Source organism: Triticum aestivum, chromosome 6D, assembly GCF_018294505.1.
Source record: "Triticum aestivum cultivar Chinese Spring chromosome 6D, IWGSC CS RefSeq v2.1, whole genome shotgun sequence".
NCBI lineage: Eukaryota > Viridiplantae > Streptophyta > Magnoliopsida > Poales > Poaceae > Triticum > Triticum aestivum.
In genome coordinates this window covers 244078930-244151018 of record NC_057811.1, presented here as the reverse complement: position 1 = coordinate 244151018, position 72089 = coordinate 244078930, and the positions used below count along the sequence as shown (strand labels likewise).

The following is a 72089-nucleotide window of genomic DNA, read 5'->3' as shown; positions in this document are numbered from 1 at the left end:
GTTATTTGGTGTTTGCGTTGACATGATTGGATTATGTTTATCGCAATACGGTTATTCATTTAAGGAGAATAATGGTTGCTCTTTTTATTTGAATAATACCTTCAATGGTCTTGCACCTAAAATGAATGGTTTGTTGAATCTCGATCGTAGTGATACACATGTTCATACCAAAAGATATAAGATAGTAATGATAGTACCACATACTTGTGGCACTGCTATTTGAGTCATATTGGGATAAAATGCATGAAGAAGCTCCATGTTGATGGATCTTTGGACTCACTCGTTTTTGAAAAGATTGAGACATGCGAACCATGTCTATTGGTATATATGCATGAAGAAACTCCATACAGATGGATCATTTGGACTCACTTGATTTTGAATAACTTGAGACATGCAAATCATACCACATGGGCAAGATGACTGAAAGGCCTCGTTTTCAGTGAGATGGAACAAGAGAGCAACTTGTTGGAAGTAATACATTTTGATGTGTGCAGCCCAATGAGTGCTGAGGCACGCAGTGGATATCGTTATGTTCTTACTTCACAGATGATTTAAGTAGATGCTAAGTATATTTACTTGATGAAACACAAGTCTGAATTATTGAAAGGTTCAAGTAATTTCAGAGTGAAGTTGAAGATCGTCGTGACAAGAGGATAAAATATCTGAGTTACGAGTTTGGCACACAATTAAGACATTGTGGAAATTGTTTCACGACTAATACCGCCTGGAACACCATAGTGTGATGGTGTGTCCGAACATCATAACTGCACCCTATTGGATATAGTGCATACCATGATGTCTCTTATCGAATTACCACTGTCATCTATGGGTTAGGCATTAGAGACAACCGCATTCACTTTAAATAGGGCACCACGCAATTCCGTTGAGACGGCACCGTATGAACTATGGTTTAGAGAAACCTAAGCTGTCGTTTCTTAAGAGTTTGGGGCTGCGATGCTTATGTGAAAAAGTTTCAGGCTGATAAGCTCGAACCCAAAGCGGATAAATGCATCTTCATAGGACACCCAAAAACAGTTGGGTATACCTCCTGTCTCAGATCTGAAAGCAAAAGGGATTGTTCCTAGAATCGGGTCCTTTCTCGAGGAAAAGTTTCTCTCGAAAGAATTGAGTGGGAGGATGGTGGAGACTTGATGAGGTTATTGAACCGTCACTTCAACTAGTGTGCAGCAGGGCACAGGAAGTTGTTCCTGTGGAGCCTACACCAATTGAAGTGGAAGTTGATGATAGTGATCATGAAACTTCGGATCAAGTCACTACCAAACCTCGTAAGTTGACAAGGATGCGTACTACGTCATAATGGTACGGTAATCATGTCTTGGAAGTCATGTTGCTAGACAACAATGAACCTACGAACTATGGAGAAGCGATGGTGGGCCCGGATTTCGACGAATGGCTCGAGGCCATAAAATCCGAGAGGATCCATGTATGAAAACAAAGTATAGACTTTGGAAGAACTACTTGATGGTCGTAAGGCTGTTGGGTACAGGTGGATTTTAAAAGGAAGACGGACAATGATGGTAAGTGTCACCATTAAGAAAGCTCGACTTGTCGTTAAGATGTTTTCCGACAAGTTCAAGGAGTTGACTACGATGAGACTTTCTCACTCGTAGTGATGCTAAGAGTCTGTTGGAATTATATTAGCAGTTATTGCATTATTTATGAAATCTTGCAGATAGGATGTTAAAACACTGTTTCATCGATGATTTTCATGAGGAAGGGTTGTATGTGATACAACCAGAAGGTTTTGTCAATCCTGAAAGATGCTAACAAGTATGCAAAGCTCCAGCGATCCTTCTAAGGACTGGAGTAAGCATCTCGGAGTTGGAATATGCGCTTTGATAAGATGATAAAAGATTTTGGGTTTATACAAAGTTTATGAGAAACTTGTATTTCCAAAGAAGTGAGTGGGAGCACTATAGAATTTCTGATGAGTATATGTTGTTGACATATTGTTGATCGGAAATGATGTAGAATTTCTGGAAAGCATATAGGGTTGTTTGAAAAGTGTTTTTCAATGGAAAACCTGTATTAAGCTACTTGAACATTGAGCATCAAGATCTATAAGGATAGATCAAAGCGCTTAATAGTACTTTCAAATGAATACATACCATGAAAAGATTTTGAACGAGTTCAAAATAGATCGGCAAAGAAGGAGTTCTTGGCTGTGTTATAAGGTGTGAGTATTGAGTAAGACTCAATACCTGACCATGGCAGAAGAGAGAGAAAGGACGAAGGTCGTCCCGTATGCTTTAGACGTAGGCTCTACAGTATGCTATGATGTGTACCGCACCTGAAGTGTGCCTTGCCATGAGTCGGTCAAGGGGTACAAGAGTGATCCAGGAATGGATCATAGGACAGCGGTCAAGGTTATCCTTAGTAACTAGTGGACTAAGGAAATTTTCTCGATTATGGAGGTGGTAAAAGAGTTCGTCGTAAAGGGTTACGCCGATGCAAACTTTGACACTAATCTGGATGACTCTGAGTAGTAGACCGGATTCGTATAGTAGAGCAGTTATTTGGAATAGTTCCAAATAGCGCGTGGTAGCTGCATCTAGGAGATGACATAGAGATTTGTAAAGCACACACGGATCTGAAAGGTTCAGACCCGTTGACTAATAACCTCTCTCACAAGCGTGATATGATAAAACACCATGGGTGTTGGATTCATTGCAATCACATAGTGATGTGAACTAGATTATTGACTCTAGTGCAAGTGGGAGACTATTGGAAATATGCCCTAGAGGCAATAATAAAATGGTTATTATTATATTTCCTTATTCATGATAATTGTCTATTGTTCATGCTATAATTGTATTAACTGGAAACCGTAATACATGTGTGAATACATAGACCACAACATGTCCCTAGTGAGCCTCTAGTTGACTAGCTCGTTGATCAATAGATGGTTATGGTTTCCTGACCATGGACATTGGATGTCATTGATAACGGGATCACATCATTAGGAGAATGATGTGATGGACAAGACCCAATCCTAAGCATAGCACAAGATCGTGTAGTTCGTTTGCTAAGAGCTTTTCTAATGTCAAGTATCATTTCCTTAGACCATGAGATTGTGCAACTCCCAGATACCGTAGGAATGCTTTGGGTGTACCAAATGTCACAACGTAACTAGGTGGCTATAAAGGTACACTACAGGTATCTCCGAAAGTGTCTGTTGGGTTGGCACGAATCGAGACTGGGATTTGTCACTCCGTATGACGGAGAGGTATCTCTGGGCCCACTCGGTAATGCATCATCATAATGAGCTCAATGTGACTAAGTAGTTAGTCGCGGGATCATGCATTACGGAACGAGTAAAGTGACTTGCCGGTAACGAGATTGAACGAGGTATTGGGATACCGACGATCGAATCTCGGGCAAGTAACATACCGATTGACAAAGGGAATTGTATACGGGATTGATTGAATCCCCGACATTGTGGTTCATCCGATGAGATCATCGTGGAACATGTGGGAGCCAACATGGGTATCCAGATCCCGCTATTGGTTATTGGCCGGAGAACGTCTCGGTCACTGCATGGTTCCCGAACCCGTAGGGTCTACACACTTTAAGGTTCGATGACGCTAGGGTTATAGGGAATAGATATACGTGGTTACCGAATGTTGTTCGGAGTCCTGGATGAGATCCCGGACGTCACGAGGAGTTCCGGAATGGTCCGGAGGTAAAGAATAATATATAGGAAGTGAGGTTTTGGCCACCGAAGAGTTTCGGGCGTCACCGGTAATGTATCGGGACCACCGGAGGGTTCCGGGGGTCCACCGGGAGGGGCCACTAGCCCCGGAGGCTTGCATGGGCCAAGAGTGGGAAGGGACCAGCCCCTGAGTGGGCTGGTGCGCCTCCCACCAGGGTCCAAGGCGCAGCTTGGAGGGGAAAGAGGGAAACCCTAGGCGCAGATGGGCCTAAGGCCCACCCTAGGGCGCGCCCCTTCTCTCCCCCTCTTGGCCGCCCCCCTCCATCCCATCTAGGGCTGCCGCCCCCCTAGGGGTGGAAACCCTAGAGGGGGCGCACCCTCCTCCCCTCCTCCTATAAATAGTGGGGGTTTTGGGGCTGGAGAAGACACGAGTCTCCCTCTCTCTTGGCGCAGCCCTACCCCTCTCCCTCCTCGTCTCTCGCAGTTCTTGGCGAAGCCCTGCTGAAGTGCCACGCTCCTCCACCACCACCACGCCGTCGTGCTGCTGCTGGACGGAGTCTTCCCCAACCTCTCCCTCTCCCTTGCTGGATCAAGGCGCGGGACACGTCACCGGGCTGCACGTGTGTTGAACGCGGAGGCACCGTTTTTCGGTGCTTAGATCGGATTCGGCCGCAATCTGAATCGCTTCGTGTACGACTCCACCGACCGCACTCTTGCAACGCTTCCCAATCGCAATCTTCAAGGGTATGAAGATGCACTCCCCTCTCTCTCGTTGCTAGTTACTCCATAGATTGATCTTGGTGATGCGTAGAAAATTTTGAATTTCTGCTACGTTCCCCAACAAAGGCAACATTACAAGAGCTAAGGAGGAAGTGAACTCTCAAACAAGATTCTGGTTGCACTCAGCTAACCTATTCTGAAACCAAACTGCCAAAGAGTTGTGGCTGAAGTGGGGAAAGGGGTATTTATACTAGGAAAAACCCTCATAGTTTAGGTGTGAAACTACTCCAAAAGAGGGGCTCAAAGTCATGCTAACTAGCTCGACAAGGGAGCAAACTCATGGAGTCTCGTACAACAATTAATGGTCTAGACAACTTGCATTGGAACTCTCATACCCTTTGATTCGGGACTCCAAATGTTGCACCATTTGATTTTCCTGAAAGTAGGCTTCATATGTTGTCTAATTTGTACTCCCACATGTCCTGGATACTCATATATTTGCATGCATGGTGCATCAAGTTCTGGGACTAATTCTGGGACTACGCATGCAACAATAGATTGCTAGGATGGCTTACTATTCTTCTCTGAGATGTAACTAGTTGGCCTTGTCACCAAAACATGCTTTACATCATAGGTGAAACTTGTTCTCTTCAAACTTGGTGTATGGGCTTTAGAACTTGTTTCTTCATGAGCTAAACTTGTTTCTTCATGTGCTGAAAGTTGTTGGTAGCCCTCAGCATTGTACCTGAGTAAAATTAGCTAGATCAGCTAGGAGCGCATTCACCTCTTGTTCTATTTGTTTGGTATGGTTCCTTGTCATGGGACCCAAATAGGTCTTCTTTGTAGAAGCTTCATTTGATAGCTGAGATTTATGATGAGGAGAAGATGATGAATGAGGTGAACCTATGATGTCCTCATCATCCTCCCCCTCTTCAAAAGGAGTCATCCTCGACTCTTAACTCTCTTGATCAAAGCATGGATATTGACCAACAATATTGAATGTGAACAATAGCTTGGCTCCCTGTTCCTTCTCATATTTACCTTTGGTTTACGTAGATCATCATCCACATGCATGCATAATAGTAATGACAGTAGTAGCTTTAACGCCCTTAAAACAAATATTATGGAAACACTAGCATATGTGTTCACCTGATCGTCACCATGGCACAATAGTATTTGCATCCCATGAATGCTCGTCATGATATATTTCTCATGTTGGTGTTGTTGCATCTCAATATGGAAAGTGCTTCTCGTGTTGTCGTGATGTTTATAAATGAAGCTTACTGTTCTGCTGCAACCAAATAATCTTAATTGCCTAGGATGGTCCTTGTCATCTTCCCTTCCTTTAAGAAAAACCATCCTTGGTTTTTGATAACCTGCAGCAGCACTAAGGGCAACAAACAACATATATGCATGGTATATGAGGATGGCACACCTTTTGTTGTTATCAAGATTTTGCACATTCCAAATTTCAGAAAAGTAATATTCATATGAACAAACCATCTTACTCAATAAGTCAACATAAGTTATGGGTTTGTAAAAATTGTTGCTTGTTTTGCAAATATAAGCTGGGGGCATAGTAGAACCATTAACATCATTCCTACTCCGTGAAAAACATGTTGTGGTCATTTCAAAGCCAAAATCAGAACTATTTATGTGCAACACAACATATTTTGCCAGCAAGAATGTCTCATATGATAGTTTAGATTTTCGTATAGTAAAGTCGTGCAAATCTGGAGAACAAAGTATTAGTATTGACCGCTCATCAACTCGGTTTGTGAGAAGTTTTGTGCATCCAAAACATGAACATATGGGGACAAACAAATGAATGACACATTAACCATAATCATATAGTTTCTTATCATGTGACACAAACTTTTTCACATAAGAATGGTTGTTCGAATGATTATGTTTTAGTTCTGCAGGTCTATTGCAAGTAATGCATATTTTGTCCACAACAAACTTCCCACCAACACCATCATCTGCAATCAAATTAAAGTTAAAAGAGTCGGTGTAGGTTTTATAGAGAGAGTACAAATGTGTGTTTTCAGAAATTTTCATGATAGGATAACTCAATCAATATATTGTGCAAGCGTGGCATAATATAAGGAATGAACATGAGTTATTTCATCAAGCATTTTATCATGCGCTACTAATTTCTCATTACCAAAATGATAGGCAATCATGTGATCCAATGGTTCAGGCATAGTAGAACAAGCAACCATAGAAGCATTGTTGCAGTACAGTTATACTTATAATCATTCTCTTGTTCTTTTGTAATTTTACTTCAATACCATCTTCCTCCTCTTGATCAAGCAATCGTTCCTCATGAGCACATGATGAATCATCAACTCTAGTTTGCTTCTCTTCTTATTCCTCAATGTTGTGGGAAAGTCTATCAGCATCGGATTCCTCTTCCTAAAAGAAAACATGTACATTGCAAGGAATAGAAAGAGTTATGTTAGTTTCAGAATACTCACATTTTGTATTAGCTAATTCTCACAGTTCCTTTGGTGTATCCCTTGAACTCCCTTTTGTGGTGGGACTCTCAATGTCACTTTTAGCGGAATCACACAGATCACTTTTTATAATATCACTCTCACATATTTTGGCTATGTGGCTCTCATTCTCACTTGGTATTTGATGTGCATTGGTCACTACAGATTTTTGACCAACAGCGATGCTCTTTGCTTGATGCAAGCACCTTTTTCTCATAGAAAATCTACTTACTAGCAGCGAACAACCCATTCTCCTTGTTGTTCTCCGCATAGCTTAGCCTCTTCACAGGAATGATTCCTAAAGGGGACTGAATACCCAAGGTGAATGGATGTGCATGTTGTTTCTGAATTCTCCTTTATTCATCTATGATAAAAGTCACAAGGTCTTGCATACTTCCATCATATTTCAAGCGAATGATAGCAGCCACATCATGATCCGAACCACTTTTAAAATATTCCCTTGCTACATATGTATCCACAACATTGGCACAATATATTGAAACCTTCAACTCATCATAATATGCTTGGACATAATTGAAACCATGTTTAATGCTCTTCATGTGACAAAACAAATATTCTTCATACTGTGTTGGTACAAACTCCTTCCTCATGATCTCCTTCAAGTCGATCCATGTTCATACAAACCTCCTTTTGCGGTGGTACTTCCACCACTTGCAAGCATACTCTTCAAACTCCATGGTTGCTCAAAGCACTTATTTTGTTTGTGGAAATTTCTACAACTCCAACTCCATGAATTGTACCCATTCAAGGTACTCCTTCGGATCAGCACTTCCGTAGAAAGGAAGTTCCACATACTCATGACCTAGCATGGTTAGTTTTGCAAAATCCCTACACTGCTAGAAGCATATATGTGTGTACCAACTCAAGCTCACCTTCACTTACCAAGTGAAGCTCATGTAACTTCCAAGTGATAGCAGAATCATGCTCAACCGTGGTGCCATTGGTTGGTATAAAAAGAGTGATAATCAAAAGAATAGAAGTCAAGGGTTGCAGATGTGGGGCTATTTTATGGCGCTTCGTAGGGTATATATGTAACAAAAGATGCACTAATCTGTAATCTAGATGTTGTTGAACCAAGTAATCATCCACACAAGATTCTAATGCCATAGTTGCTCAATGAGATATAAATGAGGTATATGCAACTCACACCAAGGAATAAAATTTGTTGGAAGCAAGGATTGAATAGTTTACACACTTGACATGTTTCAGCTCACAACACTAACATGGATTTCTCAAGATAAGTGAAGAATAGTCCCAAATTTCTCTCTTTTGCTTCTTGCGCACAATTTCTTTTCTTTGGGCATATCTTTCTTTCTCTCTTGTCTTTTCCTCTTTTTTACTTTTTTTACCAAATTTTAACAAGGGACTTGGATCTGAACACACACTTTGGTGGAATCATGAAAATTACAATGGATAAGCTCAAACAACAAGAACATGCAGCTGAAACTTTGGCAGCAAAGGCACATGGACTGATCTGATTTTTCTGGGTGGAAAACATGGTGGGAATCATATCTAACAAGGATGATTGGGAAGAGCACAGAGTGATCTTTCCAAAATGCATAAAAACACTCAAAACAGAATCCAGATGACAAAGATACGCATGATTTGGTGGAGGATGCAGATCTGGAATTTGTGCACGAAAATGAACAAAAACACGCCAGAATGAATGGGGGAAAGCTCAGCAACTAAAAAGAAAAGATATAATGGATAAGAATTTGATAAAACTCACTAAACAATAGATTAAAGGCTGCAGATGGCTAGGTAAAGGTATTTTTTTGTGGGACTATTTTCTAGACTTTAGGATGAACAAGAACACGAACTAAACTAGGGATACAAGAATCCTAACATGACCACTGAAGCTCTAATTCCAAGATGACACGGGGTTGTCTAATATTCACAGAGGATTTGCTTGACGACCGAATCAATGTCACCTGAAGGGTACGAAGGAAACTCATGTCTACTATGCAACTTTATTCTTGTAGACACGTGTTGGGCCTCCAAGCGTAGAGTTTTGTAGCACAGTAGCAATTTTCCCTCAAGTGGATGACCTAAGGTTTATCAGTCCGTGAGAGGTGTAGGATGAAGATGGTCCCTCTCAAACGACCCTGCAACCAAATACAAGAAATCTCTTGTGTCCCCAACACACCCAATACAATGGAAAATTGTATAGGTGCACTAGTTCGGCGAAGAGATGGTGAAAAAAAGTGTAATATGGATGGTAGAAATATATTTTTATAATCGGAATAAATAAAAACAGCAGGTTAGCAAATAGTAAACGGGCACAAAAACGGTATTGCAATGCTTGAAAATGAGGCCTAGGGTCCGTAATTTCGCTAGTGCAATCTCTCAACAATGCTAATATAATTGGATCATATAACCATCCCTCAAAGTGCGATGAAGAATCACTCCAAAGTTCCTATCTAGCGGAGAACATAAGAATAAATTGTTTGTAGGGTACGAAACCACCTCAAAGTTATTCTTTCCGTTCGATCTATTCAAGAGTTCGTACTAAAATAACACAAAGCTATTCTTTCCGTTCAATCTATCCTGGAGTTCGTACTAAAATAACACCAAAGCAAATTCATATTCATAATACTCAATCCAACACAAAAGAACTTCAAAGAGTGCCCCAAGATTTCTACCGGGGAAACAAAGACAAGAACGTGCATCACCCATATGCATAGATTACCCTAGTGTCACCTCGGGAATCCGCGAGTTGAGTGCCAAAACATATATCAAGTGAATCAATACGATACCCCATTGTCACCACGAGTATTCAATTGCAAGACATATATCAAGTGCTCTCAAATCCATAAAAGTGTTCAATCCGATAACAACGAAATCTCAAAGGGAAAAACTCAATTCATCACAACAAGATAGAGAGGGGAAAACACCATATGATCCGACTATATTAACAAAGTTCGCGATACATGAAGAACGTGACATCTCAAGAACACGAGAGAGAGAGAGAGAGAGATTAAACACATAGCTACTGGTACAAACCCTCAGCCCCGAGGGTGGACTACTCATTCCTCATGATGGTGGCCGCCGGGATGATGAAGATGGCCACCGGAGATGATTCCCCCCTCCGGTAGGGTGCTGGAACGGGGTCTATTGGTTTTCGGTGGCTACAGAGCCTTGCGGCGGCGAAACTTCTGTTCTAGGTTAACCCCTGATTGTTTCTCTCTTTATAGGACTTTTTGGCGTTGGTTTCACGCTAAGATGGGCCTCAAGGTGAGCACAACCCACCGGGGCAAGCCAGGCGCGCCCTGGTGGGTTGTGCCCTCCTCGTGGCTCTTCTGGCCCTCCCACGAAGCTTCGGGGGTCTCTTTTGTTCCAAAAAAAATCGTCAAAAAGTTTCAGCTCATTTGGAGAACTTTCATTTTTGCACACAAACAACACCACGGTAGTTCTGCTGAAAACAGCGTTACTCCGGGTTAGTTCCATGCAAATCATACCAAAACCGTATAAAGTTGTTGTAAACATGGCATGAATACTTCATAAATTATAGATACGTTGGAGACGTATCAGCATCCCCAAGCTTAATTCCTACTCGTCCCCGAGTAGGTAAATGATAAAAGAAATAATTTATGAAGTGTGAATGCTAGCAAAGTGCATAAGTTTGATCAATGATAATTTCAATCACTTTTCCTAGCATCATAATAGCAACTCTTTCTCATAAAACTTATCATGATGAAGTATCAGTTGAAAATGGAATATTTGTTGTGGAAAGCTACCTATCATATTCATCACATATTCTTTTTCTTTTGTAGCATGGACATTTGGACTTTTATATGATTCAAAGCAATAGCTAGTTTTGACATAAAGATTTCAATACTCAAGCATATCAACAAGCAACCATGTCTTTCAAAATATGAACACTAAAGCAAGTTATCCCTAGCCCATTATGCTCAATCATTGATCCATTCATGAAACACACTCGCATATTAGCTACACCCAATGCTCATGTACGATCATAGTGCCCCTTAGTCAGTGCTTTATAAGAGAAGATGGAGACTCGAATAAAAATAAAAATAGCATAAAGTAAATAGAAATCCCCTTCGCAGAGGGAAGTAGGGATTTGTAGAGGTGCCAGAGCTCAAAGCGAAAATTGAGAGATAAAAACATTTTGAGAGGCATACTTTTCCCACCAACGAAAACGACTTAAAGCTCCCAACACTTTCCATGCTAGATATATCATAGGCGATTCCCAAATAGAAAATAAAGTTTATTCCTTTTTCCACCATACTTTCACTTTCAATGGCTAATCGTATCCACGGGTGCCCTCCATACCAACACTTTCCAAGGAATTTATTATTTGACAACATAAAGTAAATTCATTTTTCATTTCGGGACTAGGCATCCCTAATACCTTTGCCTTACTCTCGTGCAATGACAAGTGAATAAACACTCATCGTGAGAATAACACATCTAGCATGGAAAATATTGGCCACCCCTCACCGCCTCGCGAGCGGTACGAGCACACAAAAGATAAATTTATTTTGAAAATTAGAGATGGCACATACAAATTTGCTTAGAACGGCAAAAGAATACCGCATATAGGTAGGTATAGTTGACTCATGTGGCAAAACTGGTTTAAAGGATTTTGGATGCACAAGTAGTGATCATACTTAGTGCAAAATGAAGGCTAGCAAAAGATTGAGAAGCGACCAACCAAGAAATGAATAATCTCATAAGCGAGCATTGAGCATAATTAACACCGAATAATGCACCACACGTAGGATGTAATTTCATTGCATAACTATTGACTTTCGTTCTTGCATAGGGAATCACAAACCTTAACACCAATATTTTCCAATGATTTTCATGAGAGTTTTTATTATATTCTTCTTGGATATCTATCACTTTGGAACTAATTTTCATGTGTTGCTTTTGATAAGCTCAAACAAATATAAGTGAAGATCATGAGCATAATATTTTTTCTCTCAAATTAAATTAAGTGAAGCAAGATAGAATTTCTTCAAAAATACTAAAGCACACCGTGCTCAAAAATATATAAGTGAAGCACTAGAGAAATTCCATAGAAAAGAGCTTCGTTGACAGGATGTGCGTGCCGCTTACCTAGCCTCCCTGGCAACTATTTGAGGACTCTATTTTATTTAAAAACTTTCAGATCTAAGTACTTTATTAAAACAGCAAGCAAAACAAAATAAAATGGCATTCCAAGGATAGCACAACTCATGTGAAGAAGCAAAAACTTAGGCTCAACCGATACTAACCAATAATTGTTGATGAAGAAAGATGGGATGCCTACCGGGGCATCCCCAAGCTTAGATGCTTGAGACTTCTTGAAATATTATCTTGGGGTGCCTTGGGCATCCCCAAGCTTGAGCTTTTCTGTCTCCTTATTTCTTCTCATATCACGGTTTTCCTAAATCTCAAAAGCTTCATCCACACAAAACTCAACAAGAATTCGTGAGATAAGTTAGTATAAACCAATGCAAAAACCTTATCATTCTCTACTGTAGCAAATCACTAAAATTATTATTCAACATTGCATACTAAATGCCTCTGGATATTTAATACTCCTATCCTCAAATAGAATCATTAAACAAGCAAACATATGCAAACAATGCAAACATAACAGCAATCTGCCAAAACAGTATAGTCTGTAAAGAATTCAAGAGTATCAATACTTCCCTAACTCCAAACATTATGAAATTCTACCACACTGTAGAAAATTTATCAGAGATTATTATGCAAAAAGTTTCAACGTTTTATCACATTCTGACTTTTCTAGGGAATTTTTGCAACAGCGGTAAACTTTCTGTTTTCAAATAGCAACATGTAGACTTGTAAAATAAGCATAGTAAAGGTTATCAATGCCACTTTTATTGAAATAAAAGATGAAAAACATTATTATAAATAACAGCAAGCAAATCCTAACAAAATAAATTGATGCTCCAAGCAAAACACATATCATGTGACGAATGAAAACATAGCTCCAAGTGAGGTTACCGATAATGTTGGAGACGAAAGTGGGGATGCCTTCCGGGGCATCCCCAAGCTTAGTTGCTTGGATCTTCCTTCAATATTACCTTGGGGTGCCTTGGGAATCCCCAAGCTTAGGGTCTTGTCACTCCTTATTCTCCTCATATCGATATCTCACTCAAAACTTGAAAACTTCAATCACACAAAACTTAACGGAACTTTGTGAGATAGGTTAGTATGATAAAGAGCAAACCATTTCACTTTTGGTACTGTCAAAGACAAGATTCATAATTGTTCTCACACAATGCCTACTGTATCAAGATGGGAATGGGCCGGGTCGGCCCGCTGGGTCACTGACCCGACCCAAAAAGTTGAGGCCAATGGGCCAAGTGGGTTGGCCTTGAATGATATATGGGTTAACAGAGTCGGCACCTTGTTGCCCCATGGGTTAGATGGGTGGACCCAGTCTGATCGAGGGAGTATATACTCTACAGAGTAAACTGTTAAATTATGTCTATAGTATTTGATACGATCTCCTGTATATTTGGTAAACAATCAGCTAGAGCAAATCTCCAGCCGTTTTGGCATACGACGTTTGTTTAGGTTACATTTTTTTCCTTGCCATGCACACATGTACGTAATCCCTGTATATCTCAAATGAGCAGATCGGCCCAAGGTGTGGCATTTTCCCTTGGACTTTTTTCCTTGACGTTAACAGAGTGGATGGATCAGACATATAGCGAGCAAACAAAATTAGATATGTGGAAAGATTAGATCTTGTCATTGTACTGCTTGTGCAAGTAGAGCTGTAAAAGTGAATTTGCTAGATTTTGGGTCGGCCTCATGTACCCATCGGGTCAGCAAGGCCACAATTTTTTGATGAAATGGGCCGACCCATGGCCTCACATATTGACCTTGGGGCTGCGAGGCCAGGTCCGGGTCGGCCCATTCCCATCTTGACTACTGTAGCATATCATTTCCATAATTTATACTGAGCAATATAAGCCATAGAAACTAGAAAACAAGCAAACTATGCATTGAAAATAGAATCTGTCAAAAACAGAATAGCCTGTAGTAATCTGTACTCCAACCATATTTATGCTACTCCAAAAATTCTGAAAAAATAGGAAAACCTGGATAATTTGTCTATTAATCTTCTGCAAAAAGAATCAGCATTTATCACGCTTCTGTTAAAAATGAGAATTGTTTTCCTAAGCGCAAAAGTTTCTGTTTTTCAACAAGATCAAATCAACTATCACCGTAAGACATCCCAAAGGTCTTACTTGGCACTTTATTGAAACGAAAGCAATAAAACATGATTACTACAGTAGCCTAATCATGTGATCACATAAAAAACAGTAGCTAAAAGTGTTGGGTTGTCTCCCAACAAGCGCTTTTCTTTAGTGCCTTTTAAGCTAGGCATGATCATTTCAATGATGCTTGCATGAAAGATAAGAAATGAAACACAAAGAGAGCATCATGAAGCTAGCACATTTAAGTCTAATCCACTTCCTATGCATACGGATTTTGTGAGCAAACAACTTATGGGAAAAAGAATCAACTATCATAGGAAGGCAAAACAAGCATAACTTCAAGATTTTCAACACATAGAGAGGAAACTTGATATTATTGCAATACATACAAGCATATGTTCCTCTCTCATAATAATTTTCAGTAGCGTCATGAATGAATTCAACAATATAACCATCACATAAAATCATTCTTCTCATGATGCATAAGCATAGAAATTTTGTTACTCTCCACATAAGCAAATTTATTCTCATCAATAGTAGTGGGAGCAAACTCAACAAAATAACTATCATGGGAGTGAAAATTAAAATCATGATGAGATGTTTCATGGTTATCATTATTCTTTATAGCATACATGTCATCACCATAATCATCATAGATAGCAACTTTGTTATCATAGTCAATTGAAACCTCTTTCAAAATAGTGGATCCATCATTAAATAAAGTCATGACCTCTCCAAATTGACTTTCATCAATATAATCATCATAAATAGGAGGCATACTTTCATCATAATAAATTTTCTCATCAAAACTTGGGGGACTAAAAATATCATATTCATCAAACATAGCATCCCCAAGCTTATGGGTTTGCATATCATTAGCATCATGGGTATTCAAAGAATTCATACTAACAACATTTCAATCATTCTCATCATTTAAATATTTTGTGCCAAACATTTTATTGACTTCTTCTTCTAACAATTGAGCACAATTTTCCCAACCATTATTTTCAAGAAATATATTATAAAGATGATTAATAATATGATGCAACCTCAATTCCATTTTTTTGTAGTTTTCTTTTATAAACCAAACTAGTGATAAAACAAGAAACTAAAAGATTCAATTGCAATATCTAAAGATATACCTTCATGCACCCACCTCCCCGGCAACGGTGCCAGAAAAGAGCTTGATGTCTACTACGCAACTTTATTCTTGTAGACACGTGTTGGGCCTCCAAGCGCAGAGTTTTGTAGGACAGTAGCAATTTTCCCTCAAGTGGATGACCTACGGTTTATCAATCTGTGAGAGGTGTAGGATGAAAATGGTCTCTCTCAAACGACCCTGCAACCAAATACAAGAAATCTCTTGTGTCCCCAACACACCCAATACAATGGAAAATTGTATAGGTGCACTAGTTCGGCGAAGAGATGGTGATAAAAGTGTAATATGGATGGTAGAAATATATTTTTATAATCTGGATAAATAAAACCAGCAAGGTAGCAAATAGTAAACGGGCACAAACACGGTATTGTAATGCTTGAAAATGAGGCCTAGGGTCCGTACTTTCGCTAGTGCAATCTCTCAAAAATGCTAATATAATTGGATCATATAACCATCCCTCAAAGTGCGATGAAGAATCACTCCAAAGTTCCTATCTAGCGGAGAACATAAGAATAAATTATTTGTAGGGTACGAAACCACCTCAAACCTATTCTTTTCGTTCGATCCATTCAAGAGTTCGTACTAAAATAACACAAAGTTATTCTTTCTGTTCGATCTATCCTAGAGTTCGTACTAAAATAACACCAAAGCAAATTCATATTCATAATACTCAATCCAACACAAAGAACTTCAAAGAGTGCCCCAAGATTTCTACCGGAGAAACAAAGACAAGAACGTGCATCAACCCCTATGCATAGATTACCCTAGTGTCACCTCGGGAATCCGCGAGTTGAGTGCCAAAACATATATCAAGTGAATCAATACGATACCCCATTGTCACCACGAGTATTCAACTGCAAGACATATATCAAGTGCTCTCAAATCCATAAAAGTGTTTAGTCCGATAACAACGAAATCTCAAAGGGAAAACCTCAATTCATCACAACAAGATAGAGAGGGGAAAACACCATATGATCAAACTATATTAACAAAGCCCACGATACATCAAGAACGTGACATCTCAAGAACACGAGAGAGAGAGAGAGAGAGAGAGAGAGATTAAACACATAGCTACTGGTACAAACCCTCAGCCCCGAGGGTGGAATACTCCCTCCTCATCATGGTGGCCGTCGGGATGATGAAGATGGCCACCGGAGATGATTCCCCCTCTGGCAGGGTGCCGGAACGGGGTCTAGATTGGTTTTCGGTGGCTACAGAGCATTGCAGCGGCGGAACTTCTGATTTAGGTTAACCCCTGATGGTTTCTCTATTTATAGGATTTTTTGGCATTGGTTTCACGCTAAGATGGGCCTCAAGGTGAAAACAACCCACCGGGGCAAGCCAGGCCCACCAGGCGTGCCCTGGTGGGTTGTGCCCTCCTCGTGGCTCTTCTGGCCCTCCCATGAAGCTTCGGGGGTCTCTTTTGTTCCAAAAAAATCGTCAAAAAGTTTTAGCTCATTTGGAGAACTTTCATTTCTGCACAAAAAACAACACCACGGTAGTTCTGCTGAAAACAGCATTAGTCCGGGTTAGTTCCATGCAAATCATACCAAAGCCATATAAATTGTCGTAAACATGGCATGAATACTTCATAAATTATAGATGCGTTGGAGATGTAGAAACCCTCGATCCCAGCCAACAATGTTGTTGGGTAAAGGATAACAAGTGCAACCTGATGAGACTGAAGCCAAGTATTACAAATGCAACAACTAGCAACAAGTACTCGACCAACCACACTCTTAGTTTCCAATCAACACAACCACGCACGAAGTTGGAAGCACGAACTGGTCGCCGCCTCAACGGCTACTGTTGTAAAATCACAAAGTGAGTTTATGCTCTCACAAGGCAAGAAAACAAGAGCTAGGGCGGATGTGAACTCTCAAACAGGATTCTGGTTGCACTCAACTAACCTATTCTGAAATCAAATTGCCAAAGGGTTCTAGCAGAAGTGGCGGAAGGGGTATTGATGAGAAAATCACTACTATAGTTACACCCACAACCCCTGCTGCTACCTATACTGGACTAGTTACTAGAATTCGCACATGCCAATTAAATAACCAGGTACTTCCATTTCTTGATAACGATTTAATTTTCATGAGAATATGATGTTGTGTAACATCCCAAAATTCTAAATTTTGGAATGTTATATTAAATAAATAATTATAATTGTTTTTTTGATTGTTGTGTGATTGATTGTCTGAAATTGAGTGAAAATTTAAAACCTTTTGAAAGTTGAATGAGAGGGGATAAAAGGACTTTCCCAAAACTTTCATCTTGCATTTTAATTTCCATGAATTCAAAGTCATCTCATCACAAGACCCTAGAGTGAAGATAATATGACTTCTTCCATTTAAAGAAATAAAAAGGGATTTGAAAATGATTTGAATTCCATTGGAAATATGCCAAATTTAGAAACTTAAAGCAACTCAATGATATGACTTCTTCAAATTCGAAGAAAGAGATTTGGAAGTTTCAAAGGAATAATTTGGAAGTCACTTTGAAGTTATTTGAAACTCATTTTCCATTTGAAGTTGTTTGAGATTCCAAATTCAAACCCAACTAGGAGTTATTTGGGTTTCTATTCAAATTATTTTTCTCTTAAAAATAAATAAATGGAAATAAGGGTAAAATGATTCCCTTCAATAGAAAAATAGGAGAAAATAAATTTGAAATCACTTTGCTATTTTAAAAATGACTTTTATTGATTTTAAATGCAACAATAGCATTGTTTAACTTTTATGAGATTTTTTTGTGGAATTTAGTTGAACCTGAAAAATAGTTCATCTTATTCTTTGGATTTTTCTGAACATTTTGGTATATAATATGCCTATGTAAATTTCATTTATTTTCCTCTGTTGTAGTTTTTCATTTTGTTAAAAAAAACACGCACTGCCTGGACCGAAACTGGGTTCGGCCTAGGAGCGAACCGCACAGCCCAGCCGGCCTTTTGGCTGCAGCCTGCTCCCGCGCCCGAGAGCCTCCGCGCCGGTCGACCGCCCCGCGCCCCGTCTCGCTCACTACCCGCCGCCGCCACTGACTGGTGGACCCCGCTCCCCATCGCCTCCAACCTCCCGCTGAGCCACACAGGACAGAGCCGCGAGCACGCTCGTCCGCAACCGCCGGCGAGGCCTCTCGGGATAGTGCTTATCCCGCAGCCTCACGCTCCCTCTCTACGCCTATAAAAGGCCCCTGACCTCCTCTTTCTTCCTCGCTGTCTCGCACAACTCCAGGCCGCTCACAGCCATCGCCCCGTTCATTTGCATCTCCCCGGTCGAGCCAACTCCGCCGGAGAAATACGTCTCTGGTGACCACACCCTTGCCTCCAAACGTCTTCATTTGGATACATGTAACCATGCGCATCTTGTTGACATCTACTCGTTGTCTAGGTCTCGCCGGAGCCGCTGTCCCGACAACCTACGTCTTCGCCGGAGCACGGAGCCACCATCCCCGCGCAACACGACCCCGACGTCCCCGACGCGAGCCACCTCTACCACCGGACAGCCCTCGACGTGTCGGTCTCGTTCGTCTTCTACCCCGCTGCCGACGACCACCGCAGCTGCCGCCCCGTCCGCCGCCTGACGCCAGCGCCGCCGTCCTTTTTCGTCGTTGTCGTCACAGTAAGCGAACCTCTTGTTCGTTCGTCTAGTCTTTTTATTTGGTATTAGATCAGTTAACCGTGGTTCGTTTAAACCGAACGGTTTTTAGTTAAACCGATTGTTGGTTTTCTTTAGTTAGCCGTAGATTTGTTTTATTCTGTTAATAGTCGGACGTCCGTCATTTACCCTAAGCCGCGAACGCTTCTCAGCCACCCGCAAGCCGCCATGTGTCCAGGGACCTGATCGCTATGTTTTCTTCACTGTTTAGTCCCCTTTATCACAGATTAGTCCCTGAACTTCGAGTAGTCACAACTTTTTAACCGTAGATCCAAATTAGATGAAACCAGCAGCAAATTCTTCGTCGTGGTTAGATCTATCTAGTGGAGTCATTTTTGTAAAATTTGTCCGATTCAAATTTGGAATTATTCAGATTTGAATTCAAACTTCAAAGGGCCATATCTCCTAAACCGTAGCTCAGTTTGAGTTGATTCTTTTTGCACTTTGTCACCATAGCCCAACCCTATCACTTGGACCATTCTCACAATATTTTTCACACACTAGGATATGTCCATTAATATTTTGACTAGTATCCCTATTATGCACTATAGTTCGTATCACTTTTTGAACCCATGTCATATGTTGTTTTGCACTTGGAATATTTTGTGATAGTTAAGTATGTTGTGTTTTCATTTGGATTTTCCGAGTCTTTTAATGTTGCATGTTATTTGGTTCTCTGAAATGGTTGCTTATGTGAATGCAATGTTTGACTTTATAGATTTTCGTCGGAGAGTGACGAATAGTTCTATTAAGTAAAATTCTGAGAGCGATATAATCTTCATCAACTATTACCATGCAAGTTCACATTTAACCATTCTTTAATTACCTATGTTTTATTTATGCACTTAGTCATTTGCGGTTGGATTGCATGGTAGGAATTTATGCCGAATGGCTATGCTTTGCACCCAGTAGTTCATTGAGGTAGGTTTGAACCTTACCACAAAATCGCCACCGTTTTACATTATACTGCTTCGCTAAAGTAGACGTGGATTGGGGAATGATCATTATAAAGTATGAGTGACAATGTAGTAAACAAGACCTAAGATAATTAATGAACTACATGGGCAGAAACTGGTTTGAATGGTGGCGAAGTATAGTGGGGCACGCATGAGAAATCCATGGTGGTGCACCACTAGTGGCCCGTCCGCTCAGGAACAAAGGGATCGAACATGTTTTCATGTCTAGAAGCTTCCGTGTGCAGCCACAATCCAATATGGGCTCTGGCTTAGTTGAATAGATAGTGTGACCTCTTCCGGGATAGGCTAGCAGATGTAGAATGAGTAGGTGTACCGGCCTATCCATGGGTTAAGGGGGAATACTTTCGAAAGACTATGTCTCGGTCATCCTGTTCTCAAACGCCAGGAAGTGCGAGCACTTCAAGGGAGGCGATTGTGTCTTGTGGGGAAAAGTGCGCAAACCTCTGCAGAGTGTTAAAACCTAATCGATTAGCCGTGTCCCCGGTTACGGACAACTTGAGCATCTAGTAGTGGAAATGTCGGGAGATCTCATCACCCTTAATTTAAACAGTTGGGTTTTAAATGAAACTTTGGGAATGGATTGAGTTGGGTTTGCCAACTCATCCTATGCTATCTTGTAGTAGTAGAATAAAATCTTTTATTCTAGGGAAAAACTAGCTTTATGCAAAAAAAACTAAACTTAGAGCTTTCCACCAGCCAAATTACATGTACAAATAGATTCGTTATTCTTATGATGTGACTTGCCAGTACATTCAATGTACTGTCCTACAGGGCTACAACGTCTTATGTTGCAGGAATTTCTACGACGAGTAAGAGTTACGTTGTAGGGTTACGGTCTACACTCAACTTGCCATTGGCGTTGATAGGACTCCACACCCGTTCGATTGTTTCCGCTGAGACCTATGAGGTATACATCAGTTTTACGTTATTTATACATGTGATTGCACTTTGATATATACATTGATGTAATGTGTGTGCCAGCATACCGATCCAAGGATGGCAGGGATACTCAGAGGCTTGACCGTTTGAGGTCGGCTCACTATAAGATGGTATCAGAGCACATATTGACTGTAGGACGTGACCCTAGAAACTGGAAAGCCCCTAGGAAAGGATCTCTCTAAAACTTAATTTTCAAAAAGATCCTTTACCTCTCTTCTTTTCTGAGTTTTATCAAATATTCCCTTTTTAGACAATACCCCGTTCCCTTTGGACCATACGGAGGATGAACTGAAGCCACTCCAAGAAGGACAAGATATTAGACAATTGATGGCCACTTCAGAGTAAATAGGATTTCATCATGCATTAGAAGAGTTGAAGCTACAACAGTCAAAGACTCGAAGGATTCGAAGACACTGAAGAATTCCAAGATTTATATGACCTTTACGAGACCAAACCCATGTAGTATACTCATGTTAGATGCGATGATTTGTGAGCTGTCTTTTTGGGTGTGTTTTTCGATAGCCACTAATAAAACCTATTTTTGAAACTATTGTTTGTATTGTGTGTATCCCTCTACCTCTTTATCGTATCTCATCCCAAAACCCTTGGACCCAATAGATGATGGATGAAGATGGGCTTGTATTCTCTAGACCGATCACTCAGTTGGAGGCGGAGCTATGGATTCAAAACATGGAGAATCACTTCGAGAGCAATTTGGTTGCAAGGAAGTATGAGGTTCAATATGCTCTTCAGTACTTTACAAAAAGTGTTGCAACCTGGTGGAAAATGCATCAAGCCATACAAGGATGTAATGGAGCAAAAACTTGGGAGGAATTGAAGAAGACTCTGTTGGGATCCCGTCTTATCCGGAAGCACGGTGATAACCCGATGAAGAAACCTTGTGCCTGCAAGATATGAGGAGAAATAGGACACACCCATGAAGAACACAAGGATGGATGCCCTCATTGTGAAGGAAATCACCAAGCTGAAGAATGCCCAACTAGGCAGGTTACTTGTTTCTTGTGTGAAGGAACTACGCACTACCCTGCCCAGTGTCATATTTACCCCAAGGTACAAGAAATTACCAAGCAGCAGAAGGCAGCAATGAAAGAAGCCCTCAGGGAAAGTTTAAAAGAACCTGTGATGATGGAAGACGTTGACGACCCTAATGGAGAAGGGATAAACAGATTTTACTCCAATGCCTGCTATTCATGTGGAGAAAAAGGACATTTTTCACTGTATTGCACGAAGCAAAGCCAAGAGTATCTGGGAGACTTCCCGACAGAAGAAGTGGAGTTTGATCGACAAGAGATAGAAGAATTGATCGGAAAGAAGAAGTCCAGGAAGAGAAAGAGCATGTATCCCCAGAACAACCCAATTTCTGCAGAAAAGGACATGAGTCATATCACTTGTTACAGGTGCAAGGATTTAGGTCATTATGCTAGCAAATGCCCAGCAAGGAAACCAAGAAACCAAGGAACCAAGATAGACACCAGGAAGCCCCTGGATTTGTCTGATGTCATTTGTTTACGTTGCAAGGAAGTGGGGCATTTTGCCAGAGAATGTTCAGACCCGAGGAAAGCTTGAGCAGAGTAGTTGAGATCTTGATATTGTAATAAAGCATGTAATAAATGTGGAGCACACTTTTATTTTCATTGGGGATGTTGAGTTGAGTTATGAAATGAGAATTGTAATAGTTCGTGAAGCAATATAAGTTGATGTGTCTGGAATCCCATATGAGGTGTCATGACTTGTTTGTTGATTGTGAGTGCCTCTCTCACTATCTCACTCAGACTTAAACCTTGAACCCATGGACAAGCTGCCCCAAACCTTTCTAAAAAAAACCACATTTCACCCAAGGAAATACATACGGTATCCGGAGTACCCCTTCTATCTTATACCTGCAGATGACAACCCTTTACGAGTCTTTTCTCAAGGGCACGGAAACGATCATGACCCTGACTAGTGATCAGGTTTACCCAAAGATCCTAAAGGACAAGATGAAGCATATTCATCTTGAAGGAGATGTAGTCTACAAGGGTTATCGTTTCATGGAGAATGGAATTGAAATTTGGTACGTGGAGGTACACCTCCATCGTGTGAAGGGAATTTGCCCAAAGACTATGGGTCAATACTTTTTCATTTCTCGAGTACCCCGAGCAACATTCTCCGACTCTGTTCGTGAAGCTGCTATGGAAACCATACGTCAGATTGGAGAAATACTTGAAGCCAGACTTCGTTATACTCAGGAATACCTGAGGGAGGTGCATGCAGAGATGATGGAGATGAAGCTCATGGCCACCATGATGAATGGATTTTCAAGGAGACCCCCCAAACCTAACCTTCTTTCTAGCCTCTCCGAATATCGAGGACGAGATTCATTTTAAGGGTGGTAGTTTGTAACATCCCAAAATTCTAAATTTTGGAATGTTATATTAAATAAATAATTATGATTGTTTGTTTGATTGTTGTGTGATTGATTGTGTGAAATTGAGTGAAAATTTTAAACCTTTTGAAAGTTGAATGAGAGGGAATAAAAGGACTTTCCCAAAACTATCATCTTGCATTTTAATCTCCATGAATTCAAAGTCATCTCATCACAAGACCCTAGAGTGAAGATAATATGACTTCTTCCATTTAAAGAAATAAAAAGGGATTTGAAAATGATTTGAATTCCATTTGAAATATGTCAAATTTAGAAACTTTAAGCAACTCAATGAGTTCATAAGGGAAGATAAAATGACTTCTTCAAATTCGAAGAAAGAGAGTTGGAAGTTTCAAAGGAATAATTTGGAAGTCACTTTGAAGTTATTTGAAACTCATTTTCCATTTGAAGTTGTTTGAGATTCCAAATTCAAATCCAATTGGGAGTTTATTGGGTTTCTATTCAAATTATTTTTCTCCTAAAAATAAATAAATGGAAATAAGGGTAAAATTATTCCCTTCAATAGAAAAATAGGAGAAAATAAATTTGAAAACACTTTGCTATTTAAAAAATGACTTTTATTGATTTTAAATGCAACAATAGCACTGTTTGACTTTTATGAATTTTTTTTGTGGAATTTAGTTGAACCTGAAAAATAGTTCATCTTATTCTTTGGATTTTTCTGAACATTTTGGTATATAATATGCCTATGTAAAGTTCATTTATTTTCCTCTGTTGTAGTTTTTTGTTTTGTTTAAAAAACACACGCACTGCCTCGACCGAAACTGGGTTCGGCCCAGGAGCGAACCGCACGGCCCAGCCGGCCTTTTGGCCGCAGCCTGCTCCCGCGCCCGAGACCCTCCGCGCCGGTCGACCGCCCCGCGACCCGTCTCGCTCGCTACCCGCCGCCACCACTGACTGGTGGACCCCGCTCCTCATCGCCTCCAATCTCCCGCCGAGCCACATGGGACAGAGCAGCGAGCGCGCTCGTCTGCAACCGCCGGCGAGGCCTCTCGGGATAATGCTTATCCCGCAGCCCCGCACTCCCTCTCTACGCCTATAAAAGGCCCCTGGCCTCCTCTTTCTTCCTCGCTGTCTCGCACAACTCCAGGCCGCTCATAGCTGTCGCCCCGTTCATTTGCATCTCGCCGGCCGAGCCAACTCCGCCGGAGAAATACGTCTCCAGTGACCACACCCTTGCCTCCAAACTTCTTCATTTGGATACGTGTAACCATGCGCATCTTGTTGACATCTACTCACTGTGTAGGTCTCGCTGGAGCCGCCGTCCCGACGACCTACGTCCTCGCCGGAGCACGGAGCCACCGTCCCCGCGCAACATGACCCCGACGTCCCCGACGCAAGCCGCCTCCACCACAGGACAGCCCTCGACACGCCGGTCCCGTTCGTCTTCTCCCCCACCGCCGAGGACCACCGCAATCGCCGTCCCGTCCGCCGCCTGACGCTAGCGCCGCCGTCCCTGTTCGTCATCGTTGTCACAGTAAGCGAACCTCCTGCTCGTTCATCTAGTCTTTTTATTTGGTATTAGATCGGTTAACCGCGGTTCGTTTAAACCGACGTTTTTAGTTAAACCGATTGTTGGTTTTCTTTAGTTAGCCGTAGATTTGTCTTTTATTATGTTAATAGTCGGACATCCGTCGTTTGGCCTAAGCCGCGAACGCTGCTCAGCCACCCGCAAGCCGCCACGTGGCCAGGGACCTGATCGCTATGTTTTCTTCATTGTTTAGTTCCTTTTATCACATATTAGTCCCTGAACTTCGAGTAGTCACAACTTTTTAACCGTAGATCCAAATTAGATGAAACCAGCGGCAAATTCTTTGTCATGATTAGATCCATCCAGTGGAGTCATTTTTGTAAAATTTTGTCGGATTCAAATTTGGAATTATTCAGATTTGAATTCAAACTTCAAATGGTCATATCTCCTAAACCGTAGCTCAGTTTGAGTTGATTCTTTTTGCACTTTGTCACCGTGGCCCAACCCTATCACTTGGACCATTCTCACAATATTTTTCACACATTAGGATCTGTCCATTAATATTTTTACTAGTATGCCTATTATGCACTATAGTTCACATCACTTTTTGAACCCATGTCATATGTTGTTTTGCACTTGGAATATTTTTGTGATAATTAAGTATGTTGTTTTTTCATTTGGATTTTTCGAGCTTTAATGTTGCATGTTATTTGGTTCTCCCAAATGGTTTCTTATGTGAATGCAATGTTTGACTTTATAGATTTTCATCGGAGAGTGACGAATAGTTCTATTAAGTAAAATTCTGAGAGCGATATAATCTTCATCAACTATTAGATGGCAAGTTCACATTTGACCATTCTTCAATTACCTATGTTTTATTTATGCACTTAGTCCTTTGCGGTTGGATTGCATGGTAGGAATTTATGCCGAATGGCTATGCTTTGCACCCAGTAGTTCATTGAGGTAGGTCTGAACCTTACCACATTGTCACCACCGTTTTACATTATACTGCTTCGCTAAAGTAGACGTGGATTGGGGAGTGATCATTATAAAGTATGAGTGACAATGTAGTAAACAAGACCTAAGATAATTAATGAACTACCTGGGCGGAAACTGGTTTGAATGGTGGCGAAGTACAGTGGGGCACGCATGGGAAATCCATGGTGGCGCACCACTAGTGGTCCGTCCGCTCAGGAACAAAGGGATCGAACGTGTTTTCATGTCTAGAAGCTTCCGTGTGCAGCCACAAGCCAATATGGGCTCTGGCTTAGTTGAGTAGATAGTGTGACCTCTTCCGGGATAGGCTAGCAGATGTAGAGTGAGTAGGTGTACCGGCCTATCCATGGGTTAAGGGGGAATACTTTCGAAATACTATGTCTCGGTCATCCTGTTCTCAAATGCAAGGAAGTGCGGGAACTTCAAGGGAGGCGATCGAGTCTTGTGGGGAAAAGTACGCAAACCTCTGCAGAGTGTTAAAACCTAATTGATTAGCCGTGTCCCCGGTTACGGACAACTTGAGCATCTAGTAGTGGAAATGTCGGGAGATCTCATCACCCTTAATTTAAACAGTTGGGTTTTAAATGAAACTTTGGGAATGGATTGAGTTGGGTTTGCCAACTCATCCTATGCTATCTTGTAGTAGTAGAATAAAATCTTTTATTCTAGGGAAAAACTAGCTTTATGCAAAAAAAAAACTAAACTTAGAGCTTTCCACCAGCCAAATTACATGTACAAATAGGTTTGTTATTCTTATGATGTGACTTGCCAGTACATTCAATGTACTGACCTACAGGGCTACAACGTCTTATGTTGCAGGAATTTCTACGACGAGTAAGAGTTACGTTGTAGGGTTACGGTCTACACTCAACTTGACGTTGGCGTTGATGGGACTCCACACCCGTTCGATTATTTCCGCTGAGACCTATGAGGTATACATCAGTTTTATGTTATTTATACATGTGATTGCACTTTGATATATACATTGATGTACTGTGTGTGCCAGCATACCGATCCAGGGATGGCACAGATACACAGATGCTTGATCGGTTGAGGTCGGCTCGCTACATGCTGCCTAAATTGGATACATTTATTTTTCTTACAAATGAATGGCCCAAGAAGGACAAGAAGGATGAACATTGGAGCATGATCAAGCATGGAGAGGATGGCACGCGCAAGTGGAACAAGAACGGAGTTTTCGGTGGATTTTTCAGCACTTTGAAGCCACCATGATGACATACGAGGACATGGACGAAATATAGAACATGGCCTTTCATAAATTTCGTCCATTGCTTAATATAGATGTTGCGCCACCTTATTTTTGGGCCAGGCCCATGTAATTTTGAAATATACTTAATAGGCTATTTTTGGAGCCCGTATTAATAGGGAAAATGACTTAGGACAGAATTTAGTCCCACCTTACGAAGGGTGGACGAAATTCCCCTCTGTATCCCTATAAATACAACCCTTAGGGTGTCGTTTTAGACTTGGGTTTTGTTTAGATTAAAGTTCGCCATACTGCAATGCGTGTACTTCTTTTGTGTCCAATGACCAGGCGAAGACGTTTTAGAACCCTGCTTTGATCAATAAAGCTTTCCTCTTAAATTCGCAATATCCCGATTGCAATCTTAGTTTCTTGCTTGTTCTTATTTGCATGCAGGAAATAGACCCTCATGGTCAGGTTGATCATGCTCTGGCGTGGTCAATAACCTCTCGGAGTTGGTTTAGCGACTGCTAGGGCGTGACGTCCTCGCACGTTCGTAGTCGCAGCATCAAAGTCGACTTCCACCAAAACGATAACTACCATCTCACCGAACGATGGGACAACTTTGCTCCTATCAAGTGGTATCAGATATCCAGGTTGCTTGGTGAGATTTTTCTAGTTTTTCGTAGTCTATATCACATCTGTTTTCATACCTAGTCCATGAAAAAGCCAAAAACAATTAGGGCTAGTTCATCATATTCGAACCAATATGAGCCTTTACATAATATTTTCAGTGTTTTGCTTTGTTGAATTTGTGGCGGCATCGTGTGTCAAGTTGCTGGTCTTAGCGTCTAGCCCTTTCGTGTTTCGAGTTCTATTCACAGGTTGTCATGCCGCCACCGCACCATCTTCATTGTCGCTGCCATATACCACCATCGCATATCCGCCGTCAATCCGAGTCCATATGCACCACCACATATCCTCCACCATCATGCCAATTTGAGTCCATATAGACCACCATATATCCACCGCAATCTGATTCCATATACACCACCACAAATCCGATGCCATCACGCCAACCGAGTCCACCTTCAACACATACCTGCCACTAGTCTAAGTTCCACCAGATTCATCTGCGCCACCAGTCCGAGTTCCACGAGATAACATCTCTGCCAGCAATACTAGTCTAAGTTGCTTATCCCCCTTCCTATTGTTGATTTCCAGATCATGCCATAGTGTGTGTCATGGTTAAGCTGGACTCCCAACTTTGGTGTCTCCCGCAGAAGAGAAATAGTTCCAAACTAAAAAACGAAGTGTGGAAAATTCTGGCTAGGCAGCTTTTAGACCATTTGTAAAAAATGGAAAAAAAATTGTTGCTGAGCAAAAAAGAAGGAAAAAGTGAAAAAAAACGTTGAAAAAAAGGTGAAAACAAGAGCGTAAAAAGAAGAGATTCAGATGTGCTTCTTCCTTGTTTACGTGCAGCGCTATGGTTTTGTTAGTATTCTAGGCTCGCGTCTCTAGTACAGTCTAGCCTAAGACCAGCATAGTACCGTCGCTGAGTGTTTATTCAACTTTCATTGGTGCAAAGACGTGCTATACAAAAAAATTTACCCCCTTCCCGCTACAGAGTTTTAAACCGTCGCCTTGCATGTGTGTGCAATAGGGCGTCCTTCCCACATGATCCAGAAACCGTCGGTGATAGGTCCTCCGGTCACACACGCGGGGCAAAAAGAGCTCGTGTGCAATCGGGCAAGCCATCGAAGACAATTATAAAAATCCCAATCGTTTCAGTTCATATGTACATCCCACACAGTGAATCCTAGAAAAATGTTCTTGTTCATATGTATATCACACACAATTTTTATGTGGAAATGTTTGTGCAAGGTGGCCTAACACAAACATTTGTCGGGCGGAAGTCGTGTGTGATTGTTCATTGAACTAACACGCCTAGTTTCTAGAAACCATGTGGGTTGTTTGAGTTCATCTCCGATGGTGTTGTCTGAGAAACCGTCTGCAATAGAAAACCACAATAAGCAAGCTAATTGGCCTATTATTGATAATCCATTTAATAATCAAACTGACATTTGATATCAAACACACCATATATTTCATATCTGTATTACGGCAACCAGGATTTCATATTTGAAATACATCAGAGTACACCATCAGATAGTTTTAGCACTCAGTTACACCATATAGGCACACCACTACACAACAGCACCAAGTTTCACATGCAACATCTAAAACTTTTGGAAAGTAGCATCATACACAGTAAATAGACAGATGAAACTCATCTGGAAAACTACTGAAGCAGAAGGTGAATATTGAACCTTCAGTGATGTTGAGTGTCCTAGCAATTTTAGGCTAGTGGCTATGGATAATTGCCCGCCCAACCTTCGTCCTCTTGAGGAAAACTTCAATATTGTATCGTGGGTTTTCAATGAATACCTTCCTTACCTCTTGACCATGCAGGTGGTTTGAGAGGTAATCATCAGTGAACTGCTTTGGAAAGGACTGAAAACAAAGATATGCATAAATATTTGTTCTAAATTTGAAATGGCATAAATGAAAAAAAAAACAAGGTAAAAGAGTTAGTACCATCCTATAGTCGACTAATGTCTTCTTCATTGTGCAAACAAAGATCTTGTTGTTATTCATCCCTAGTTTCTTTATCCTTACAATCATTCTGAGTTTCTTGACTTGACTGATATTCATGGACATCACATTTCCCCATATGCAAAATGGGTCGAACAGTGGGTCTAAACCTTTGACAGTAGGACCTACATGTCCAAGACCATATTGTTAAAAACCTAAATATTAGAATGATTCCTGCAATTGCACAATGATGTGTTATTAGCCAAAGGATCATGCATGTGCAGACCTCGATGGTAAATCTTGGTGCCTCCCATTGTTTCCCTGCGACACATATAAAGCAGATATTCATCAGGTTAAGTGAGAGTTCGCATACTATTAGTAGAATATGTTAATAAAAATAAACAAATTACATATCCATTAGAGTAATTCGAGCCACATGGAAAAGTCAGTTAACCAAACTAAGCATGCATAACAACTTGGAAGTATAGCAATCATATATGGTTCTCATGTCTTTAGTACAGGCCAATTCGATATATTTCTCACATGCATAACAATAAAAATTTGTACCCACAACAAATGAACATCACATTGCAGAATTCAACCAAACAGTTAATTGGACACCACAAAAAATGAACCGAGTAGTTAACTGAGCACCACATTGAAGAGTATAAAATATACTAGAAGATCGTACAGTTAACCAAGACAAGCATGCTTAAGAACTACTAGGAAATATAGCAATAGTATATGTTTCTCATGTATAGAGTACATCCAAATTTGATTTTATTTCTCACATGCATAATAATACAAATTTGTACCCACAAAAATTGAACATCACACTTAAGAATTGAACCAACACAACAAATGAACCAAACTGTTAACTGAAAATTGCATTTCAGAAGATTAGATTGCATATTATTATTACCGAGGACAATGCACTAGAAGGAACCGGAGGTGGCCTCGAGAAAACACCACAAAATATCGTTTAAAGCAGACAACCGTGTGGTGGCGTCCACGCACGAAGCATCAATGGTGGCCTCGACGAGGTGCTCCTCGAAGATTTGTTGGTCGGCACGCATGGCGTCCATCGTGACCTCATCCATGCATGCGGGCGCGATTTGCTTCTCCGCTGACAGATTCTCCTTGAGTTGCTGGCTATAATGCGTGCACCATAGCTATGGGCGACGCTTATTTGGAGGATGGGGCAGTGATTTGGGTAGAAGGTGTCGCGACAGCGTTCGGGGCATGTGGGATGGAGATGGAGGTTGAGGATGGGGTGGGGTGCGGATTACGTGACTATATCGACGAGGTCGCGCAACGGGATGGAGTGTCACCGGTGAGGAGGAGGCACTGCAAAGCAAGCAGTAAAGGTTTGAACTTGGAAAGAAAGCTTGAAACTATAAAAAAATGTGGCTTTTGGTGGGGGAGGGCGCGGGGAGCTAGATATTTCCGCGGTTGTTGAAAATTTTGTCTTAGTGCAACTAAAAACTGGCGCGCAAGTGTGGTTGACGCGCGGGTGGTGGAGTGTAGCCAATGAAGCTTCTAGAGTAAGCCATACATGAGGGTGCCCCAAGATACTTTATACTCCATCACACACGATTCTCGCAAATAAACTATTTGTGGTGCACTTGATTTATTTAATTCTGATTAGAAAGACAAAATGGGGTTACGGCGGAAATTGATGTCTACTACACAACCTTCTTCTTGTAGACGTTGTTGGGCCTCCAAGTGCAGAGGTTCGTAGGACAGTAGCAAATTTCCCTCAAGTGGATGACCTAAGGTTTATCAATCTGTGGGAGGTGTAGGATGAAGATGGTCTCTCTCAAACAACCCTGCAGCCAAATAGCAAAGAGTCTCTTGTGTCCCCAACACACCCAATACAATGGTAAATTGTATAGGTGCACTAGTTCGGCGAAGAGATGGTGATACAGGTGCAATATGGATGGTAGGTATAGGTTTTTGTAATCTGGAAATATAAAAACAGCAAGGTAACTAATGATAAAAGTGAGCGAAAACAGTATTGCAATGCTTCGATACAAGGCCTAGGGTTCATACTTTCACTAGTGCAAGTTCTCTCAACAAGGATAACATAATTAGATCATATAACTATCCCTCAACATGCAACAAAGAGTCACTCCAAAGTTAGTAATAGCGAAGAACAAACGAAGAGATTATTGTAGGGTACGAAACCACCTCAAAGTTATTCTTTCCGATCAATCCATTGGGCTATTCCTATAAGTGTCACAAACAGCCCTAGAGTTCGTAGTAAAATAACACCTTAAGACACAAATCAACCAAAACCCTAATGTCACCTAGATACTCCAATGTCACCTCAAGTATCCGCGGGTATGATTATACGGTATGCATCACACAATCTCAGATTCATCTATTCAACCAACACAAAGAACTTCAAAGAGTGCCCCAAAGTTTCTACCGAAGAGTCAAGACGAAAACGTGTGCCAACCCCTATGCATAGATTCGCAAGGTCACGGAACCTGCAAGTTGATCACCAAAACATACATCAAGTGAATCAATAGAATACCCCATTCGCACCATAGGTATCCCACACAAGACATACATCAAGTGTTCTCAAATCCATAAAGACTCAATCCGGTAAGATAACTTCAAAGGGAAAACTCAATTCATCATAAGGAGATAGAGGGGGAGAAACATCATAAGATCCAACTATAGTAGCAAAGCTCGCGATACATCAAGATCGTGCCAAATCAAGAACACGAGAGAGAGAGATAGAGAGAGAGATAGAGAGAGAGAGAGAGATAGAGAGAGAGAGAGAGAGAGAGAGAGAGAGATCAAACACATAGCTACTGGTACATACCCTCAGCCCCGAGGGTGAACTACTCCCTCCTTGTCATGGAGGGCGCCGGGATGATGAAGATGGCCACCGGTGAGGGATCCACCCTCCGGCAGGGTGCCGGAACAGGGTCCCAATTGGTTTTTGTTGGCTACAGAGGCTTGCGGCGGCGGAACTCCCGATCTAGGTTATTTTTTGGAGGTTTGGGGATTTATAGGAGAGGTTGGCGTCGAGAACAAGTCAGGGGGGCCCACGGAGAGTCCACGAGGCACAGGGGCGCGCCCTCACCCTCGTGGGGCCCATGGGACTCCCCTCCGGTAACTCTTTGTTCCAGTATTTTTTATATTTTCCAGAAAAATCTCCGTTGATTTTCAGCGCATTCCGAGAACTTTTATTTCTGCACAAAAACAACACCACGGTAGTTCTACTGAAAACAGCGTCATTGCAGGTTAGTTCTAACCAAATCATACCAAAATCATGTAAAAAAATATTATAAATATGGCATGAATACATCAAAAAATTATAGATACGTTGGAGACGTATCAGCATCCCCAAGCTTAATTCCTGCTCATCCTCGAGTAGGTAAATGATAAAAACATAATTTCTTATGTGGAATGCTACCTAACATATTTATCAATGTAATCTTCTTTATTGTGGCAAGAATATTCAGATCCGAAAGTTCAAGACAAAATTTTAGTATTGACATAAAAATAATAATACTTCAAGCATACTAACAAAGCAATCATGTCTTCTCAAAATAACATGGCCAAAGAAAGCTATCCCTACAAAATCATATAGTCTATCTATGCTCTATCTTCATCACACAAAGTATTTAATCATGCACAACCCCGATGACAAGCCAAGCAATTGTTTCATACTTTAGTATTCTCAAACTTTTGCAACTTTCACGCAATACATGAGCGTGAGCCATGGACATGGCACTATAGGTGGAATAGAGTGGTGGTTGTGGAGAAGACAAAAAGGAGGAAGATGGTCTCACATCAACTAGGCATATTAATGGGCTATGGAGATGCCCCATCAATAGATATCAATGTGAGTGAGTAGGGATTGCCATGCAACGGATGCACTAGAGCTATAAATGTATGAAAGCTCAACAAAAGAAACTAAGTGGGTGTGCATCCAACTTGCTTGCTCACGAAGACCTAGGGCATTTTTAGGAAGCCCATTATTGGAATATACAAGCCAAGTTCTATAACGAAAATTTCCACTAGTATATGAAAGTGACAAAATAAGAGACTCTCTATCATGAAGATCATGGTGCTACTTTGAAGCACAAGTGTGGAAAAAGGATAGTAGCATTGCCCCTTCTCTCTTTTTCTCTCATTTTTTTTATATTTTTTTGTTTGGCCTCTTTTTTTTATATTTCCTCACACGGGACAATGTTCTAATAATGATGATCATCACACTTCTATTTATTTACAACTCAAGGATTACAACTCGATACTTAGAACAAAATATGACTCTATGTGAATGCCTCCGGCGGTGTACCGGGATGTGCAATGAATCAAGAGAGACATGTATGAAAGAATTATGAACGGTGGGTTTCCCACAAATACGATGTCAACTACATGATCATGCAAAGCAATATGACAATGATGGAGCGTGTCATAATAAACAGAACGGTGGAAGTTGCAGGGCAATATATCTCGGAATGGCTATGGAAATGCCATAATAGGTAGGTATGGTGGCTGTTTTGAGGAAGGTAATGGTGGGTGTTATGGTACCGGTGAAAGTTGCGCGGCACAAGAGAGGCTAGCAATGGTGGAAGGGTGAGAGTGCGTATAATCCATGGACTCAACAGTAGTCGTAAAGAACTCACATACTTATTGCAAAAATCTATTAGTTATTGAAACGAAGTACTACGCGCATACTCCTAGGGGGATAGATTGGTAGGAAAAGACCATCGCTCGTCCCCGACCGCCACTCATAAGGAAGACAATCAAAAAATAAATCATGCTCCGACTTCATCACATAACGGTTCACCATACGTGCATGCTACGGGAATCACAAACTTCAACACAAGTATCTCTCAAATTCACAACTACTCACTAACATGACTCTAATATTACCATCCGCATATCTCAAAACAATCATAAGGAATCAAACTTCACATAGTATTCAATGCACTTTATATGAAAGTTTTTATTATATCCATCTTGGATGCCCATCATATTAGGACTAAATTCATAACCAAAGCAAATTACCATGTTGTTCTAAAGACTCTCAAAATAATATAAGTGAAGCACTAGAGCAAACGACAAACTACTCCAAAAGATATAACTGAAGATCAATGAGTAGTTGAATAATTATGTAACTATGTGAAGACTCTCTAACATTTAAGAATTTCAGATCTTGGGATATTATTCAAACAGCAAGCAAAAAAAAAATGACGCTCCAAGCAAAACACATATCATGTGGTGAATAAAAATATAGCTCCAAGTAAAGTTACCGATGAACGAAGACGAAAGAGGGGATGCCTTCCGGGGCATCCCCAAGCTTAGGCTCTTGGTTGTCCTTGAATATTACCTTGGGGAGCCTTGGGCATCCCCAAGCTTAGGCTCTTGCCACACCTTATTCCATAGTCCATCGAATCTTTACCCAAAACTTGAAAACTTCACAACACAAAACTCAATAGAAAACTCGTAAGCTCCGTTAGTATAAGAAAATAAAACCACCACTTAGGTACTGTTGTGAACTCATTCTAAATTCATATTGGTGTAATATCTACTGTATTCCAACTTCTCTATGGTTCATACCCTCCGATACTACTCATAGATACATCAAAATAAGCAAACAACACATAGAAAACAGAATATGTCAAAAACAGAACAGTCTGTAGAAATCTGATTTGTTCGAATATTTATGGAACTTCCAAAATTCTGAAAAACTAGAACAACTTGGATAATTTTTGATCTTCTGCAAAAAATAATTAGCATTTTATCACGTTCTGGTGAATTTTAACAATTATTTTCATGAGCACAAAGTTTCTGTCTTTTTCAGCAAGATCAAATAACTATCACCCAAGAAGATCCTATTGGTTCTACTTGGCACAAACACTAATTAAAACATAAAACCACATATAACCAGAGGCTAGATAGATTATTTATTACTAAACAGGAGCAAAAAAGCAAAGAACAAAAATAAAATTGGGTTGCCTCCCAACAAGCGCTAAAGTTTAACGCCCCTAGCTAGGCATGATGATTTCAATGATGCTCACATAAAAGATAAGAATTGAAACGTAAAGAGAGCATCATGAAGAATATGACTAGCACATTTAAGTCTAACCCACTTCCTATGCATAGAGATTTTGTGAACAAACAATTTATGGGAACAAGAATCAACTAGCATAGGAAAGCAAAACAAGCATAACTTCAAGATTTTAAGCACATAGAGAGGAAACTTGATATTATTGCAATTCCTACAAGCATATATTCCTCCCTCATAACAATTTTCAGTAGCATCATGAATGAATTCAACAATATAACCATCACATAAAGCATTCTTTTCATGATCTACAAGCATAGAATTTTTATTACTCTCCACATAAGCAAATTTCTTCTCATGAATGGTAGTGGGAGCAAACTCAACAAAATAACTATCATGTGAGGCATAATCCAATTGAAAATTAAAATCATCTGACAAGTTTCATGGTTATCATTATTCTTTATAGCATACATGTCATCACAATAATCGTCATAGATAGGAGGCATGCTTTCATCATAGTAAATTTGCTCATCAAAACTTGGGGGACAAAAAATATCATCTTCATCAAACATAGCATCCCCAAGCTTGTGGCTTTGCATATCATTAGCATCATGGATATTCAAGGAATTCATACTAACAACATTGCAATCATGCTCATCATTCAAATATTTAGTGCCAAACATTTTAATGCATTCTTCTAACACTTGAGCACAATTACCGGAATCCTTATTTTCACGAAAGATATTAAAAAGATGAAGCATATGAGGCAACCTCAATTCCATTTCTTTGTAGTTTTCTTTTGTAGACTAAACTAGTGATAAAACAAGAAACAAAAAGATTCGATTGCAAGATCTCAAGATATATCTTCAAGCACTAACCTCCCCGGTAACGGCGCTAGAAAAGAGCTTAGTTGACGGGGTGTTAGTGCCGCTTACCTAGCCTCCCCGGCAACGGCGCTAGAAAAGAGCTTGATGTCTACTACACAACCTTCTTCTTGTAGACGTTGTTGGGCCTCCAAGTGCAGAGGTTTGTAGGACAGTAGCAAATTTCCCTCAAGTGGATGACCTAAGGTTTATCAATTCGTGGGAGGCATAGGATGAAGATGGTCTCTCTCAAACAACCCTGCAACCAAATAGCAAAGAGTCTCTTGTTTCCCCAACACACCCAATACAATGGTAAATTGTATAGGTGCACTAGTTCGGCGAAGAGATGGTGATACAGGTGCAATATGGATGGTGGATATAGGTTTTTGTAATCTTAAAATATAAAAACAGCAAGGTAACTAATGATAAAAGTGAGCGAAAACGGTATTGCAATCCTTCGAAACAAGGCCTAGGGTTCATACTTTAACTAGTGCAAGTTCTCTCAACAAGGATAACATAATTAGATCATATAACTATCCCTCAACATGCAACAAAGAGTCACTCCAAAGTCACTAATAGCGGAGAACAAACGAAGAGATTATTGTAGGGTACGAAACCACCTCAAAGTTATTCTTTCCGATCAATCCATTGGGCTATTCCTATAAGTGTCACAAACAGCCCTAGAGTTCGTAGTAAAATAACACCTTAATACACAAATCAACCAAAACCCTAATGTCACCTAGATACTCCAATGTCACCTCAAGTATTCGCGGGTATGACTATACGATATGCATCACACAATCTCAGATTCATCTATTCAACCAACACAAAGAACTTCAAAGAGTGCCCAAAGTTTCTACCGGAGAGTCAAGACGAAAACGTGTGCCAACCCCTATGCATAGATTCCCAAGGTCAAGGAACCTGCAAGTTGATCACCAAAACATACATTAAGTGAATCAATAGAATACCCCATTGTCACCAAAGGTATCCCAAGCAAGACATACATCAAGTGTTCTCAAATCCTTAAACACTCAATCCGATAAGATAACTTCAAAGGGAAAACTCAATTCATCACTAGGAGATAGAGGGGGAGAAACATTATAAGACCCAACTATAGTAGCTAAGCTCGCGATACATCAAGATCGTGCCAAATCAAGAACACGAGAGAGAGAGAGAGAGAGATCAAACACATAGCTACTGGTGCATACCCTCAGCCCCAAGAGTGAACTACTCCCTCCTCGTCATGGAGGGCACCGGGATGATGAAGATGGCCACCGGTGAGGGATCCCCCCTCCGGCAGGGTGCCGGAACAGGGTCCCGATTGGTTTTTGGTGGCTACAGAGGCTTGCGGCGGCGGAACTCCCGATCTAGGTTATTTTCTGGAGGTTTTGGGATTTATAGGAGAGGTTGGCGTCGAGAACAAGTCAGGGGGCCCCATGGAGAGTCCACGAGGCACAGGAGCGCGCCCTCCACCCTTGTGGGGCCCACGGGACTCCCCTCCGGTAACTCTTTGTTCCAGTATTTTTTATATTTTCCAGAAAAAATCTCCGTTGATTTTCAGCGCATTCCGAGAACTTTTATTTCTGCACAAAAACAACACCACGGTAGTTCTGCTGAAAACAGCGTCAGTCCGGGTTAGTTCTAACCAAATCATACCAAAATCATGTAAAAAATATTATAAATATGGCATGAATACATCAAAAATTATAGATACGTTGGAGACGTATCAGAAATGACGGGGATTGAATTGCTAGAACATGTATCTGAAGTGAACATGCAACTATAGGAGTGTCGTGTTAAAATTTGGAATTATTCAGGGTTTGTTTGGCCTTTTTTAGACACTAATTGAGTTTCTAGGCATTTAATGTGCATAATTCAAATTTGAACTAGAGGCACATGCTCTAGTAAACCAAAATGGGTTGAAAAATCATATATGTGTCTTCGGGTGAATGTTTAGGTCCCATGCAAGGAATGGGAATGAATTTCAAACATTTGGGCATCGTGGCTCGGCTGTAAACATTGACATACGTGGTTTTAAAATTCCTATAAATCCAAAACTCGTCTAAAAACCATGAAACTTGGCATGGTGTTATGACATGGCACCAACATGTTGTGGTAAAAAAATTGTCCGATTTGGGACAAGTTTTGGTATAAACTTGTTACAAACCGGAGCTTCTCTCAAGAAGCCTCATGGTTCCGAGAGGGAACGTGTCACCCATGTGTGCGAAACGACGTACGCTGCTTCTTCCTGCCTTGGTTTATTTTACACAAGCAACATGCAACTGTAGGAGTGTCATGTTACAATTTGGAATTATTCAGGGTTCGTTTGTCCTTTTAATACATTATTTGAGTTTCTAGGCATTTAATGTGCATAATTCAAATTTGAACGACACGCACATGCTCCAGTGCACAAAAATGGGTTGAAAAATCATATATAGGTATGTCCTTGGGTGAATGTTTAGGTCTGATGCAAGAAATGGGAATGAATTTCAAACATCTGGGCGTCGTGGCTCGGCCAAAAACATTGAGAAAGTTGGTTTTAAAATTCCTATAAATCCAAAACTCGCCTGAAAATCATAAAACTTGGCGTGGTGTCATGACATGGCACCAACATGTTGCGGTACAAAAATTATCTGACTTGGGACAAGTTTTGGTCTAAGCTTCTAACAAACCGTAGCTTCTCTCGAGAAGCCTCGTAGTTCCGAGAAAGAACGTGTCACCTTAGGGTGCGAAACAACATACGCTGCCTCTTCCCGCCTTGATTTTTTTACAGAGGCAACATGCAAGTATAGGAGTGTTGTGTTACAATTTGGGATTATTTAGGGTTCGTTTGGCCTTTATACATTATTTGAGTTCGTGCATAATTCAATTTTGAATTACAGGCACATGCTCAAGTGCACCAAAACGGCTTGAAAATCATATATGTGTGCTTGGGTGAATTTTTAGGTCCCATGCAAGAAATGGGAATGAATTTCAAACATTTGGGCGTCGTGGCTCGGCCGGGAAAATTGAGAAAAAATGGTTTTAAAATTCATGTAAATCCAAAACTCACATGAAAATCATAAAACTTGGCATGGTGTCATGACATGGCACCTATGTGCTGTGGTAGAAAATTTATCCGATTTGGGATAAGTTTTGGTATAAGCTTCTTACAAACCGTAGCTTCTCTCAAGAAGCCTCATGGTTCTGAGAGGGAACGTGTGACCTCTGTGTGCCAAATGACATACACTGCCTCTTCCCGCTTTGATTTATTTTACAGAGGCAACATGCAACTATAGGAGTGTCATGTTACAATTGGGAATTATTCAGGGTTCATTTGGCATTTTCATAAATTATTTGAGTTTCTAGGCATTTAATGTGCATCATTCAGATTTTACCTACAGGCACATGCTTCAGTGCACCAAAATGGGTTGAAAATCATATATGCATCTTTGGGTGCATGTTTAGGTCCCATGCGAGAAATGGGAATGAATTTCAAACATCTAGGTGTCGTGGCTCAGCCGGAAAATTGAGAAACTTGTTTTTCAAATTCCTGTAAATCCAAAACTCGCCTAAAAATCATGAAACTTGGCGTGGTGACATGACATGGCACCAACATGTTGTGGTAAAAAAATATCCGATTTGGGACAAGTTTTGGTATAATTAAGCTTCTTACAAACCCTAGCTTCACTAAGAAATATCATAGCTTCAAGAGGCAACATGTCACCTCTGGATGTGAAACGACATACGCTGCCTCTTCTCGCCTTGATTTATTTCACAGAGGCAACATGCAACCACAGGAGTGTCGTGTTAAAATATGGAATTATTCAGGGTTCGTTTGGCCTTTTATACATCATTTTAGTTTCTAGGCATTTAATGTGCATAATTCAAATTTGAACTACACGCACATGCTCCATTATACCAAAATGGGTTGAAAAATAATATATGTGTCCTTGGGTGAATGTCTAGGTCCCGTGCAAGAAATGGGAATGAATTTCAAACATCTGGGCATAGTGACTCGGCCGAAAAAATTGTGAAACTTGGTTTCAGAATTCCCGTGAATCCAAAACTCGTTTGAAAATCATGAAACTTGGCATGGTGTCATGACGTGGCACAAACATGTTGCGGTAAAAACATTTTCCAATTTGGGACAAGTTTTGTTATAAGCTTCTTACAAACCATAGCTTCTGTCAAGAAGCCTCATGGTTCCGAGAGGGAACATGTCACCTCGGTGTGCGAAACGACATACGCTGCCTCTTCCCACCTTGATTTTTTTACAGAGGCAACATGCAACTATAGGAGTGTCGTGTTACAATTTGGAATTATTTAGCGTTTGTTTGGCCTTTTTATGCATTATTTGAATTTATAGGCATTTAATGTGCATAATTCAAATTTAAACTACAGGCACATGCTCCAGTGCACCAAAACGGGTTGAAAAATCATATATGTTTCCTTGGGTGAATGTTTAGGTCCCATGTAAGAAATGGGAATGAATTTCAAACATCTCGGTGTCTCGCTCGGCCGGAAACATTGAGAAATTTGTTTTTAAAATTGTTGTAAATCCAAAACTCGCGTGAAAATCATGAAACTGGGCATGGTGTCATGACATGGCACCAATGTGTTGTGGTAAAAAAATTATTCGATTAGGGACAAGCTTTGGTATAAGCTTCTTACAAACCGTAGCTTCTCTCAAGAAGCCTCATGGTTCCGAGAGGGAATGTGTCACCTCTGTGTGCAAAATGACATAAGTTGGCACTTCCTGCCTTGATTTATTTTATAGAGGCAACATGCAACTATAGGAGTGTCGTGCTAAAATATGAAATTATTCAGGGTTCGTTTGGCCTTTTTATGCATTATTTGAGTTTTCTAGGCATTTTGGAACAAATAGATGCCACGTTATTATCGCAAACTGTTGTATTATTCCAACCGTCGGCGTTCCACTAACCATTTACTACCGCGGGAAGCTGTTTGATTAGACGGGACACATGCGAGTTATCCACTATGCAGGCTCGATGAGACGCGTGCGAGCAGTCCGCCATGCAAGATCACCGGGAAGCGAGCCCTTTGACCTGCCAGCGAGCAGCGCCAAAATTTATTGATGATTTTGGTGTCGGCTGATGTCGGAATCAGGGCTCCTCAGACCCAAAGAAAGGTTCAAACGCTGGTGTGTGCACGAAGAACTTCGCCACGCTACTGCTTGCCGCTCACTATCTCACGGTGATGCTCCGTCGTGCTCAAGCGAGATGGAAGGGGAATGGGGCATGGAGATTTACCCAGGTTCGGGCCACCTTGTGGTGTAAAACCCTACTCCTGCTTTGTGGTGGATTGCCTCGCGAGGAGGATGAGGATGAACTAGTACAAGGAAGAGCCGCCTCTGGAGGGATCAAGGAGTGAATGGATTGGGTCCGATCGGGCCTTCTCTATGGTGGAGTCTAGCCTATATTTATACCGGCCCCGGTCTTCTTCCCTCGTCGCTTAGGTGGGAAGGGATACCACAACGGCCAAATTCGAAGGGGGACAGGAGTACACCCTATCCTGACTAAAGGTGGTCTTTGTCTGCAAAGCTTCTGGTCGTGACGTGCTGGTGGGCTCGGTGATGACCTCCGTCCTGCCGAGCCCGTGGTCTTAGTCTTGTTGCATCGAAGAGGTTAGCTTTGGGGATCCCTTGGGAACCCACGTGTTGGCTTTGTCCTTCTAGCACCAAAGAGGAAACTGTCCTCGCCTGCGCCCGCTAGCGGCCTCCTGGCTCCGGTCATCATGGCTCACGTCATAGTGCCTTGCGAGGTGGGTGTGAGCCTAGAGATGTCCGCTCCTCAGGAGGCAGCCTCGAGAGGTCTCTCCTTAGGAGGTCTTGATGTAGTTCGCCTCACGAGGCGAGGGGCCTCGCGAGGGTCTTGCTCATGAAGTCTCGATGTTGGGACGCGTCGGGCCATTGGTGAAGCCACGCGTTGGGCCGTAGGCAGACGGGTCTGGGTACCCCGGTCCAAGAACCCCGACAATAGCCCCCGGGCCTGCGGCACGCTCGGCCTTGCTTAGCAGAGAAGGCAAAGAAGGGAGGGCGAAGTGATGTCGGCCCCAACCTCCTGCAGGCTAGGCTTAACGTGTGGCGCACGACAGGGCATGGACGCCCCCACTTCCCCACGACGCCTCGGCAACCTCTCCGGCTGACAAAAAGCCTGGTGCATGTCGCGGGGCCATCATTGATTTCCTTGTGCCCCCGTCTCCCGGCTCCTTCTTGAGCAAGATTGCCTCTTTCCTCATTGTGGCTGAATCGATCTCTCCTCCTGTAACTCCATGGCCCCTACGAGAAAGAAGGGCACGGCGGCGATGGAGTCTCAAGCGGGGCCGGAGCCAGCCCTAGGCCGATCAACATTGCTCAATCGCGAGGGGCTCGACAAGATTCACCCGATGATCGCGTCGAGCTCTAACGAATGGAAAGGGACAAGGGTCTGGCCTGCTTATCGTCCCCGAGCAAAACTGGAGGCCACCGTAGTCGCCCTCCACTTGCCTGCGATCTTCTCCAGCTTGCTCCCCCCATTCTCCGACTTCTTCAACGTCGTGCTCATGCACTACTAGGTGCACGCACTGCATCTAGACCCAAAGTCCATCCTCCTTATGTCGACCTTCGCCTTCCTGTGCGGGGCCTTTGTGGGTGTAACTCCCTCAGTGGATCTGCTCCGCCACTTCTTCTTGCGGTCGACCGCCACCGACCAATGCTCCGGATGCGTGTCACTCCAAGCCGTGGCCTCGAAGGCGGGCGATGGCATCGACATGGGGATCAATCATGAAGCCGAGGGCTTCCGGCGGCACTGGGTGTATGTGGATGCGGCTCAATCCATCCCTCTTCTGCAGATCCCCACATTTCCGACGGTGGTAAGCTCCGGATGGGCACATGAGAGGCTCACTGACCCGAGGCTGAAGCAGGTCATGGTGAGGATGGCCGGCTTGAGGGAGGCAGGAGTGACGAGGGCGATGGTGGTGAAGGAATTTCTCCGTCGGCACATCGCTCCCCTTCTGTGCCATTCTCACCCCATGTGAGCCTTGATCGGTTCAGAAGATATGATGCGCCTCCGGTTAGGCCGCCTGTCCCCCGATACGCTGGACAAGATATCCCGAGTCCTGGCTGGTGGAGTGCCATGCAAGCTCCCCGAGAAAGGGCATCCCCTGTACAACTACACCAACAGGGTGGCCCTCGCGGAGAGGATGCCGCGCTTTGACCAGTGGGGGCTGGTCCCCGAGGACCGGGTGCCTCTGGACAATCCCTTCTTGGCAGTTTCAGGCCCTGACGGCTCCGTGGTTGAGCGCCCTTGGTGACGGCAAAGGGGCGTGCCAAATCGCCCACTGCGTAGCGGCCCGCCCATGCGCTTACGGACGACGGTGGCGTCGTCCCGCCCAGGGGCGCGGCCACCGCCTCAAACATGGGGAGCCACGCGCCGAACTCAAGGGTGCCAACTCCCAGGCCTCGCCCCTCTCGGAGCAGGGGGTGGCCGGAAGACTGCGTCGACTCGCCATTGCGGGCCCTGAAGAGGAGGAAGTGGGTCGCCACAGACGAGGAAGTGCCCTGCTCTCCCTGATTCTTGCCCGGCAAGCTTCTCCAAGTCCTTGCTTCTCAGGTCTTCTTCGGGCGAAGAAACGAGGGCGCCTCCGCCGCCACCTCCTAGGGATGCGGGGCGAGCGGCGGCGGCGCGTTCCTTGGGCCTTGCGGCCGAGTCCATGCGCTCGGTGACAGTTGCAACTTCCTTGAGGCGACCTCTAGCGGGCCTCCGCGCTGCATCCCCGAAGCCCTCCATCGAGACCGGCATCAAGCTTGCGAGGGCGATGCCACCGCTCATCCCGTCGACTCCTGCCGGTGGCCGGATCCACTGCGGGTCGACGGCTCCCACGGGTAGGGTGTCGATCCCGCGCAAGGCTACGCCTCGGGCAGGGGAATCGGATAGGGGATCAGCCTGCCCCCGGTCCCCGGCAAGCACGGCCGGACCTTCCCGTGCCTCCACCGCGGACGGGAGCGCGGGAGAGGCCTAGGCCGGGCATTGGAGCTCGCAAGCACCTGTGGCATCGTCAGGCACGGCCTTCTCCGGGATGCGAGGGGCGCACTAAACCGGCTCGAAACGGAGCTTCGCGACGTCGACTCATGTCTTGAGGCCGAGCACTTGCTCCTAGCGCACGGGTGGCACCAGCTTGAAGTCGCCATCAGCCTCAGTCGCCTGCAGCACGAGTCTGCTCGCTCGAAGGACGAGATGTCCTCCGTCGTAGCGAAAGAGGCCCACGACCGCGCCTTCAAGGAGGCCGAGGCCGCGGAAATCCGCAAGCGTCAGCTCCTGGACTCAATCGTCGTCCTGGAGCGGAAGGGCCGTCGGCGCGAGAATTGAGGCTCCGCACTCTTGAAGATGCATTGGCGCTAGTGGCGTTCGAGCAAAGCCTGGAGCACGATCGGCTAGAGGTGATGGAGCGCCAAGTAATAGCCGCCGAAGCTTCACTTGCCCAGCGCGAAGAAGAGGTTAGTGCCTCCCTGGCCTCCTGGGAGGCGAAGATTCAAGCGGAGATCGAAGAGGGGATCGCGAGGGCCCGCCGGGCACTCGTCAAGGACCACCACCAAAAGCTGAAGCTTCAGGAGACCCATTTCTGCGCTTGGCGTGGAGAATTGAAGGACGAGATCGACAGCCTCAAGAAGAAGCTAGCCGAGGCAAACAAGCTCTAGAAGACCGCACTGGACGCCCAAGCCGCGGCCGAAGCTGAGTTGGCATCCCTTTATCAGCAAGTGGGGGATGTCACTTCCCTCATGGAGCGGGCAGCTGACGAGGCGAACCGGGCTCAGGGGCTGTAGCACACGCGCTCCGAGATGTTCTGAACCTCGAGCGGAGGGCTCGCCGTGCCCTGAACTCCATCTGCAAGGAGAGCGTCTCCAGCCCACTCGTGCCCGATGACATAGGCTACGTCGCCTTCTTCACCAGGATCGTGGAGCGGCTTGAGGGAGGCACGAAGAAGGTGGGAAAGCTCGTGGAAGAGGAAATCCGCGACCTCCTTGCGCAGGCGTCGATGCGCATCTTTAGTCATCTCCTTCGTTCTGACCCCGACTTCGACTTCGAGGCCGTGATAGCCCCCGTGCCTAGGGTGATTCCGACGCCCTGGGGGAGAGGGTGGAGGACCATGTGGATGCTCTTATTGTGCGGTTTGCCCCTGACAGCCACGAAGACCAACACGAAGCCGAGGGGCATGGGATTGACGACAACGATGATAACGACATGTCTCCTTAGGCCGCCTTCCTTCTGTTTACCTTTTAACACTTGTGTATGGCCCCGCGGGGATGTAAAGGGTGTAGACGGAAACTACTTAATGATGTACCGAACCGTATTTGTGCCTTCCTAGGCTGCTTTTCCTTTATGCTTATTCTGTGTTCATAGCCCCGAGCAAGGGTTGATCGTCACTAGTATGTCGGGTCGCGGTGCCCGGGCAAGGCCAAGAGATGAGCACCCCTGAGGAGAGAGGACGAGGGCAACACACGCCTGCTGGCTCGCTCATGAGTGCCGCGCGAGGGCTTAGATACCAGAGTCCTGGTGAGGTGGTGTGCACAGGGGTAGACCCGCGGCCGTTGCTGCCTGGGTCCTTAATGCCATTGGGGCTGGCCCAAGTGCAAGCACCATGCCGAGCCCCCGCTCGTGGGACGCTCAGGAGGGGGACATCGGGCAGTCGTTGCTGCTTTTTTGAAAGAAATCCAAGAAAGGAAACACTGCAAGGAAAAAAACACCAACCCTTCTCTGAGCAAATACACAAAAACTTCGAGCTTCATTCAGGGAAATCACAAACTCGGTTTACAAGCAAAAAAAGGGACAAGTTGCCGCGTCCGGCGCCTACACTAGTCTTCCCACCAGCGCGGAGCATGGGGCCTCCACTTGGGCGTGGGCATAGTCGTTGTTCGACCGTCCGCCAGCGCGGAGCATGGGGCTTCCAGTTGGGCGTGGGTTGGAGCTCCCGCGAGGCCGTGGAACGGCGCATCGGAAGACTCCGGGGCGTGTACAGGCCCACTCATTATTATGTGAGAGTGTCACGGGTAGAACTTGCGGAGGTGCTGGATATTCCAGGCGTTCTGCACGGGGACCCCGTCCTCCGTCTCCAGGTGCGCAGCGCCTGGCCTGGAGACTGGGCAACCCTGGACGGGCCTTCCGACATGGGCGAGAGCTTCTGGAGGCCCTCCCTAGAGAGGACCCGCCTCAGGACGAGGTCTTCAAACTCGAGATTCCGGGGCGGATGTTGCGGCTATGGTAGCGCCGTAAGGCCTGGTGATACCTCGCGGCGCGGAGGGAGGCCTGGCGGTGGGCCTCCTCGCCAAGCACAAGATCAGTTCCCCGCGAGGCACCCTGGCGTGCCTCGTCGAATGCCAAGACTCGTGGGGAACCATGCTTGATCTCAGATGAGAGGACCGCCTCGGCCCCTAATGTCGCTTGAACTACGTCGGTATTTCCCCAAAGAGGAAGGGATGATGCAGCACAGCTATGGTAGGTATTTCCCTCAGTTATGAAACCAAGATATCAATCCAGTAGGAGAATCAAGCAACAATATGTAAATGGTACCTGGCAAAGAACAAATACTTGCAACCCAACGCGTAAGAGGGGTTGTCAATCCCTCCACGGTAAAAAGATAGATAAATTTGTGGTAGATTAGATAAATAGCTCTCGATAAAACGCGAAATAAAATAAGTAATAAAAAAGTGTAGCAAGGTATTTTTTGAGTTTTTAGAATAATAGATCTCAAAATAAAAGCAAATAAAAATAGATCTCAAAGCAAATATGATAAAGAATAGACCCGGAGGCCGTAGATTTTACTAGTGGCTTCTCTCAAGAAATAGCACACAATTGGTAAACAAATTACTGTTGGGTAATTGATAGAAAATTGAATAGTTATGACGATATCCAAGGCAATGATCAATATATAGGCATCACGTCCAAGATTAGTAGACCAACTCCTGCCTGCATCTACTACTATTACTCCACACATCGACCGCTATCCAGCATGCATCTAGTGTATTCAGTTCATGGAGAAACAGAGTAATGCAATAAGTACGATGACATGATGTAGACGAGGTCTATTCATGTAGGAATAGCCCCCATCTTGTTATCCTTAATAGCAACGATATATGTGTGTCTTGTTGCCCCTTCTGTCACTGGAAAAGAACACCGCACGATCGAACCCATCACAAAGCACCTCTTCCCATAGCAAGAAAAATCAATCTAGTTGGCCTAACTAAACCAAAGATTCAAAGAAGAAATACGAGGCTATAAATAATCATGCATATAAGAGATCAAAAGAAGACTCAAATAATACTCATGGATATAAATCTGATCATAAACTCAAAGTACATCGGATCCCAACAAACACACCGCAAAAAGAGTTACATCAAATACATCTCGAAGAGACCATTGTATTGAGAATCAAAAAAAGAGGAAGCCATCTAGCTACTGCCTACGGACCCATAGGTCAATGATGAACTACTCACGCATCAATGAGGATGATGAACCCCTTCATGATAGTGTTTAGATTGGATCTCGTGTTTCTGGAACTTACGGCTGGAATTGCGTTTCGTTGACTCTCCTAGGGTTTCTGGAATATTTGGGGGTTTATAGGGCGAAGAGGCAGTGTGGGAGGCCACCGAGGTGGGCACAACCCACCTGGGCGCGCCTGGGCTCACCCTGGTGGGTTGTGCTCCCCTCGGAGCCCCCTCTGATACTTCTTTGGCCCATCAGGTGTCTTCTGGTCTAGAAAAATTCTCCAAAACGTTTCGCTATATTTAGACTTCGTTTGGTATTGGTTTTCTGTGAAGTAAAAGACAAGCAAAAAACAGCAACTGGCACTTGGCACTATGTCAATAGGTTAGTCCTAAAAAATGATATAAAGTTGCTATAAAATTATTGTAAAACATCCAAAAATGATAATATAACAGCATGGAACAAGTAAAAATTATAAATACGTTGGAGACATATCAGCATCCCCAAGATTAATTCCTACTCGTCCTCAAATAGGTAAATGATAAAAACAGAATTTTTGATGTGGTATGCTGCCTAACATGTTCATCACATATTCTTTTTTTTTATAGTATGGACATTTGGACTTTTATATGGTTTAATGCAATAGTCTAGTTTTGACATAAAGATTTCAATACTCAAGCATACCAACAAACAACCATGACTTTCAAAATATCAACACTAAAGAAAGTTATCCCTAGCCCATCTTACTCAATCATTGATCCATTCATGAAACACACTCGCATATTAGCTACAAATACGATCATAGTGCCCCTTAATTGGTGCTTTATAAGAGAAGATAAAGACTCAAATAAAAACAAAATTTGCATGAAGTAAATAGATAGGCTTGCAGAGGGGAGTAGGGATTTGTAGAGGTGCGAGAGCTTAAAGCTTAAATATATAGATAAAATTTTTTGAGAGCCATACTTTCCCGTCAAGGAAAGATGACCGAGTAATTATCAATACTTTTCATATTAGATATGCCATTTCATATTAGATATGTCATAGGCGGTTCCCAAACAGAAAATATAAATTTATTCCTTTTTCTACCATTCTTTACAATCCATGGGTTAGCCATACCCATGGGTGTTTTTTATACCAACACTTTTCAAAAAAATTATTGTTTGACAACATAAAGTAAAAAAAAAATCATTTCATGACTAGCCATCCCAATTACCATCATACTCTCGTGCAATGACAAGTGAATAAATAGTTATCCTGAGAATAACACATCTAGCATGGAAAATGTTGGCCACCTCCTACCGCTTCATGAGCGATACGAGCACACAAAAAGGAAATTTTATTTTGAAAATTAAAGATGCACATACAAAGCTTAGAACGGCATGAAAATACCGCATATAGGTAGGTATAATATATGCAAAACTGGGTTTAAAGATTTTGAATGCACAAATAGTATTTCTACTTAATACAAGTGGAGGCTAGCAAATAGATTGAGAAGCAATCAATCAAAAAACGAAAAATCACATAAACGAGCATTAAGCATAACTAAGACCGAATAATGCACCACAAATAGTATTTTCACCATGGCAATTCTAGTATTTTGACCATGAAAATTATTTTTGTATGAACCACGACAAATTGTAGTGCATGTATCGTGGTAAATTTAAGTAATTCATCGTAGCAATTTTAGTTTCTGCTCCATGGCAAATTTGAGTCATCAACCTTGCATTTTTGAAGTAATTGACAATGGATTTTTTTTTAGTTGTGAACCATGTCAAAATTATTTCATGAATCATGACAAATTTTAGTAATTCACCATCACAAGTTTAGTTTCTTAATTCTCTTTTCTATAACATGTCCAAATTTATTTTAAACATAGAATAAAAAATTAATTAAAATATATCATGACAACTTTAATGTAAACATCCTGCAATTTATATGCAATGAACATGGCAACTTTCAACCCAAAAAATCATCAAAGCATATCAATATGAAATCTAGTTTCAAAGATCTCGTCGCGACAGATTTAATGTTGAAAATGATTTTTCAATCAGACTTTTCATTTAAAAGATAAAAAAAAAACCCAAAAGATTCCCATTGACATCATTAGTTTTGTCATTCCAAAAGATTTTCACTGACACCATCAGTTTCGTCATTTATACATGCATACGGTGACATGGCATAATGTGTACTGATGGGGACGGGAGTTTGGTCTGGGGGTCCTCGTGCCACACGTGTGGCAGATATAGGCATCCTAAAAATAAAGCCTCCAGATTCCTTTCAAAAGCAAAAACAGAAAATCTAGGCGTGCCGGTGAGCTATACGGAATCTTCTAGTGCCTCGCTTGCAAGCAATATCTAACGACACAACACCACCTAATGAAAGAGAATTGGTGTCAGCTCCACGCCACAGCTTGTGCTGAAACAATGGGTTCCGTAATCATGTGCTCCGTATGATTAGGTGCTCAAAATAGGTGTCAGCGGCTCCAGGACACCGTTGCCACCATTGAGAACTATAACTTTGCCTTCTGAATCAACATCTACGATAGCGGAATCACCTTCTTTGACCTCGCCAGCCAGCATCTTTTCTGCCAGGCTGTCTTCCAACAGCCTCATGATAGCGCGCCGCAGTGGCCTGGCACCGTAGCTTGGGTTGTAGCCGTCATCCACCACCCTATCTCTGAATCTTTCAGTCACTTGAAGGTCGATTTCCTTTACCTTCAGCCTGTCAAACACTTCTTTCAGCATAATGTCTGCAATTTCCTTCACCTCCAGCTTTGTCAGCTGGCGGAAAACAATCATCTCATCCAATCTGTTCAAGAACTCAGGCCGGAAGTACTGCTTTAGCTCCTCAGTCACCAGGCTCTTAATCCTGTTGTAGCTGGTGTCCTTCTCATCATAGTCAAGGTCAAATCCGATCTTGCGGCCTCCCTTCTCAATGACACTGCTTCCAACATTAGATGTCATGATCAACAGCGTATTCTTGAAATCAACAGTCCGCCCCTTGCTGTCAGTCAATCTTCCATCTTCCAGTATTTGAAGCATCATGTTGAAGACGTCTGGATGTGCCTTTTCGATCTCATCAAAGAGAACTACTGTGTAAGGGCGACGACGAACTGCTTCAGTTAATTGACCACCCTCAGTATAGCCAACATATCCGGGTGGCGACCCAATTAGTTTTGAAACAGTATGTCTCTCCATGAACTCACTCATATCAAGCCTGATCATGGCTTCCTCAGAGCCAAAGTAGTACGATGCCAAAGCTTTAGCAAGTTCTGATTTACCAACACCGGTTGGTCCAGAGAATATAAAACTAGCAATAGGTCTGTTTGGGTTCTTGAGGCCAACACGGGCTCGACGGATTGCACGGCTAATAGCTTTCACAGCCTCGTCCTGGCCAATGATACGTTGATGCAGTGTTTCCTCCATCTTCAGGAGACGGTCAGATTCATCAGCGGAAACCTTCTCGACAGGTATTCCAGTCCAAGAGGAGACAATATGCTGGATATCTGCCTCCGTGACCAAAGGACCAACTTCACCAGACTCGCTCTCTGCCTTAACCACTTCCTTGCTCTTGTCAATGATGGCCGTAATCTGTGCCTTCAGTTCCATTTCTCTGTCTCTTAGTTCCCCAGCCTGTCAAACAATAAGTTGGTAGGGAAAGATCAAAAGGCAATACCAGGGAGTGGTACACTTCAGTGCTGCAATAGCAGAGGAAAAAAATATGACCAATCTGGGAGGGGTTTCGCCATGCACAATATTAGTACTCTCATTCCAAAATAAATGATCTTCACTTTGCACAACCACCAACATGCAACTTTGACTCTTTTTGTATATGAATATGTCGATAAACATTAAGAAATTATATTGTGAAACTACTTTGCAGGAAATCTAACAATACAAATTGCACCTAAGCAACCTCAATAGATTCTATTAGTTGTTTAAGAATAGACTGATAGAGAAAATTTTGACTGCACACTTTCAAAAGCCTCGTGGATGGGCTCTTGGCCAGCACAATGGTGTCTCCCCACCGGCACAAGTTTCGAACCCTGTGGATGAGATTTAATCACATTGGTTAATTTCATGAGAACATGTGTCTCAAACCTTCTCTTAATTAGCGCATCTCCAACTAGACCCCCTATTCCGCCCCATTTGTCCCGGGGGACAGCCCAAACACTGCCCGGATAGAAAAACGCAACCCTGCCGGAGCCCCCATACCCAGCCCATATATTTGGGCTGTTCGGCACACCTCAAACCGCCCAGACACGTCCGCCACGTCAAACCCGACAGGGCGGACCCACCCCAAATCACCCAAATTGACCGCCCTCTCCCTTGCGTCGGCCCTCCCTTTCCTGCATCCGCACCGTCGCCCTCTCCGATCTTGTTCCACGTCCGCGCCACCGACCTCCTCCGTCCTAGTCGCCCAACGCCCGCTCCACCATCCGCCCGCTGACATGGACGATGGGTTGACCGAGTCTGTGGAGGTCCCGACCATTGGGAATAAAGCAGAGACCATCACCCGCAAGGACCAGCCTATCCGGCAGTGGGCCTACGAGAAGGCCGAGAAGCAGGCTGCAGCGGAGGACGTCCTCGACTTAGAGTTCGTCGCATCACATCCGTCTGCCACGCCCATGCTCTCGCGCACTCCCGCGTCGTACGGCATTCTGGCTCCGCAATGGGCGGGCATCCCGGATGACTTCACGCGACAAGACCCGACTTATGAGTTGGCATGGCACATGCCCATGGACTATTCAACGATATGTCACAACCAAACCCACAGGTAATTTTTGCACATTTGCATTATTGGACCAATTTTAGGATCGTAGTTTCTTGCGGGGCAGGTTTAGGAGTCCGTGATGGATATGATAAATGACGATCAAGAGCGTCCAAAAGATGGGCGATCAAAATTCGCCTTTCGTTTGATATTGGGCAATCATCGGGCACACAAAAAAAGACCAAGACAAGAGGAAATGCATACTTAACCCATGAAGATATCTTGTTGTGTAAAGTTTGGTTGGCCACAAGCATGGATCTTATATGTGGAATTGAGCAAAATGGCTTGGAGTATTGGGAAAAAATCACCCACGGTACCATGAACACAAGCACTACATGGAACCGCATCCAATCCATACCGACCACAATAAGAGCTCTCTCCAACATAGACGGACCGCCATCCAAGAGTCTGTGAGCAAGTTTTGCGATGCCTTTGCTCAAGTGGTGAATAGGAACCAAAGTGGCATTGGAGTCCAAGGCCATGTAAGCTGTGTTTGCCCATTTTTCTTGTTTGCTTCATTTCTTGAATCACTAGATACTAAGCTCCCTAGGAACGGGGCTCCCTGGTGAATCAAGGTTGTGGGCATTGCATGGGCCCTTTTGACAGGGGTGATTCAAGTTGGCTGGACGGTTGGGCCTATTCATCGGTAATTTGTGCCTGGCATGTTGCTCCTGCGACCGGTCCAACTGAGAGAAAGAGAAAGTGCATGCACGTCTCCACTTTCCTCTTCCTCCTCTCGCCCCTTTCCCCCGGTCTTCGCCGTCGCCACCCCACTGCTACACCGCCGCTTCCTCCCCGCATCCAGGTCATTTGCCCCCACCTCCATCACTCTCTATCCCATTATGCCCATCCTTCTATTGCCATCAGCGACGGCAATCCTGGTGAAGTTGAGCCACAATGCCTTGCTTCTGGAGAGTCCGCCATCAAGGATGGTGTGGACCTTGTCAGGGAGCACCATTGCTCGTGCCTCCTCACGCCCATGCTAATTTTGCGGGCTCCATCAGCCGGAAAGGGAGGAGAAGGAAGAGAGGTACAAGGTTCTTGGATGTGCAAAGGGAGAGGATAGTGTTTGACCAGGATAGGATGATCATCGAGACAGAGGATGAAGATGGAGAAGACGAAGAAATTGGAGGAAATGAAGCTTGAGAAGGCCAAGGCATATGAGATCATTGAGCTTGGGAGAGAAGATAAGGCTCGCGAGGATCGGGGAGGAGTCGAAGATCATGTTAGCCGACAGTAGCCTCACGGATGACCATGCCAAGGAGTGGTTCACCAACCAAAAGAAGGAGATCAACGAGTGCAATAAAGGTGATTGATTCATTTGTATGTCACCTATGTATGAATTGTTGGATTTTATTTGTCGTGGATTATTTTGGCTTGGGTTGAATTGCTAAATTCTATGATTGTTGAATTGGTTGTATGTTATATTGATCAAATGATCTAAGTACATGCCTTATGGATTTGAGGTTTTGGATGTGAGGGTGGGGTTGCCCGGGCAGACAAATGGGGGTCTATCGGCTATGTTACAAAAAATCCAAGGCGCATAGTCGATCATCCGAGGACCAAGCAATTACATGAGACACGACACTGATATGGCTACATCCCCGGGGCTTGACTATGGGTGCTACTCCCCGTGACACCGTCACAATACCGCACACTGGCCACCCGGGCGCCGGCACACACCGCTGGCTACCCTTGCATGTCTGTGCTATTATGTTGGCATAGGTTACATCGTGTGTCTACCCCCACTATATGAGAGGCCTAGGATACAAGTGTCCTACTAGGACATGACTCCATACCCTGTAACACAATACAGCTCAGAGTCCAACTGTAACCTACATTGTACACAATATTCGACACAACTCTAACAAACTCCACCTTGGCGAATATTCTTCACCACCATGAATTCGCCAATGCGTCAAACTTTCAAGTACATTGGACTTGAGCTTATCCCGTGAGTACAACTGCTACTCCAAAGACCCCATATGACTCCACCTGCAACTTGTAGTCCCTTCTTTTCTTGACCATAGTCAACGCTCGAGCGAAATCAAGTTCCACTTCACTCTAGTTTGCGCTCCCAACTTCCAGAGTGTCCGTTCAACACCATAACACACTGATCACTGACCTGCGTGAAAGTGAACAACTCACATGTTGGGTGTCACACATAAGAGTTACCTAAACTCAACATCATCGCTCTTCCTTGACCGCTTGTCTGAAACTTGAAGGAATTTCACCGCTGGTTGTAGTCATCCCGAGTCAAATTCGCAATTGTCTCACCACATGTATGACCACCAAAGCCCTAGCCCATCTCCATGTCCCGTGCATACAGCAAGCCTCGCCGCTATTACCGCGTCGAGCCTCTGCTGTATTGGTCGAGTATCAAGGGTCGCGAACCCACACCACTCAACCCCCACTGCAGAGTACCACCAATCATCATCGACCGATGACGAGTTCCACGCTTCCATCAGACCACTAGGCTCCAGTCCGAATTACGTGCCTCTCGCTTTTTTCCCGGCTGAAATAGGCTTCGATTCTCTGGATCCACACCGTAGCCCCTCAATCCAGCTTCACCTTCAACATGACTCCATGGTAGATGATCACTCCGCCCTCGCGCCCCGTCGACTTCAAACTCTCATGTGCACCGTCTTGAATCAACCTCGCATCATAGTCTTGTCGAAACCACACAAGCCCTCAGGCATGTGCCACATGTTTCCACACCCTAGAAGTCGGTCACCATCAGCATCACGCTCTTATGTCATCGTTGCTGATCCCACCACCATATTCTGTTCCAACCGACATCCAAGATGATCCGTCAGACTATCAAGCCCGACCTAGCTGAACTTGTCCGGCTGCACGATATGCTCGAGACTCCACAAGCCTTATACACACATCACCAATCTGCCATTGTCATGGTAAAACCTCGTGTGCAATTAGCAACACTTCCAAATGAAATTTTCACTTTCCTGGTAGTCTCCTCCATGGGTGCACCAAGCCTTTGCCTCCCATACCCCCCCAAAGCACTCTTTATTTATTGTGTTGTTGTCCATGCCACGTCAATACCATATATAATGCAGATTTTTTTTGTCCAAACAAATCTCTCGGTCTTGATTCCTTCTGCTCCCTACTCATAGCACAACGCAACAACCAACAAAGGCGCATAGCACCCTTGCACAACGCACGTGCACACCTGCACACCACAAATCACAAACTGCCAGTGCCCTCGCGACCACGCAACTGCTCCACTTGCATGCGACCGCACGCCTCACGCCAGCCCATGCCTTGGGCCGGCCGGCTGCCATCCGCCTGCGCTGCTGCTCCTGCCTCGGCCGCTACCGGACCTGCATCCCGCGCTACACCATGGGTTGGGCCTTCGCGCCTCGCACGCTGTTGCCGCTCCTGGTTTCGATCGGATCGATCCATCTGATCTGACCACTGCTTGCGCGATACGTCGCATCGCCGCCGAGAACTTCTACCTGCTTCCAATTGCTTCTTCCACTCTCGTCGAGAACCACGCCGCAGCCGACTGCATCTCAAACTCGATACTTCCTCTTAGATCAACAATCCGCAAACTCCACGCAACCTTGCTCTGATACCACTTGTTAGAATAAATCCAAGGCGCATAGTCGATCATCCGAGGACCAAGCAATCACACAAGGCACGACACCGATATGGCTACATCCCCGGGGCTTGACTATATATGAGAGGCCTAGGATACAAGTGTCCTACTAGGACACGACTCCATACCCTGTAAGCACAATACAACTTAGAGTCCAACTGTAACCTACATTGTACACAATATTCGACACAAATCTAACAGGCTCTTGCCCGCAGACGCGTCCACGAACATATAGGGGATCAAATTAGGCAGAGTGTGGTTAGAGTGCTCTTAGAAGTCATAGGGGCTCCTCCCCCTCGTGGTCTCATTCTAAAAGCATCAACTGCTTGAAATAGAGGTATAGTAACTCGAGTTGTCAATTGGTGAGACAATGTGTGTGGATATGATCTACACACGTAAGCACAAGATTCTGACGTATGCATGCTTCATGCATAAACCCATCTAAGATCCCACCTGATAGTGAGCTTAAGTCGGATGGGTGCATGTATTATTCAAATTTTGATATTGAGGATCGTCCAGTTGAAAAGGAGGCAGATGATGGTGAGCCTGATAGCTTACCTTTGGATCCTAGGAAGGACAATGATCAGCACAACATTGATAATGCTAGGAAGGATGGCAATTTTGGTGCCAAGGGCCCTCCTGGTATACTCCTGGCCTTTTTTCCATGCACTCGATGTATTCGGCATTAATGGATATACGGGCCAGGTTTAGGTCTAGAAGATTATGGCATCTTAAATTACCGTTGAAGATAAAAGTATTACTTAGGTTTCTCTGCCAAGAAATTATACTAAGGATAATATAGTCAAACGGATGTGGCAAGGGGATACTCGTTGTAGCTTCTGTTATGAACAAGAAACCATTCAACGTCTCTTTTTCTATTGTTGTTTGGCACGTATCGCATGGCATGCTTTGTTTTTAGCCTTTAATATCACCCCACCCCATAGTATTTCACATATTTTTGGGGGTTGATAAATCTTTAAGATCTCTTATTCTAGTTGGGGCAGCAGCAGTGTTTTGGCCCATCTGGCTATGCAGAAATGATGTCTTCTACAAGAAAAAAGTGCATTCCTTCATGCAGGTGCTACTCTCATGTACCAGTTGGTTGTGGTTATCAGCGTTATTACAGAAGGCATAACACAAGGTGTTGATGGAGCTTGGCGCAAAGAAGCTTGAGTAGATACCAGGGAATTTATGTCCCGGTTTGGATGCCATGCCACTGATAGGCCTCTTCATGTTTAGGATAGTTTTGATTGGCATGAGGTGTAGTTATTCCATGTTTTTGATTTTGCCCTCCTTTTGGCGAGATCAAGTTTTTTATTTCTGATAAACATTGTACTAATAAGGTTGGCTATATGCATCTAAGGATGCAGAGGCCAGGGGCAATAAAAGCTTCAAAAAAATTTCTAAAAAAAAGTAACACGAGTTGCTACTAATACATGCATTCTTTAAAAGACAGCACATTAACTCAGAGCACATTTGCAAGAAAGGTACCTTCTCAAAATCTTGGCCACGTACTGCCTCGTTCTTATCCTTGGTAACCTGGCGGAGTTCTTTGTCCAATTCTTTGGCTTCATCAGGGAGCTGCGACACATTTTCATACTTAGATAGAAAAGCATCACCATATGTAAACTGGGTAACAATAAGCTGTGTACTGATACCTGAGCATGCCTCAGTCTGACGCGTGATCCAGCTTCATCAATCAGGTCTATAGCTTTGTCAGGCAGGAAACGATCACTGTATGACAATAATAAAACTTTACACACTTACCAAAAATTAGAATGTTTGTAGCTACTGTGTAGAGCTCTAGTTCTACTCAAAGACAACATATATCTAAGTTTGTGACAACGAAACTACAAATCTCATCGTAATCACTAGGCTGAACCTAATATCAGCCTCAATATCCACCTCGCACTAACATTATTTCTTTTCTGCATCGGGAATTAACTAGACAGTATTAGTGACATGGAGAAGCCAGCACACAGAAATGAACATCTGCAGTGCCTAAGTTAGTTTGTCGCTTATTATTAAGATTAATATTTTCAATTCTATCTAGCAACTGCTCATGGATATCAGAACAACTAAGAAATAGCACAATAATTAACAAATTAAATGAGTTGGTTGATGTTTGGTTAGGTGCTGACTGCAATACACCTTTCTCCACAATTATGATACACAACATTGTTCTACTGACTTCCATTCTCTGAACTTCTTAATTTTCACTTATCTTAAGTTATGGATAAACTAATAAAACAAGCCTGGCTTTAAAAATTGTAGAAATCAACACTGAAAAATTTACTAAAACATCTGGTAATTGGCCAAAAAATTGGTGTAGAATTAAATTTTCCTAAATGTTCAGGAACCATTGACGTTAAACAGAACATGTGCAACTTCAAATCAAGCTACCGCAAGACTGGACAAACTTCAACTCTGCAAACATTTTAAGAACTAATAGGACAAACCAGATCTTATACTAGTGCAAACCTGATATACTGGTATGACAATTTCGCAGCAGCAACAAGAGCATCATCTGTATATTGCAGCTTATGGTGAAGCTCATATCTCTCACGAAGGCCTCTCAAAATTTGTATGGTTTCATCAACAGTCGGTTCTGGAACCTTGACTGGCTGAAATCTTCTCTCCAGTGCCGGATCTTTCTCAATATGCTTTCTGTACTCGTCCAGCGTTGTGGCACCAATACACTGACGAAAGAAAACATCAAGTCATCAACCATATGGAAAACATAGATATGTGAAGTGTTGAACTGGTATGGGCCTTGGCCTGGCCCAATCCACTCTGGTCCAGAAGGCCTAAGCCCATGTAGGGGGAAGGCTGACCTAGATAAGGAGGAGCCAGATGCTGTCTGGTATGGTGCGCGGCTACAGACACGAGTGAGGCACTTCTCGTGACTCAACATGGTATCAGACCTAGGCAGCGGGGCCCAATGGGAGTGCGGCGACGGCAGGGCTCATCTCGGCGAGGACTCCTTCTCCCCATTATTCCCTCCTTTCTCCCTCTCAAGGCTGTGCGGCGGCTCGCCTCTCGCAGTTGGAGTGCGCCCACGGCTGTGTGCGAGCGAGGGAGGCAAGGAGGCGGCGTGCTGAGCTGCATGGGTGAGCACGCGGGGGTGGCTGGTGTCGCGCTGCTGGAGCTGCTGCTGTTGTTGCTGTGTGCAGCTGCTAGCCAGGGGGGAGGGGACCGTGCAGCTGGAGTGCTATGCTGCTTCGTGCTGTTGGAGGCTGTTTGCAGAGGAGAAGGCCGTGGAGGCTGCTTGTTCCTGCTGCTGTTTGCCGAGAAGGCTGTGACTGGGCTGCTCTGCTGCTGCTACTGAGTGTTTGGTGCGGAGCACCCCATGGACATCACCATGGACTCTACACCAACACCGCAAGCGCGAAGTGAACCGATGACTAGAGCATGCGCACGTGCTATTGAAAACAAGGTTAACTCACTCCTCTTGAAACTACCCTTCATTTCTATGAGACATGGCTACTACCTCAAGCGGAGACCCTATGCATACTCAGGTACCAAGGAAGCAACCAAAACCATTGCGGAAGAGGAGCACCGAGAAGAAGAGAAGGAGAAGGATCCTTAAGAACCCAGTACTACCGGGCACCACCCCGGTACTTCCAGGCCTACTACTGGCCTCGACGACCCCCGCGGTGCCAAGCTACTGTTTTGGGCCGGCACTTCACCGGCACCAGCCCGGAACTACCGGCTCCGACACCAGAACTACAGGCCTGGACGGCACCAGTGCCCAGGCGCCGGTACTTCTGGCCCTACTCCGGCTGTGCAAACTTCAGGCCACATGGAACTACCAACCATGACCCCGGAACTACTGGCCTGCCTGCGCGCAGTGAGTTGGGCCACGGCCTATGTACCCCTTGTTAGGATGATCTCCACCGTGTGGGCCCAACGGCCCACCGGGCCCTTAGATCCGCACCTTGATCGGGGGCGCTCAACCCACTATGGGTGACGGACCCTGTCACCTGCACTATATATAAAGAGGTGGGGGCCGGCGGCTCGCATCACGAGGTTCGTCGCGACGCCGAACGCCCCACCTACATCCCTACCGATCTAGGGTTAGTGCAGTGCTGATGGGAAGCTCCGCCACCACCTCGCCATCTCTGCCATCACCACCGTGCGACACAGCACCACCATGGCCTCCGGCTCGAGCTCATCAGGCCAGGCAGAAGGTAAGGCTACCGGAAATCCTACCCTACACGATCCCATGGATCTAGCACCCCTCTCTACCTCCCTAGACTATATATTCCATGCTAGATTTCGAATTAGAGTTAGCAAAGTATATTAGACAAAACAAAGAGGGCCCTGCTCATCTACCTCTCCAATTGGTGAAGAATCCCAAGGGATTATCAAGACCGCCCTTGTGGGAAAGATCCATCTTGGATTCAAGCCCCCATCTCCCTAGTGGATTGAGAAGAACCTACCCTTGTTACCTTCCCTTTGTTGTGATTGGATCTTGAAACTTGTGTGGTTTGCTTTGAGAGTCGATGTATGATTTGGATCTTGCCTTGGTGTTTATCCTTGTGTTGGCCCGTTCGGATGTCCGCTGGCTTCCAACTTCCCGAGAAGCCCGCGAGAAGCCAGCCGAACGGAAGCGCTCCGAGAATCTGGCTCCTGGAGAATGAGCAGCAGGCAGTGCAATTTTTGGGAGCAGCCCCGGCCCAGCTTCGAAAAAACAAGAAGCAGGAGTTGTAGGAAATTACACTCGATTGCCCTCCCAAAGTGGACGCTCGAACCGTTTTCTCTCGCGACTGACGCTCGAACCATTTTCTCCCGCGAGAAGCCAGCTCGCCCAGCCGAACGCGAGGCCATCTCCCGCAAGAACCCTTAAGTTCTTCTCTTCCACCTCCAAATTGTGCAAGATTGGGCCACCTAGGGCTTTCCCCTACATCAGTGTTGCTGTTGTTGATCCTCCCAAGTGACGATGGGTGAACCAAAAGGCCTTACTGAGATTCTCGAGCAGATCTCTCGGTTCCTCGCGGGCTCGAACTCTAGGGCCATCCTTACTTGACAGGAAGTGGCTCAGAAGATCGAGCTGTCGCCCACTGACATCAAGCTAGCGGGTGCTACCAACTGGTCTTCGCGAGGCAATGCTGGCTGTGGAGCAGAAAGACCTTGATGAATACTTGTTGGGCACTGTTGAAGAACCAGGAGACGAGACTAATGTGGAGGGAAAGAAGTGGAAGACCATCAACTCTTTGCTTATTGGGTGGTTGTTGAACTCAGTGGTGCCCTCCATTGGACGCTATGTGGAGGGACTAACCACATCTGTTGAGATACGGAAGATTCTGTCCACCCAGTACTCTGGCAAGGGCAATGTCATGCTCATTGCTTAGGCTGAGGGGAAGATTAATCAGATGCGCCAAGGTGACATGTTAGTGATGGCATATGTGGCAGAGTTGCAGGCTTTGTGGGCAGACCAGGATAACTATGATTCTCTGGAACTCTATGATGCGGCTTCAATCGAGTCAGGGCACAAGTGGATGGGACGCAGGCGTGTGTTGAAACTTTTGGATGGCCTCAAAGGTTGTTTGGCAGGAAAGCATACCTACTATACCAAACTCTCTTGTGCCTACTATTGATGAGGCTATTGCAGCGATGACTCAAGAAGAGGTGCGGCTTTCTCTTGAACAAGCAGACGTGAAGGTTGTGCCTACTTCGATGTTTGTAGTCACCGAGCGCATGGAGTGGAGAGATCCCAGGGGCTGAGATACTTGAAGGGCACACCGGGTAAAGGGTTGTGGTTTGCGAAGAGTGAACATCTTGAAGTGGATGGCTATAGTGACTCTGATTGGGCTTAGTTGTCAAGATGATAGAAGATCAACTTCTGGCTACTGTGGGTTTGTGGGAGGAAACAGACTGTTGTGTCTAGATCAACAGCAGAAGCTGAGTATAGAGCCTTATCTCAAGGGTTGAGTGAGATGCTCTGGGTGAAGCACCTACTGGGCAAGTTGAAACTTCTGAGGACGGGACCATTGAGGGTGTGGTGTGACAATCAGTTAACAGTTCAACATGATAGGACAAAACATGTGAAAATTGATCACTTCTTCATTAAGGAGAAACTTGATGCTGGGATCATCAGCCTTACTCATGTCAGCTCTGGGCAGCAGTTTGCAGATTGCTTGAAGGGACCGGGAACAAAGGACCGTAACTTGGCATGTGACAAGATGGGGATGATAGATATCTACCACCCATCTTGAGGGGGAGCGTTGAGCCAGTATGAGCCTTGGCCTGGCCCAGCTCCACTCTGGTCCATACGGCCCAAGCCCATGTGGGGGGGAGGCTGATAAGGAAGAGCCAGACGCTGTATGGTCTGGTGCGCCGTTACACACACAGAGAGAGGTACTTCTCACGATTCAACATGAAGCGATTATATCTATCGTGGTTGACTGTCAACTTAAATACAAGTTGCATAAATATATCAAGTCACCTACTGGACACGGGTTTTGACGACATCTAATGCACAGAACCAAAAGAAGGGAGCAAGATAAACAGAAACGGCTTACAACTTTTTCTTGTCATTACCTGCAATTCACCTCTTGCAAGAGCAGGTTTCAAGATGTTGGCTGCATCGATTGCACCCTCAGCTGCACCAGCTCCAATCAAAGTGTGCACTTCATCTATGAAGAGAATGATATCATCACTTTGCTTAATTTCCTCCATAAGCTTCTTCAGCCTTTCTTCAAACTCTCCACGATACTTGGTGCCAGCAACAAGCAGCCCCATGTCAAGTGTAATAACCTAGGTAGTCAAAACAACACAAAATAATTAATATCTTGGAAGAGCACTAAAGATATACTACATGGAAACATATGTTTTTAATGCATCATCCACTAGCAATGTTGGCCTCGAGAATACCTGTCAGGTAAGGAGCATGATGCTTTTTGGGCAGAAAACTTGTGTAGACAGCAGAAGAAAAATACGCAACTAAGAGTTTTACACTAACCTTTTTTCCTTCAATTGTTTCTGGAACATCCCCGTTGGTAATACGCTGTGCAAGTCCCTCTGCAATAGCAGTCTTGCCAACACCTGGCTCTCCAATTAGGCAAGGGTTGTTCTTTGTTCGCCTGCCTAATATTTGGGTGACACGCTCAATTTGGTCCTGCCTGCCAACAACTGGATCTAGTTTACCCTGCAAAACATAACAGATTCACATCCAATGTAATGCAGCAAAGAAGCGCAGCAATGGGAAATGAAATTACCTCTTCAGCTAGCTTCGTCAAATTAGTACCATATTCTTCAAGTGTGGGCATTTTTTGACCACTGCTTCCACCACCAACACCAGCACCAACAGCTTCTGTGCTTTCACCAACCATTCTTATGACCTGCATAGCAAGTCATGTATTATGTCTTATATAGTGCAACTTGAAAAATGTAAACTGGAAGGCAAAGGTAAGAATATTGTCTGTGTACGGAAACATGTGAACTGAAAGGCGAAGAAAGAGGATTGCCTGTGTGCGGATGTTGTTTGGATCAGCGCCGAGACTTTCTAGCACTCGGGCAGCCACACCTTCACCTTCACGAAGCAAGCCCAGCAGCAAGTGTTCAGATCCTATGTAATTATGACCTGACCATTGAAGCACCATGGTAGGTTAACTATCAAATCTACACTGAGAACAGATACATAAGGGACAAATTGTCAATATATGGGCATATGCATTCAGCCCATTACTTCCGTAGGCCCAAAAGCCCATTAAATACACGTACCCCCTTCCATCATGACCTTAAATTATACCATGAGCAACTTTTTCGAGTACAAACTGTATAATTTTTGTGGCACATAATCTACATTCATTGGTCAAACTGATGGTCAAAAATTAACACTGACATACATGGGCGCCATGTAAATTAGGACAGAGGGAGCAGCATGACCTTAAATTGTCTGCATAAAGCATGAGAAATAATATGAGCTAAAGTTGATGGGTCTTAAAATGTCAATACCAAGTTGACGAGCTTCTTCAAGCGATAGCTCCAACACACGCTTTGCACGGGGTGTGAAAGGAATCTCGACGGCCACAAAACCACTGCCTCGCCCAATGATCTTCTCAACTTCTACACGAGCATCCTTAAGATTGATGCCCATTGACTTAAGAACCTTAGCTGCAATACCTGTACCCTCACCAATAAGGCCAAGCAGGATCTGCTCTGTCCCAACAAAATTGTGGCCTAGACGTCTCGCTTCCTCTTGAGCAAGCATAATCACCTTGATTGCTTTCTCTGTGAAGCGCTCAAACATGGCACGGACAACCATTCTAGACCCCTTCCCTCTTGGACGTGCAAGCTGACTTGCCACAATAGAGCCGAAATCATGCCTGACCACAGATTTCGTATCAAGAAAGTTTGCCCTCCTCAGTCCTTGAAAACCTCCAAGGGTAATGGTTTGTGTCTCCATACTACGGAACGATGTCGCCCTGGCACGCCCACGGACCTGAGCGCAGCTGTCATATACAGTAGGAACAATTGCTGACTGGACCAGAGCCCCCTCCATGCCTGTATGTCTAAAGGAAACTTGAAGCTACCCTTCTACCAAGACCTGAAAATGTACTGCTGAAAATGGTGAGCATAGACAAAATGCCATGATGGTCATCGGTGCAGCTAAGACAGACACTTTATTAAACGGCACCCCGCAAGGCAAGAAGGTCTGATACGTATCCCAAGCCACTCTGAAGCAAGCCGAAACTGAATCAGCAGCAGAATTGCATATATATAGAAGAAAAACATCGCAGTTTCTCCCACGGATATCAATGAAATTTAGTCTTATACAAGCACTAGGGATAATGATGCACTTCAAATCCACTGACAAAATTGTTCCCAAACCCTAATACCGAAGACTAGCACAGCACAGCCAAGGTGCCCAATAGCCAATCCAATCCCAACCACAAGGGCAATAGGCCGCCCTACCATTACAAGCATAAGCTGGCGAGCTAAATGGAGCTCCTACTAGTACAGAAATGGCGAAAATAGTTGGTGCAGAACCAAAATACCAGGAAGGAAATTCGAGGAAAAGAGAGAAAGAAAAAGAATAACTCTTATGGAAACATCGTCAGCGAATCGCCAGAGCACGCCAAGGGACAAGATACGGAGAAGCAATGAGTTGAGCGATCTGATACCTTGCGTACGAGGAGGGGCAAACCATGGGAGGGAGGGGGGGCGGCTTCGGGAGGAATAAGAGAAAGGATATGAAGTTTATACACGGGGCGGGGACAAGTATGGATAAGAGTCAGCTGCGTTACGTCACTCGCCGCTGGCATTCCCTTCCTAGATGCTCCGCGCGAACCCTCTCAGGTACTCCGTCGGATTTCGTGTGGGCTCAAAAATGTTCGATCATACCGCACCTCAGGGCGAACGCCTCAAATTTCTGTGTTTTTATTTTAGAAAAAAGGTTGTCGCCCGGTTTTTTGAACTGTGATATTTGACACATGTGTGCCATATAAACAAAACTGCCACACCTTCACTTCTTTCACTTTAAAGTACCACACGATCCCCTTTCCTTCGACCCTGCCTTCTCCCGAACGACCCCACGGTCTCGCCCAAGAAACCTGCTTCTCCCGCACATCTCGCGCGCCCACCCCTGAGAAAACTGCTACTTCTTCACGTCTAGCACACGATAAAAAAACATTGCGCACGTGGGGTTAGAACCCACACCTCCTTGGCACCAAAGCGCGCCACCACAACCAACTCACCCTTAGGTATTTGTTGCTCAAACTAAAGAAACTAATCGTTTTGACCCTTTTTTTTTACAATTTTGTTACTACAAAAAAAGTACAGAAAATTACCACGATTTCCTCTCAGGACAAAGTTACCATGTTATTCACATGCAAGTTATCAGGCCTGTGTTGCGTAAGTTACCGTCCTATTTACATAGAACTTATCAGGTACTATGTTTCAACAACTACACCCCTTTCAAAGTTACTACTGTGTTTTGTACACAAGTTATAAGGTCTTTGATGTGTAAAATATTGTGGTACTTACACATAAGTTATCAGGGTATGTGTACATCAACCTCGCCACTGGTCAAAGTTACCATGAGGATTGTACATGAGTTACCGGGTCTACAGTTCGTATACTATCGTGGTACTTACACCTAAAAACCTGGGTGTGTTTCGATAACTTTTTCCATATGTCAAAAATTACCAAAGGAAAACAAGTAGTTAAAAACATACACTCGCCTTGCGGGGCCTCTTAGATGAACACAACACATGGTATGCCACGGAAAAGCCACATAATGTTTAGTGTCATGAGGGGCACACGTGCTCGTGGGTTGGCCCAGAAAAACGGCCCACTTTGACCCGCTGTAGGCGTGATAAGTTACGCAAAAACATCGTGATAATTTTTGACATATGGAAAAAGTTACTAAAACACACCCAGGTTTTTAGGTGTAAGTACCATGATAATATACGAACTGTAGACCCGGTAACTCATGTACAATCCCCCATGGTAACTTTGACCAGTGGCGAGGTTGATGTACACATACCCTGATAACTTATGTGTAAGTACCACGGTATTTTACACATCGAAGACCTTATAACTTGTGTACAAAACACAGTGGTAACTTTGAAAGGGGTGTAGTTGTTGAAACATAGTACCTGGTAAGTTCTATGTAAATAGGACGGTAACTTACGCAACACATGCCTGATAACTTGCATGCGAATAACATGGTAACTTTGTCCTGAGGGGAAATCGTGGTAATTTTCTGTACTTTTTTTTGTAGTAACAAAATTGTAAAAAAAAGTCAAAACGATTAGTTTCTTTAGTTTGAACAACAAATACCTAAAGGTGAGTTGGTTGTGGTGGCGCGCTATGGTGCCAAGGAGGTGTGGGTTCTAATCCCACGTGCGCAATGTTTTTTATCGTGTGGTAGACGTGAAGAAGTGGCAGATTTCTCAGGGGTGGGCGCGCGAGATGACTGTGATATTTGGCACATGTGTGCCATATAAGCAAAACTGCCACACCTCCACTTCTTTCACTTTAAAGTACCACACGATCCCCTTTCCTTCGACCCTGCCTTCTCCCGAACGACCCCACGGTATCGCCCAAGAAATCTTCTTCTCCCGCACATCTCGCGCGCCCACCCCTGAGAAAACTGCCACTTCTTCACGTCTACCGCACGATAAAAAAACATTGCGCACGTGGGATTAGAACCCACACCTCCTTGGCACCAAAGCGCGCCACACAACCAACACCCTTAGGTATTTGTTGCTCAAGCTAAAGAAACTAATTGTTTTGACTTTTTTTTACAATTTTGTTACTACAAAAAAAGTACAGAAAATTACCACGATTTCCCCTCAGGACAAAGTTACCATGTTATTCGCATGCAAGTTATCAGGCTTGTGTTGCGTAAGTTACCGTCCTATTTACATAGAACTTACCAGGTACTATGTTTCAACAACTACACCCTTTCAAAGTTACCACTGTGTTTTGTACACAAGTTATAAGGTCTTCGATGTGTAAAATATCGTGGTACTTACACATAAGTTATCAGGGTATGTGTACATCAACCTCGCCACTGGTCAAAGTTACCATGGGGGATTGTACATGAGTTACCGGGTCTACAGTTCGTATATTATCATGGTACTTACACCTAAAAACTTGGGTGTGTTTCGGTAACTTTTTCCATATGTCAAAAATTACCACGATGTTTTTGCGCAACTTATCACGCCTACAGAGGGTCAAAGTGGGCCGTTTTTCTAGGCCAACCCACGAGCGCGTGTGCCCCTCATGACACTAAACATGATGTGGCTTTTCCGTGGCACACCATGTGTTGTGTTCATCTAAGAGGCCCCGCAAGGCGAGTGTATGTTTTTAACTACTAGTTTTCCTTTGGTAAAAAGTTACCATCATGATTATATTGTAAGTTATCGGTTATGCGGTTCTTATATTATCATGTTATTCACACAAAAATTATCGGGGATGTTTTGAACAACTTTTTCCCGGGACAAAAAGTTATCATGGTGATTCTAGGTAACCTATCAAGCCCGCAGTGCTTAAAATATCATGCTATTTACACAAAATTTATTAGGGGCATGTTTCAGCAAAATCCCCCCCCCCCCATGGGTCAAAAACTTATCATGGTGTTTAGTTATCGCAGTGCATATGTTTTCATGATATTTACACATAAAAATACCAGGGGAGGGAGGTATAGTACCGTGCTATTTACACAGAAGATACCGGAGTATCTTTTCAAAAAAAAACCTTCCCTATGGTCAAAGTTACCATGGTGTTTCTACCTTAGTTATCAGATGTGCGCTGCGTATATTACCATCTATTTACACATAAATTATCGGGTATCTTTTCACATTTTTCTTCCCCAATGGTTAAAGTTACCATGATGTTTGTATCTAAATTATCAGGTCTATGGCGTGAATGTTATCGTGCTATTTACATAAATTACCGAGGGCCGGGGTTCAACAAATTTCTTCCCAATGATCAAAGTTACCACGATGTTTTCACCAAAGTTATCATGTCTTCAGTGCTTATGACCATGCTACTTACACATAATGTATCGCGTGGTATACAAAAGTTATCATGTTAGTGGTGCGTCATTTATCGTGGTGGTGATGGAGAATTTACCACGAAAAAAGTTTATGTGCCAGGTTTGATAGGTGAAACAAAAGTTTTTCAGTGCTAAAATATTAAAGGCAAAACATGTCAAAAACAGTATTTCCCTTAGCTTGTTAAACAATGAGTGTCATAGGTGAGGTGGTTAGCTCCCTTCGTTGATTACCTTTAGACTAGAGATCAAATCCCAAACCAAGCATTATTTTTTCCCAAAAATCAGGAAGGCGCGTGGGGCCGTAACTGATGATTGAAAGGAAGGAAATCGGGAGGGCGGGAAAGGAAGGAGATCAGGAGGAAAGGTTGGAAATCAGGAGGGCGGGAAAGGAAGGAAATCGGTAGGGCGGGAAAGGAAGGAGATCAGGAGGAAAGGAAGGAGATCGGGAGGACGTGCGGGACTAAAGGTGCTGGATGCGTGTGGCAGTTTTGCAATCTGCCACACGGTTGCCACTTACATATTTCGTTTAAATTAATGAAGCCCTTACAACCAATCAACGGTACAAAATAACACAGAAGAAGAAAGCAAAGAAAAGAGCCTCGGCAAGATACATGGGTGCCGAGAGGCAACAACAAAGCTCAAAAATAAGACGGGAGACACTGGAGCCCTCATACATGCTCGAAAGACCAATGCTACAAATGGAGCCGACTCAAGAAGAAGATCAGCTGACGGAGAGAGTTATGACAATGCCATCGCCTGGGCGCCCAGCAGACTAGCGCCATCCAGTTCCATCGCCAGAAGGAGCCCCCAGCTCCTCGCACCGGCTCGAGAGGCGCCACACCGTCGGACGATGGAATGTTCACCGCCCTAGAACGCGGATGGGGACCAGGGCTAGGACACCAAGGGAGGTCTTCTTGCACAACCGTCTCGTCGAACCTAGCTCTGCACGAGAGCACCACCGACGAGGCAAGGACCCGACACATGACGAGAAGAAGCTGTTGTTCACAAAAATCCCAACAACCAGCAACCTAGGACCCTGCTCACAACGCGGAGCCTCCAAGGAGGACACGACGCCACAACGTCGCCATCGTCCGATCTGGAACCAGCCAGACCAATGGTTTTCACCCAGAGCCCGTGGTGAATGGGGTCACCCGCAATGACATCTCCAAGGAGGAAAACGACACACAACGGTGTCGATATCACCGGCACCGACGTAGTCGGGCAGAGCTTTCGCTCGGGACTCAACCCCCACCCAGATCCAATAGCCATGGCCGACTAAGGAAAGTTGCAGACAACGCCCGAAACAGGACGTGTGGCAATGAAGACCACACCCACGTGATGGACGCCCCTAGAATGAGCCACCTCACCGCCCACACGACCAAGGCAACACACGAGCACCCACACAGCGACACCCGCCGGAAAGGTGCCGCCGTGCCCACCGTTCGGAGCCGCCGCTCCGGAAACCAAAAGGATCCATCCTCACCCACCACACACATGGTGATGGACCGCAGGCACGCAGCAGGCCACCACGGCTGCCGCACCGGCGCATCTCCGCCACCCACAACACCCAAAGCCGCCACCTTTCACCCGTAGGAAGACAAAACCTAGATCTGGCCTCCTAGGCATCCCAGATAAGCAACCACAAGGGCTACCAACAGGACAAGGGCCATGCCCACAGACTCCATCAGATCGGAGGCAGCTCACCGGAGCTGGTGGATCCGGCAACCGGCGACGATGTGGACACCCACCCAAGACCGCCCGCCAAATGCGCGGATCCGTTCCTCCAGGCTCCAACGGCAGCAGCCCGCGCCACCCCATGCCCGCAGACCTGCCAAGGGTCGCATCGCCACCAAGCAAGGGCACGGCCGGCCAGGGCAGGGGAAGGATGCCGGGACGAGATCTGGCCTGATTCGCCGGACGAGGGAGAAGGAGAGCGCCCTAGGGGCAGGGAAGGGGAGAAGGAGATGGGGGGAGCGCCCCGCCGCCGCCGGGGGTCGGTCGGAGGACGCCGGCGACGACGGTGAGGGAGAGGAGCGAGGAGGCGGGGAGGTTTGGGAGGGCGGCGGCGGTCGCCTCGTGAGTCGCAGGAGCGACCCACAAGACGCGAGGGGGAGAAGTTCGGTCTCGATCCAGTCTTCTGTGTTTTTATCCATTTTTATTTTTAATCCTGAACAAGTGGCTATCTACAGCATGGCAAATTTAGCTTTTTAAGATTTTTTTGGACAATACAAATATGTCAGCTACACGACAAAAATTCTACTCCTATGTTTTAGGTTTTTACACATTATTGGTGATAACAAATATGTGCGTTTCTAAAACCATTTGCCATCCCATGTGCTAGAGGCGAGGGTGTCCTGATCTTTCGATGAGATGATAACTATCGATTTGGTGGAGTCGACTTTGACGATCCGACTACAAACGTGCACGACGTTGCGCCTTAGCAATCGCTAAACCAACTTCAAGAGGTTATTGACCACGCCGGAGCACGATCAACCTGACCACGAAGGTCTATTCCTGCACGCAATCGAAGAACATACAAGAATATGATAAAGCAATCTAAATATTGTGAATATATATGAAGTATTGATAATGGTGGGGATTCGTAAGCGGTCTTGGTCTGGTCGTTGGACACAAATGAAGTACACGAGGTTGCAATGGCTAACTTTTAACTAAACAAATCCCAAGTCTAAACGATGCCTTAAGGGCTATATTTATAGGGAAGAGAGAGGAGATTTTGTCCACCCTTGGCAAGGTGGGACTAAAACACCTCCTAAGTCGTTTCCCCTACAATATGGACTCTAAAATAGATTACATGGGTCTGGCCCAAAATAAGGTGGCGCAACACCAATAATAAGCTATGGACGAAATTTATAAAAGGTCATCTTGTATATTTCGTCCATCTTCTTGTATGTCATCATGGTGGCTTCAAAGTCCGGAAATCTCCACTTGAACCTCCGTTCTTGTTCTCTTCGCACGCACCTTCATCTCCGTGCTTGACCATGCTCCAATGCTCAACCTTCTTATCCGTGCTAGGCCCTTCAATTGCAAGCAACACAATTGTATCCAAGTTAGGCAGCATCATATTCTCATGAACACTAGAAACATTACCAAGAAACGAAAGTACCTGATAATCTAATTGGCTTATCTGAGCTCTAGCAACTGTTCCAAGAGGTAAAATAGCAGGGGGTATGGGTGTAACTGTGGTAGCCATGTCCTCATCATCCTCCCCTTCTTGAAAACAAAGCTGTCATCGGCATTGCTTAATATGAAATCTGGCTA

The 72089-nt window shown here is 44.1% G+C and overlaps 1 protein-coding gene and 1 long non-coding RNA gene across 3 annotated transcripts; one reads left to right on the top strand and one right to left on the bottom strand.

Moving 5' to 3' along the window:
* Positions 1-24218: 24218 nt before the first annotated feature.
* Positions 24219-27322, top strand: LOC123141459 (uncharacterized). Its single transcript, XR_006470302.1, has 3 exons — positions 24219-24768; positions 26578-26690; positions 26765-27322. It is a non-coding gene; the product is annotated as an uncharacterized lncRNA (long non-coding RNA).
* A 22685-nt stretch (positions 27323-50007) lies between these two features.
* On the bottom strand, positions 50008-65635 carry LOC123144540 (chaperone protein ClpC1, chloroplastic). Of its 2 annotated transcripts, none has more exons than XM_044563744.1 (10): positions 65428-65635; positions 64259-64850; positions 63769-63884; positions 63520-63642; positions 63264-63449; positions 62843-63058; positions 58781-58998; positions 57958-58033; positions 57791-57880; positions 50008-51545 (listed from the first exon to the last, which is right to left on the bottom strand). In XM_044563744.1, exons 2-10 carry the CDS (start codon positions 64803-64805, stop codon positions 50367-50369), a joined length of 2751 nt encoding a protein of 916 aa, XP_044419679.1. In that variant the 5' UTR covers positions 64806-64850; positions 65428-65635; the 3' UTR covers positions 50008-50366. The 2 variants fall into 2 exon arrangements, with proteins under 2 accessions (XP_044419679.1, XP_044419680.1); XM_044563745.1 differs by having other exon boundaries at positions 64259-64861; positions 65428-65565.
* Between the last annotated feature and the right edge of the window lie 6454 nt (positions 65636-72089).

Coding starts and splice junctions, on each gene's coding strand:
- LOC123144540 (XM_044563744.1), bottom strand. CDS start 64,805: ATGGAGGGGGCTCTGGTCCAGTCAGCAATTGTTCCTACTGTATATGAC. Junction 63,450..63,519: donor TGACGAAGCTAGCTGAAGAG/GTAATTTCATTT, acceptor TATGTTTTGCAG/GGTAAACTAGATCCAGTTGT. Junction 57,881..57,957: donor TCAGACTGAGGCATGCTCAG/GTATCAGTACAC, acceptor AATGTGTCGCAG/CTCCCTGATGAAGCCAAAGA.